The sequence below is a fragment of the Macrosteles quadrilineatus genome, unplaced genomic scaffold (assembly GCF_028750875.1).
Source record: "Macrosteles quadrilineatus isolate MER2022 unplaced genomic scaffold, UCM_ALF_1.0 Scaffold_2__2_contigs__length_208266976, whole genome shotgun sequence".
NCBI classification, from domain to species: Eukaryota; Metazoa; Arthropoda; class Insecta; order Hemiptera; family Cicadellidae; genus Macrosteles; species Macrosteles quadrilineatus.
This window is the reverse complement of record NW_026542595.1, coordinates 44,338,098-44,410,186: the sequence shown is the minus strand read 5'-3', so window position 1 is coordinate 44,410,186 and position 72,089 is coordinate 44,338,098. Positions and strand designations below refer to the sequence as shown.

At 34.9% G+C, this 72,089-nt stretch overlaps 3 protein-coding genes across 4 annotated transcripts in view; 1 reads left to right on the top strand and 2 right to left on the bottom strand.

The window, feature by feature from the left end:
* Window positions 1-23,097, bottom strand: part of LOC128986635 (protein germ cell-less-like) — a 26,327-nt gene extending 3,230 nt beyond the window's left edge. Inside the window, exons 1-7 of the mRNA XM_054407099.1 lie at window positions 22,746-23,097; window positions 14,410-14,533; window positions 11,646-11,742; window positions 10,121-10,403; window positions 9,483-9,667; window positions 7,517-7,718; window positions 4,041-4,256 (exon numbers count right to left, since the gene is read on the bottom strand). Coding sequence (XP_054263074.1) covers window positions 4,041-4,256; window positions 7,517-7,718; window positions 9,483-9,667; window positions 10,121-10,403; window positions 11,646-11,742; window positions 14,410-14,533; window positions 22,746-22,897 — 1,259 coding nt within the window. The 5' untranslated portion in view covers window positions 22,898-23,097. The remainder of the gene's footprint in view (window positions 1-4,040; window positions 4,257-7,516; window positions 7,719-9,482; window positions 9,668-10,120; window positions 10,404-11,645; window positions 11,743-14,409; window positions 14,534-22,745) is intronic.
* Window positions 23,098-47,913: 24,816 nt separating this feature from the next.
* On the top strand, window positions 47,914-59,980 carry LOC128986757 (cytochrome c oxidase assembly protein COX18, mitochondrial-like). Of its 2 annotated transcripts, none has more exons than XM_054407273.1 (6): window positions 47,914-48,431; window positions 49,828-49,965; window positions 52,697-52,844; window positions 57,249-57,370; window positions 58,408-58,518; window positions 59,780-59,980. In XM_054407273.1, the coding sequence occupies exons 1-6, from the start codon at window positions 48,147-48,149 to the stop codon at window positions 59,945-59,947; spliced, it is 972 nt and encodes a 323-aa protein (XP_054263248.1). In that variant the 5' UTR covers window positions 47,914-48,146; the 3' UTR covers window positions 59,948-59,980. The 2 variants fall into 2 exon arrangements, with proteins under 2 accessions (XP_054263248.1, XP_054263247.1); XM_054407272.1 differs by having other exon boundaries at window positions 47,914-48,578.
* A 1,406-nt stretch (window positions 59,981-61,386) lies between these two features.
* Window positions 61,387-63,378, bottom strand: LOC128984126 (uncharacterized). Its single transcript, XM_054403412.1, has one exon. It carries the CDS (start codon window positions 63,376-63,378, stop codon window positions 61,387-61,389), a length of 1,992 nt encoding a protein of 663 aa, XP_054259387.1.
* Between the last annotated feature and the right edge of the window lie 8,711 nt (window positions 63,379-72,089).

Genomic DNA, 72,089 nt, shown 5'->3' with positions numbered 1-72,089 from the left:
CACTAATTAATAACTCTGAACCCACCTAAAAATATCAAATCAATACCACCTGCCCCAATTCTCTTGCCCTGTACCCAACGGATGCAAGAGAAATTTATAAAATTATAATGAATTTTAAAAAATCAAATTCTTGTTGATATGATGGTGTAAGTCACAAAATTGTACGTCACCATGCAAATTACATATGTCAACCTCTTGCTGATAAAATAAATGTCTCTTTACTGCAGGGCATATTTCCCAGTGTTCTAAAGCAAACAATAATCCGCCCAGTTTTTAAAACTGGCAATTCTAACTTTCCTGAAATTTGGCGTCCGATCGCGAACATGTCTACCTTTTCAAAAATATACAACCATGTTTTTGCTCAAAGGCTTCTTGATTTTTTATTAAAAAAACAACCTTGTATGTAAAGAACAATTTGGATTTGTAAAGGGGAAAGGTACGCCTGATGCCACCATTGACTTAATCACCAAAATAATCAGTGCTGTAAATAATAAAAACAAAGCTATCGGGGTATTTTTGGATTTTCAGAAGGCATTTGATTGCTTGGACCTCAGTATAATTTTTGAGAGGCTTTATAATCTGTGAATCCGTGGCCTGCTCCTTGACTGGATAAAGTCATATCTCCTACAAAGAATTTAAAGTGTAAAGTGTTAACGATTGCATAAATTCAAATAAGCTAGAAGTGAATTTCGGAATTCCCCAGGGCTCAGTTTTGGGGCCTAATTTGTACATTTTATATACAAATAGTATAACTAAGAATCACCATAACTATGTACGCTGACGATTAAGCCCTCTTGTTTGAAAGTAAATCATTAGATAACCTAGAAATTGATAGCTTTGTATAACTGACAAACCTTCATCAGTACTTTAATAGCAATAATTTACACGTTAATCCAAGCAAATCAAGCTGTATACATTTTTCAAAAGCCAATCATTCTGAGGCCAGCCCAGTAATGTTTATGAACGAATTTAAGTTACCCTTAGACACATAAGTGAAATATCTAGGATTGATAACACTTTTTCTTGGACACCTCATGTTGATGCGCTGTGTTCCAAGCTATCATCTCAATTATTTTTAATGATTAGATTCGCGAAATATCAAAATTTATTACTTACCCAATTAATTTATTTTTCACTCATAGAGTTAAGATTAAGTAAGGTACGGAATTATTCTCTCAAGCAATTTATTGATTGTCTGCGACACAATCAAGTTTTTTTTGCATTTTTAGATTGCAAAAAAGAGCCTTCCCTATTATGGCAGGTGTGTACAGAAGAACACCTTGCCGGTTTTTTTTAAAACCTTTTGAAATTATAACGTTACCTTTGATATGTATTATTGAGATTCTATTATATTATAAATTTAAATCAACAACAGTAGCAACCAGTGAAAATATTCTCAATTATAATACCAGGCAAAGCCACCATCATAGACAAACCTCTCATAGATTGGAATTAGCTGCATCATTACCTCAAAGTCTCGGGCCAAAACTGCTTAACAAATTACCAGCCAATCTACAATCCTTAACATCGGAAGCGAAATTCAAAATTAAGCTAAAAAAAGACTGCGCATGTTACTCTGTTGCAGAATTTTTTGAACAGCCCAATTTATATATAAAAAAAAGGTTAAGCTAAGTCCACCTGCTCTGTATTAAGGAACGTGGCAGCGTTCCGCCCCGCCAAGTCCCCCAGCGGTACACAGCTGCTGCAGTGTATATATACATGACGTGACAAAGTGGTTTTTTTACTCGTCTATAGCTCTGAAGAAACAAAAGCTATTAAAATAATTAATTATTCATCTACTGGATAGGGGCACTCATTCTCAACAAAATAAAAAAAAGAATTTAAAAAACGGTTGTGTTTGAGCCAGAAAAACTAGTTTGAAAATTCACAAATTTTCCGTGTTCTCCTTCTTCTCCTTGAATGTTGACGGACCTACAGCCCAAACCACTGGCTCAATTTTAATGTTTTTTATGTTGTTTGAAAGCCCTTAACGTGTAGATGTGCCTTTTGAGGGTCTCAAGTCGGTGCGTTGACCCATAAACCCTTGGCAAGCCCTCAAAATACGATTTTGGCCCATTTAAATAACATGGGATTAAAATAAAAACAAAAGAAGGACCAGCTGCAATTAAATCTCATTTAATTTCAGTGTTAGAGAAATTCATAGGAACAGCTGAAAATTATTTTAAAACTTTTATAAAGTATTTTTTCAGGTATACCCACGGTATACCGAATGATTTGAACTACTTACTATATAAAATTACTTAGAGCAGTGATATTCCCCGATACTCTCCATTGAAAAATGCAGTGTACCGATGGTACACTGGTACAGCAGCTCGTCGTTTTTAACAGTTTAATACTACTTATTAAAACATATGAAATCTAGGAACTTGAAACTTAGTACTAGTACTAAGATTTGTTTTATGTTTTGTTACACTAAAACAAATAAAACAATCGGGAAAATCACTCTACGTATGTTAAACAAGCAATTAAAAAGTGATATGTAAATTTAGGATGGATGAGTTTTTCAAATATTTGTTTTGTTTATGCTATTTCTAACAAACTAAATCTGTTTGATTACATTTTTACTTCTCTAATAAGGGCTAAATTTACACTAGTCTTTAGATGTACGGGTTTAATTATCAGAACACTTATGTAACACCAACGCATTTCATGTTGTTCAAGATGACCATTGATAAAATTTGAAACTGAGTTTAAGCCCAGGGGGTTTGTTAAATAGTAATTTTGGTACGTGTGTCAAAAAGTTTTTAATCTGTTTAAAGCAGATTAGACCAAAAATGTAGAATTTAGTTCTACAGAAACAATATTATTGAAATTAAATGAGATGTAGTTGTGCCGTTGTCTATATATCAGAGAAAGGAGGATTTTTATTTTAACTGTTAATTTCCTACAAAAATAAATAAAATCCAACAAAAAACCACTAAGTGGTAACACTTTCCCCGCCAAGTCAGCAATCCAAAAAAGATAATAAATCATTACCTTTTCCGCCAAGAAAAACAATCTAATGTATGTAAGTTTGGCAACTTGGCGGCAGACTTTTGCTCGATCACTTTAAAAAAATACCATAAAACTAGTTTCATTGAGCAAGTATCTCTCCCATTAATACATTGCTAGGTGAGAGCTTGTTTTACAAAATTTGGCCTTATTTGTGCCACATTTCATAAACTCGTAATAGTGATGGTTTTATATTTACTGATTACCTCGAAATTATTATACTTAGTTGGACTAATTAATTAGAGAAGTTGATTTGTGAAATTATCCACGAGCGTAACTTCAATGAAAAAAACCAAGCAAAAGTCTGCCGCCAAGTTGCCAAACTTACATACATAACATGGTTTTTCTTGGCGGAAAAAGTAATGATTTATTATCTTTTTTGGATTGCTGACTTGGCGGGGAAAGTGTTACCACTTAGTGGTTTTTTGTTAGATTAATTACTTTTATGTGTTATCAGTGTTATAGTACCAGTTTTGTACTTTCATTAGCATTATTTTATTGTTTATATTTAGAAGTATTTAAAGTTGACGTTTGTAATACAATGTATATTGTCTGACTACAATAAAAGATTTTGATTTTGATTTGATTTTGATGTCTCTGTGTCTTCGGAAGATGTTTAAGATTTCCCTGTAACCTCGGAAGACTTTTGTTATTTTCGAGTGGAGTTTTTGTTTTTGCAGTAGCAGACAGCACTGTGTGATCAAAATTTTACCACAATTGTTGGTAATGTTCACAATTTTGACGCGATCGTGTGAGACAATAATGATGTCTCTGATACAGCAGAAGATGTACGATTTCGGCCATTACTATGAAAGAAATTCTTGATTCTATTCTATGTTTAGTTTTTTACTGAGCCTTAAAAAATAATAATAGTTTTCCAACTTTAGTTTGAAATATGGGTTCTGGAATAGCTGGGCCCTCCTGTAGTAATGAAATGAAATGTCAATGTCTCAGAAGAGCTATTCTCAACTCGACACTCAATTTGTTTATTTACTTGAGCAGTAGCAATCAGAACAGATGTTTCGAACCTTAGCATGACATTGCGTATGCCATTGTAGCTGAGTGGAGCATCATCACTGGCTCGACGCACTGTCAACATGTTGTTAAAGGTTGACCAGACGAGGTCCAGCCCAAAGTTGAACACCTTCCACTTCCACGTGTGATTGTCCTTGCTCTCCAACACACGACCACACCGAACACAAGATGAAAAAAATTTGTCCATCCCAATCCGCTCTTTCTCGGGTCTAAAACAATCAGGGTTTGCAAATTCATGTGTATTCTATATTGTCTTTAGTACTTTGTTTTCTTTAGGAACAAATTTCATTAAATCATTTTATTAAAATTTCCTAATGGTGACATCTAACACCGCATTTTTAAGGGTGGATGGTGGGGTGTTAAAAATTTTGATGCAATCAAAATAAGTTTGTTTGAAAAAAGTTGTGTTATGTTAAGTAGTTGCCTAACATTGGGGATTACAGAAATTATATATTGAAGAGTTATTTGTTTCGAAAAGATGTTTGTTTTTCCAAAAAAGGAAAGACGTTCAAAAATATAAATATACGAAAAGTTATAAGATTGTTACAGGAGAAGACACCTCTACATGCTTTCAGGCTTCACATTCTAAATACTAGTGTCAGTGCCTTGGTCTGTCGAGTAAAAACCATCTTCTGAATCTTTAAGACGATTCAGCATCCCACATTGGGACACACAGACTGCTACAAACTTTGTCCAAATGCTTAGAATAATCAAGTCTAGAGCCAATGATTAAATCAAGAAGATTTTTTTGATGACATGACTCAATTTCCTTGTCACCATGAAAAATGTTTGATATTCAGCGATCACATAAGACCAATAGATGGATCACTGGGGCTGACCGATGAAGCCAACTTTTGCATGCTGCGACAGAAGTAAAAATTATGTTGTTTTGGGTTTAAAGTTCATCAGTCACATAATTATGTTATTATGTCACTGGAGTCGATATCTTTCAATTTTGATTGCATAAACATTGTATTAATACCTGTATTTTTTTGTAACCTTAACCTTTGTAAACAGCTAAGTAAAAAAGTTTGGGTTTTGGTTTTAAGATTCAAAATTTCTGGTTTTTGTTGAAGCAATTTCAATAAGTCTGTGTATAATGTCATATTAATTATGAAACATATGACAATATTTACTATGTGTAATTGTTCAGTTTTTATTAGTTGTGTTCCAAGTTCTGTCTTTTATTAAGATACAAGCTGCTATACCCGTGCTTTGCAACGGGAAGAAAATGTAACCTATTAAAGTGGTGCTGATGTGTGTTTTAAAATACAGCAACTCTATGAGTTAGTTTGAAAATATAAACGGATTTAAAAGCGTAAACCTACTTACGTCCAAACACCTTAAGATCCATATAAGAATATGACAACATACCTTAGTGTAGCAATAGCCTCAATTGCTTCATATTGATGCTTCATGAATGACACGTTTTACCATAATTCTTCAATTTTAGTCAAGCCTCTTCACATGTATATAAATTAAAAATGAAACTTTGAGCAATACTTTACAAAACGTATACAAACTCTATTTTAAACCAAACATAACCCTCCTCAATCTACATAAAGCATCACAAACATCTTTTTCGAGTAAATAAACAAACACCAGTTCATTATACTGAACAGCTGTTTCGTTAGCTAAATTAAATTAAATCATTTAAACATTGGAAGCATGCCAGGCGTAGCCCTTTGGAAATCAGCCTGTGGGGCAGAGCCCTTAGGAAATTCGTCCACATCAATACTTTTTGGCAAATCTACACACTCTAAGCTTCATTTTGATGTGCCATATATGCCTATATTTTTATTTGGTAAATGACCTTAACCGTTTGCATAAAATTTGATTGTATCACTTTAATAATATAATAGATTAAAAGTTCAATTTAAATTCAACACAAACCTTAAGGAATCTTAATTATTATAGTTATATAGCTGTTCTGAAAGTGGACCTAAAACCAACAGTTTTGACCATCACTAGTACATGATATCAACAGTAGAGCAATTTTTACAAAAGGCAAACTTTTTCCTGAAAAGAACAACATTTGATTCCAAAAAAGGCCAAGTCTGTTGAGATAGTGTTTTCTCAGTACTTTTGAAAAAGTAAAAGTAACTTAATAACCTTATGTGACGGAGTTAGTAGCCAAGTGATAGTTTTGTAGTGATCCACTACTGTATACAGTAGACCCTCTATAATCTGCTGCACTCTATAATCGTACTGCACCACTCCGGTACTCAAATTTTTTATGTGTGTGGTCTTCCCCGATCGCGGCAAAATTCTGAATATCTCCCATGGCCATGTAGACATCATCGTTGACTCCGTGGTAACGGAAACGTCATCGTCCTCTTGCGTGATCTCAAGAAATCATGAACATCTCCTGCAGTCGTGTGGACATTATAATCGTCTCCCGCCATCACGGTGATCGCGGTAAAATCATGTCTATTTCCACCGGTTGTGTAGACATTATCGTTGTCTTCCGCGATTGCGGCAAAATTCTGATCATCTCCCACAGCTGTGTTGACATTATCATAGTTTTCCGCGGTCATGGAAATTCATTGTCGTCATGTGCGATCACAGCAATAGCGGTTTCTGATCGTGCGATCCACGCAAACTAGTTCTGTGCATTTAAAGTGTTTTTATTGATGACATTCCAGTAATCCAGCAGTATCATAGTCCTATATTTGCCAGATTACTGAGAGTCTACTGTACTTAATTAGCCTTTAGCGAGTTGGCTTTGGAGACTGGCCAATAACTGGTCAAGCCTTGTGTATTCAGTGGATCAAGCATGCATCAATCTGGTCTAACATTAGTGACTATTAGCTGCTGTGGGAACGGGTATAGAGCTTCTGTCGTCTACTAAATTAAATTCCACTTCACCATGCAATATGGAGCATCCCTAGACCTGTATTAGTCATGTAGGCCTATTTCAAATAGAAGCCTCAGCCTTTATTTATTTAATCACAGAAGTGTCTGTGAATATGCCCCATCAAAAATTAATGATTTAATTGTCATATAAAAATTTCATGACCTTAATAATAATAATTTCATATAATTTCATGGTCTTCTCATGATAGTGGGAAATAAATTATGATGATATTGCTGTGACCATAAGAGACGTTCACAATTTTGATGTGACTGTGGAAGATATTCACGATTTTGCCATAACCTCAGAAGACATGATTCATGATTTGGCTGTGTCTGAAGATGATGTTCACAAATTCACCGCCACCGCTGAAGATATTCTTGTTTTGCCGTGACCACATAAGACGTTCTTGACTTTTCCATGTACAATATTATATTATGTTTATCCGATTGAAGTACTATAAGTAGTATTTTTAAAATCTGGAACGCAGCCTTCTACATGATGTTACCAGTAATGGTAATAACAAGACAGTCTCACATACCACCTATACTATACAGTGAACATGGCACTGAGTACAGCGCTATCTAGTACTACTAGGAAGTGATATCCACTTACCCTCTGTCCTTGCCACTGTCCAAGCATAGCAGACTGGCCCACTGGTCTGTCAGTACAGGGTAGAGCCAGACCTCAGGCAGTAACCTGTCTGTTGTCAGTGTCCGCAGGTCCTGTACTTGGGTGATCAGTGAGCCAATGTGTAGACCTTGGAACACTCTCAGGTAGTCCTTGCCTTCAGGACTCACCAGGAAGGCTGATTTATCTGTCAACAACAAATCACTCTTATCAATGATTGTTTTTCTAGACATCTGCAAAGCATAATACAATTATTCTCGGTTTTATATATATTATCAGGATCCTATAGGGATAGTGCTAAACATAGTTACAAAAGAAAAGTATACAGCTTCATACAATACAGTAGAGTTTGAAAAATATCTGTAAATTTTTTAAACATATCGTGGTAAAAAAAGTTGTTGAGTATTGGTTTTAGCAACAATTTATGTCTATTATTTAAGACTGCAACACACTTGACAAATAAATAAATGTGAAGGTTGTCCGTATGTTAAAGACTCCAACAAGCTGCCAATGACTAAAAAGCTAGTCAAAATCTAAGACCAACATCAAGTTCCTTCCTTCATCCACTACTTTTCTATCTAGTTTCCACCCAATGGGACTACTAGTATTGCCATAGTGAAGAGTATTTGAAAATGTCGAGAAAGAAAATTCACACCCCCGTCAAGTATGTAGGCTATGGCATTCTGTGATTAGGTTTGTGTAGGAAGGGGCTCAATCGGTTTTGATTAGGCTACGGTTTCCAGTTAACAGATGTGTATGCAAAAAGTTGTTTTGTATTAGAATATGTGAATGAGAGGTTTATGGAGTTTAAATAAAACCATGGTCATTTGAACAATTGGACCAACAGTTGTTGTTTATAAGTTACGATTGAATTTGAGGAAACTTTGCTTGGTAATCATTGTATTTCAGACTTACAGGGCTGACCGCATAACTTAATAATCTTATAGAGATGACCTATATTTGTACAACATGAGACGTCCCTATTAGTTCAACAAACTCCCTCATTGAGTCACATAGCATTCTGCATGCGAAATTCCCCTAAAATTGGCCACTGCTTTAAAAGAGACTGAAGAACAATAACAGTCGGCCTATACCATGGAAAGCAACATACAATCATGTTTCAGACCAACTCAAAATTCCTGCCTAACCTTTGTGCACATTTTGTATGTCCAAACACTTCATTCACGTCCATCAACTGGTGAACGGGTTCAATAGCAATTAAATAAATAAATAAGGTCTTTATTCATGAGAAAATTTCAGTAACAATACTGTTTTACAAATTGACTCAAATGATACAATTGACAACAGTGATAACAGAAATATAATCATAGAACACGGTTTTTACTTGGGGGAGTGTCAATTTTCTTTCTTGGCCATTGTAAATACTATGACGGAACTTATTGTCCCATAGGGGGAGGGACACGACGTTGGTCTCAGATTTTAACTACCTGGCTTGGCTGCCCCTGGAGCTGAATGGAGACCTTCATTTATAGACGACCCTCGTATATTGTTTATCTATTCGACTTGATAGCCAACCAAAGACTAAGATGGTTTTTGTGAAAGAAACTGCTATGGAGCAGATACTACCAAATGCTCTTTAATTTACCTTGCCCTTGTATGCGTATAAGGAGTACAATATAGAAGAACACTCACAACTACCCTTCAAATCTGAAGGTAGCTTTTGGTTACTAACCAAGCTGGAATTTTTCATTGGGGTATTTATTAGTGATGCATACTAATTGCAGGTTAATGTCTTAAAGTAAAAAAAAAACTACCCGAATTTGAACTTCGCCGTTTCAAAAAATTCCAATGTCTCTAAATTTGTCTGGTATAAAAAATTAATGAAAATATAAAAATTAAAAACTCAAGTACAACTTCAGGTTTTTGAATTAACTTGAAATAAATAATTTTTGGCAACTAAGAGTTTGGTAGTATAATGAGATTTGCAAACCTGGTCGTTGATGGAAAAACTCAGTGACTTGTTTGGAGTCTGATCCTGTGCAGCCGTCCTCATCATGGGTCCAGTGTGGATGTAGCCTCAAGAACACCCAGAATCTGAGCAACCAGTAGAGACAAAACTCTGTCTGTACCACCACCAGGTCCTTGTCTTGCACCAGAACTGCCATCAGGTCTGGCCTACAACACCACAATGGTATGGTACACCATTACTTGGAAATGCATTCTTCTACTGGAATCTAAATTTATAGCCTATATATATTAGAATTTTGGAACAGATGGTATTTTTGGCCTTTGGGATCATGACAACCAAAAAGTAAATCGGTCCCCGGTCCAGTTCTTACCACAAGATCTACGGAAATAGCTTAATCCCTTGATAGGAAATTCGGTAAAAAAATAAATAAGTTGTTGAATCTAGTCTTTGGGAGATGACTATGTAGTAAATTTTGCATGTGTTCCAGGAGTCCATCAACATTAGGTTCGCAACACAATAGGGACAAATTACAGGATGTAAATTTATTACTTTAGAAAATAAAATGCTGAGATAGATGTTTACAACGTATGCTACTATAAAAATGAAACTAAAAAGATTAGTTTCAAAACTAATTTGACCAAATTAAAATATTTTCTCACTCAATCTGTCGCAGGCGTTTAGCGTGGGAAGGGTAGTAGGTCATGAGGTTGGTCAGGAACCACTTGACGGTGGCATGTCTGATGCGCTGCAGCCCGTATTGACTGGCCGCCTCGTAGTAGCTAGTGGCCGTAAGAGGACTGATGGTCTCCACCATGATGCAGAGACATTGGTCTATCAGTCCGTCCAACTGAAACATTGTAGCAGCCGCCAACACCCCCACCACGTCAGCTGGCTCGATAGACACCTCGTCCTGGTACAGTGAGCCAAGCACCACCTTTAGTGCTATGACATGGAAATATGTGTTAAACGGCTTTCTGACAAAGCAAACCCTGATTAACCAAAATAAAGGAGGCAATGCCATTTTGGATAACCTATTTTTACGGTTAGTCAATGGTAGGAATTAAAAGGACTAAGACTGTTCAAAGAGATCTACAACAGTAGTTTTTAATGTTATTTTATTTGATGTCATCTTAAAAATCTACACCTGCATACACTAAATCTATTTCTTGTATGATAATTGAGAGTAATTGTAATTGTTTTCTGAACTTTATCTATGTAATTGTCTGCTCCATTACATTCTGTTGGTCAAGCCAAACCAACTAATTGTGACAAGGCATACAGTTCCCATTGCCTAGCTAATTTTGGAATGTATTCGAATTTTTTATTGATGGCTTCAGTTAACCTGGGTGTTTAACAGGGTGTGGTTGAAACAGGGTTGCCACCTTTGATTAGGGACGAATCGGGATGGCCCCCCCTCCCCCTAGTATTAACAAAGACATAAACACAGGCAAAGGGTCCGAAGTCAGGACTGTCCCGACAGAATTGGGACAGGTGGCAACCCTAGGTTAGAATGGGTTTTACTGTAGTTCACACTTTTCAGTAATGAAATGAATAGGAATTACAACATTTTGGTTTTTGGGGAGCCTAGACATAGCAGATGAAATGTATGGTCCATGTTTCCAATTGACATTTATTTAAAATCTATGTTACATTTAAATCAATGAAAATTAGACTTCATGTTGTTAGCCTCCGGATCACTGGTATAGTAATAAATAATGGTTTAAATACCTTATAGGCCTACTGTCAAAGTGATCCTTTGTAGTCCAAATATAGGCTACTGCAGTTTCGTTCCCGATGATGGGAACTTCATCACGCTGTCAAGGACATCAAATTTCGTTCCAGAGGAAGTCGTTAAGACCTGGATCGTTAAGACCTTAATCGTTCTAGACCTGCCCTCCGTACGTATCGTGTTTCCCGGTACCGGCGTTTTTGTAATGTTTATTTATTGTTTGTGTTTTTGTTTGTGTGCTAAATGTATGACATCGATGGATTTTCATTTTAACCTTAACGACTTCCCCTGGAACAAAATTTGATGTCCTTGACAGCCTGATGAAGTTCCCATCATCGGGAACGAAACTGCAGTAGCCTATATTTGGACTACAAAGGATCACTTTGACAGTATAAGGTATTTAAACCATTATTTATTGAAAATTAGACATGTCTAATTTAATGTATTAAACTTACAGTCTAGTGTTATGTTGGGATCTGCTATCTCTATCCTGATGTATTTGTTGTCTGTCTCTTTCCAGGAACCAGAAAACATACTTTGAAAGTATGGACTCTGAAAAAATTAAGTTAAACCATTTTAATTAAATAATATGGTTAGTACAAAAAATGATTATGCATTTATGCACTGTATTTGTGTTTTATGATAATAAAGATTGATTTAATATGAATCCATGAGTTTATTCATATTGTAGAAAGAGTTAACTACTCTTACAAGCTGCTTGGCATCATAACATAATTTCTTTTAAGATAAAACTCTTAACATTTTGAGGTTTTTAATTTGTTGAAAACACTAGTTGCTGATATTAATTTCACTGTTCATTATCATTGGCCACCAGAGCATTTTCACCTAGGCTGTCAGGGCTGAGACGGAGAATTCGATAAGTTAGCCTATGCCTATGCTTAGTTATTTTTTCTTTTTAAAAACAGTTCTAGTCTAGTAGCTGTTCTTAATAGCAGTTCTGGTCTAGTCTAATACTAGTTTAAGTTTTGACCTGATTTTCATTTTTTTCATAATCCTACCCATGTTGAGGTTTAGTGAAACAGTAAACATTGTCTTGAATAAATATTACCTGGAGCACAAAATGTTTAAACTCAAAAAACTTATCTGTTTCCTTACTGCAAAAGGGAGGGTTCAATTCCCAGTACGCCCACAAATCATATGGGTTTGGACCGCTTTTCCAAAAACTGTTTGTGTACCTCCTGGGCCCTGTTTCATAAAACTACTAGTCTAGTATTTACTAGTCCATGGACTAGTAATACTAGTGTATTTTACAAGTCTACGTTTCAAAAACCTACTAGTGTAAAATACTAGTTACTAGTGTAGGGACTAGTATTACTAGTGGTTTTTACTAGTGTAGACAGCAATGTGTTTCATAAAGTTTTACTCTTGTAAATTACACTAGTAAATACTTGCTATTTTCTACCAACCTCTCTTCACCCGTATTATTTGAAGTAGACTAGTATTTTTGAAAAGAGAGTTATTTCATTACACACATAATTTAAAAAATGAATTATTAAGTTCCTTTTGCAAGTGCGAATCGGTTCATGAATAGATCTGTGAGTGCTAAAATGATAATAATTAGATATAAATTACAATCAATAAATGTGGCGTAGTACAAAATGAGTGAAATTGAATTTTATAATGTATGTACAATCGCCCTATTAGAATAATTATAATTTTATAAGTTATCAATTTCTGTGAAATTTTTGTCTAATTTTACTTGAGTTAAATTTCATGGTTATATCAACTATTTAGCTATCACAGAGAAAATATTTTTAAGCTTTGAGAGAAACCAAATTAAAACCGCATACCGGTACCGTTTTGCATACAAAGATGTACAAAAATGTATCCAACATTGCAACATTAATCAGATTATTTTACACCCAATTAAGGCTCTCGGTTTTATTTAAAGACATTTTAATAGGAAATAATAGTAAGGCAATTTTGTAGTTTTGTAGTTGCATTGTATTTTTTGAGGTGCTTATTATTTGCTAAATAGCTAAAATCCTGAGATGTACTAACAATTTTGTAGGCCTATATTTGATTTTTGGGCGTTGAACTGAACTGCTTATCATAAAAACATTACTTTTAATCCATTTCGGTATTCTGAATTTGTTAACCAAAGTAATCAAAAAATAGATGTTGATTAGAGCTGTTATTTTAATGTAAAAACATGTAAAAGTTTAATTAATGGAATAAAAAGTATAGTGAGTAGTGCAGATTTGAACCAGAGACTCACCACGACAATCAAGAACTCTGCCTCTGAGCTACGCCCTGCCATAGTGACAATGCCATGTTTTACTATACTTGAAAACCTACCATTTGCTTGAAAACCATTGCTTGTAACGGCGTTGCAATTATTTGTTACGTCAATAAACGTTTAGGCTTATTATTCATGGTTTGTAGACTCAAAATTAGAATATCACCAAATAGTTTGTAACCCAAATATTCTTATGCATTCGAATATTTGAAAGCATAAGTTAGGGTACGAACGTTCCAAACAAAATGTCCTTAGCCGATTTAATTACATTCAAAATTTGAGCCTTCTTTTCTTTAATCATAGCAAGCTTAATTTTATATGTCAGAATAAAACAAAAAACATACAAATCACAACGAATGCGGCAGCGACAGATCAACTTCCACCCAACTGTTGAGCGCCTCAACTAGGCCTACAACCGGCTACTACAATCACCGTGTTGATTGCAGCGACGCGACGCCGCGCCGCGCTGGCGTGTCGGCAGGCTCATTGATGAACATAAATAACAGCGGTTTGATAAATAATGTGTGAATGTTTTACCTATGTGTCTTTAAAGTTATTAATTAAAAGGAAACACTGCGTTTCTACAACTATTTAGTTTTAGTATCAAATAAAAGAAAAAATTAAAACGCTTTATGAAGCGCCAGAAAACCCGTGATTGAGGTTAGAAATTTGTTTTGAGAGTTCACTTGTAAAGTTGGTCACGTGACTAGTAGTTTCGGTCACGTGACTAGTAAAATTCACTAGTATTTACTAGCGGTATAAAAACGTTTATGAAACACAAATTAGTAGGACAGGTAAATACGGGACTAGTATTTACTAGACTAGTAATTACTAGACTAGTATCTTTATGAAACAGGGCTCTGGACAATGCGACAGGCGTAGACAAAGACAAAAAAAGTATTGACAAAGACTATCAATAAGAACCGAAACAACAAAATATTGTATGGTAGTGGTTTTACCTGAGTCAAATAAACCTTATGAAGTCTCCACTCCTTTCCAAGAGCATCCACAACAACATCACTATTTCTTCCATCAACAAACAATGCCTTGTATATATACTGAGTTGTGCAGGTGAGTTTACGTCTAAAAGAGGAAATACATTGAGATTAAAATGTTAGCCTATCAACATTATAATTCGGGGAGATTTATCACAACAAAAGTTTAAAACATATTTAAACTTCTAATCCAACCATACAGGGTTATAATTTATTGGTTCAGTCAAATATTGCTTTCCTTTTAACTAGCTTTGCCAATTCCTATGAATACGGGATATTCGCTCTCCTCCTTCCATTCAATTTCCTGAGGCTTTTACTCCTTTCCAAATTTTACTACCTAGGCCCTATCACTAGTAGGCTACTTCAAAAAAGCAAAGCTATTGCCTAAAACTTTTTAGTTTTTTTTTTGTTTTTTCTGCCCCTGAGCACAGAAAACATACTACTATAACCCAGAATGCCAACCACATGGTAAAAAGCATTAAGAGTTTTGAGAGAGCTTTGCCTGTCAATCCGTAGGCAGCGCCACCAGCGTTGCTATGCTGAGTGCATGGCAACGCTGGTGGCGCTGCCTACGGATTGACAGGCAAAGCTCTCTCAAAACGCTTAATGCTTTTTACCATGCGGTTGGCATTCTGGGTTATAGTAGTATGTTTTCTGTGTTCGAGCTATAAGACTTAATGGTTTTAAGTTACCTTTGTCAGTAGCTCAAATGGTCGTTAAAACTCTACAACCAGGTTTCGATGCTGAGTTGCACCATGATCACGTAAGTCAGCAGGATAACTTCTTGCTCACATGTCGGTCAAGTTGACGTGGTTAAAAAGTTTTTGTATGTGTTTTTAACGTCCTGTATTGTTTTTATAAACTTTTAACGACGTCAACTTGACCGACATGTGAGCAAGAAGTTATCCTGCTGACTTACGTGATCATGGTGCAACTCAGCATCAAAACCTGGTTGTAGAGTTTTAACGACCATTTGAGCTACTGACAAAGGTAACATAAAACCATTTATTAAAAATAACTATGAATCTTGATTAACGACTCCATGGGATCATCTAACAATAAAAGTGTTGATTTGATTGATAACCACTTACACTAGGCTAACCAAAATCTAAACGTTCTATACAGATTGTAAGTTAACAATCGATAACTTAATACAACGGCGTCATGATATCGATTTTGCCAAAAAAACTAGATGTTCTAATCGATTCTATTAGCCATGAGCAACCGGTGGTGCAGCTAGTGGAGACACCAGTGGCGACACCAGTGTCTCACAGCTTTTTGGAACCTGAACACTAGAGGCGCTCATAGCTTGCTCAAACCGCAGAATTTATATTATATATAAATAATATTTATATATAAATTTATATTATATACCGGGTGTCCCATAATAGTCCCCTCCCTGGTTAACCTTTTAGTTGCTGCATATTTTCAAACGAGCTTCGATATACACGTTACTAGGGTGAAAAGTACTTTTTGGTGGTATTTTGAAATTCGCCCCCAATCTCCAAATAGGACTATACCCCCTCCTGTTCAATATTGCTCTAGAGGAAGCCCTACAAGCAGTAAAAAATTCACCCTTAGCATCACGATACAATAAAACTAGGGAAAAATATTAATTTAAGGGTTTTGAGTTTTGACAGAGATATTAATTAATGAAACTGAATATGTAGGACTTAAGATAAACGACAATAAAACACAATTTATGAGAGTAGCAAGGGAGGAAGATGGAAATATTGCTAATTTTCTTAAAATAAACAACCACAAATTCCAAAGAATAATAGGATAAATGCAGCAAATAAAAGTTTGTATGCATGTGGAAAACAAATTAAAATCAAAGTTGTTATCAAGGAAAATAAAAATTAGAATCCACACAACAATAATTAGACCAGTACTTTTATATAGAGGGAAAAATTGGATCCTGAGCAAAAACACGGGAAAGAAGATTTATAACCTTTGAGAATAAAGTTCTTAGAGCTTTATATGGTCCAGTATGTGAAGAGTGAGTATGGAGAGTCTGCCAAAACCAAGAGTTAAGAGAATCATTACGAGACCCCGATATTGTAGGAGAGGCCAAAAGCAGAAGGCTTAGGTGGGTTGGCCATATCTTGAGGAGAAATGAGGAGAGCTTGTTGAAGAAGGTACTAAGGGGAGATCTGAGGGGAAGAGACACCAGTAGGAAGACTAAAATCTAGGTGGTGAGATCAAGTCCAGAGGGATATGGAAAAGACTAGACTAGTAGAGGATGATTCGGAGGACCGAGAGAACTGGCAACAATATGTTGGCGAGGCCAAGTACCAGCTTGGGTACAAGTGGCCATGGCAGTAAGTAATAAGACAGTAACCCCAAATAGGGGTTGCAGGGGGTAACTTAAAATTGTTGAATAGCAACACCTATCAAGTAGCACATCATTTTAAAGAGCTTTAAATAAATGCGGAAAATCTGACTCATACGACGGATTTAAAAAAAAGTTACTTATGTCAAGAAATGTTTGACGTTAATTTAACTGGAGCTTTACATTCCATCACTTTAATTTTTTTCATGGTTGTAAATTTTAAATAACCTTCAGTACACGTGACCAGGGTGATGACACACACTGATTAACATGATTTTGAATTTCATCATCCACCCCCTAATAAGGGTTGCTAATGGGGTTTTTATTATTTTTACACTAACTAGTGTCCCTGTTGCTCGAATTCGAGCAATTGCTAACTATTAAAGGCGTTATTTTAAAACGAATAACAGTCATAATTTCTGATGACTATAAAAGATTCAACTCAAATATTTTGGAAATACTCATGATGTAGGTACATAAGAGATCGATATAATCACAATTTCTTGTAAATATCTTATCATTTTTTTTAAAGCTGATCTTGTTTTTTAGTGTTTTCTACAAATAGCCTTACTCATAGCCGCATTAGGTTACCCATAATAGCATTATAAATTCTAAAAAAAACATTTCTATTTCTTCTCCTTGGTGGTGTTCTATGACTTTCAAGTGTTTCCATAATTTGCAAATGGGTTCTTTCAATGATTAATAAGAAATGCAGCACAGTGTTAATTCAGTTTTCTTTTTAAGATATCAATTTATCCAGGCTCTCTCACTTTTTTCCATTGTAATATTTACGCCAAACTGAAATTCAAATAGTAAACATTTCCTTTCAACCAAGACAGTAAATGTTGGTAGCAAACTGAAATCAGCAAACTTATTGACGGTTTACAACAATTACATGTTCAATTGCATGTACAATTGCTTGTTCTTATTCTCACTTTTAATTTCTGACAACAGCTGGAGTTAAAAACAATTTTTGTTTCCCATGTTAATCTTATGGAGAAAAACGAAACTTTAAAGGGCCCCAGGGCCTCACTCTCTAATCATTTCCCTAAAAAGAAAGTTTCCTGCACAACTTCACGTTACGCTCTATCCGATGAGACCAAAAACATGTCAATCGGTTCAGTAGTTTCGGAGGAGTAATTGTCACAAAAATCCTGCTTGCGTATTAAATAAGTATAGAAGATTTGGGGGTGGGGGTGAAATAGAAAATCATGTTAAAGTGTGAAATTTAAAAATACCACCATAAAGTACTTTTCATAACCATAGTAACGTGTATGGAAGCTCGTTTAAAAATATACAGCCGTTCAAAAATTAATTTTTGTTTATTAAACTAAACAAAAAACTAAATACGGCAATAACTAAAAATACCCCCGCCGCAGCAAACCTGCAGACTAAGTGAATTTCAACTTGTCTGATTACATTAAATGTAGGCCTAACTCAAGTTATCGCGTTCACGGACGTATATATATATATTTATATATATATAAATATATATATATATATATATAGGAAATCTATTTTTTGATAGTTTTGTTCACTTTTTAGGGCTACATTTTCAAGAAATAAGTAAAATATTAAAAACCAGAGTACCCTGAAATTCATTTTTATTAAACTTATAGATATTACTAGCAGAGTACCCGTCCTTCGTACGGGGTTGGAATATAGCCTCGTTCACACGGGGCGAGTTTACACGCTACTTGTCGGCGTGTAAGAAGCCGGCGAGTTGGCGAGTGCGCTTGTATTCGTTCACACGGAGCTTGTCCACTTGCCAACTCGCCGACGTGTAGAAAGACGCCGGCGAGTGCCCTTGTAGTTGTTCACACGATGCTTTTTCCACTCGCTCAGTAGCTGGCTTGAACCAAATCCTCCAACATCTTTGAGTAACAAGCGCACAAGCACAAGCAACTGTGTTCACACTGGGCTACTTTACACGCCTACTCGCTCAAAAGCTGGCGAGTTGGCGTGTAAAGTAGCGGCAGCGTAAACTTTTTCCAGAGTTTTTTTACAAGCAGCTTTTGAGCGAGTACGTTGTTCACACTGAGCTATTTTACTAGCTGCGTGTAAAAAAGCCGGCGTGTAGCTTGTAAACTCGCCCTGTGTGAACGGGGCTTAAAAGTATAAAATGCTTATTGCAGTTATACTCAAGCTTTGCGTTTGCAATAAGGGAGGACACAGTTTGATAAAATTTGCTTTTTTAAATTTACAGTATTCTATAGTATTACACATCTACCATAGCCATAATGTTCTACCACTTCACCTAAACAATAGAGAAAAATAAATTATCAACAATTCACAAAATATCACAAATTATTCATGAAATGAAAAACATAAACATAACTGTAAACAATCCTACTTTGACAGTTCTCATTGCGAATCACAGTTTTTTGGTTGCTGCTTGGTTCAAATTAGCTGTTTTCATAAATGCAAAAAAAATATAGTGCTGCACCCTGTTGGTAAATCTTATAACTTTTTAATGCTTTTCCATATCATAGAACCAATTTTTTTAGTTGAAACAGCTGACTAAATTCTTTATTTCCATTTAAATATGAATACTCATAAGGTTAACATGGGGAATTACAGAGCCACTGGGGCGGAGCCCGAAAGGATTTTTGAGAAAAGAATATGCCTATATGTTAATCGGGAATGTAAGCTATCATCATGCCAAATTTCAGCCCAATCCGTCCAGTGGTTTATGCATGATTGAACTTCAAACACACAAACTTTCACATTTATAATATTAGCAAGATACAAATTATAAACATATAAATCTATATATATATATAGCCTATATATATATGCATATATAAAAATTTGAACCAATGGTGTTTTTGGCCTCTGGGGACATCAAAATGAAAATGTAAATCGGTCCCGGGCCTAGGTCTTACCATGAGACCTACGGTAATAGGGTACTTTCCTGTTAAAGGGAACATTCATTATTATCGATGGTTTTTCTCTCGATATATCGATATTAACAAATTGAAACATATCAGCTGACAACTACGATAAATATTGTTCAGTATCAACAAACAATAATAAAATGAAACTGTTCTAAAAAAATAACCTAACATAATTAACCAAACGTGCTGTAACATTTAAAAATTCTGTGTTTAACTTGCCTTTTCTGTTATCAAACGGTTAGCTTAGAACAGTTTTATTTCTTAATCCATACAATAGACTTTTTTAGCCTAAACAAGATCAGTTAGTTAGTTTGTTGTCAATTTGTAATGGATCGGAAAACAAAAATATCGATATATCAAAAAAATCATCGATAATAATGAATGTTCCCTTTAACAGGAAAGTACCGTAGTTATTTATATTATTATATACCGTATTTATATTCCCTATGGATAAATTCGCTAAAAGGATATAGTAAACTGTTAATAAAGACACCGGTATATTATACAAAGTAGGCCTAATGAACAGAAGATAAAAGGTGAGACACGTCTCACTTGACTCAAACCACAATGGCGACTATGTGACAGGCTTAGTTTTTTTAGGTTATTAGCACGCGCAGTCAGTGGCGACACCAGTTGTACACATCTAATAGGCTCCGTATTCTGCAATGCCCCCTAATGTCTGGACACTAAAACGGTGGCGACACCGGTTGCTGGGCAAAATCATTCCCGGCAACTTCACAGACCACTTTTTCGGTGGCACCACCGATCACCCCACGGCTAATAGGCACCATTAGAGTCCATGCCCTGTACACGTCGGCCACCGATGTCGCCACTAGTTGCGCCACTGGTTGCTCAGGGGTAATAGCGGCCTAATAAATGCCAAGCTTGAGTTACCTTAGAACCAACCTGGTATTTAACCAGAGGCAAACACAGCAACTAACATCATTCTCTGATTGCTTTTTTGTAGACGGAGTTTGAGAAGCTGTAGCTAGGGGTCTCAATCCCGGCCGATTTTTGATACCTAGAAATCCCGGGATTGGTGACTTTTAATCCCGGTATTAACAGGACTGCAAAACCTATGTTTAGCCTATATTGATTTTTTTTTTGTATTTGAGGACTTTTACTTACGGAAAATTAATAAAAATACGTCCAATAACACTTGAAACACATACTCTTTATTTTTAGGACGATTATATGAAATGGTATAAGTAATGATCTTTTTTGATTGGAAAATTGAATTATCAATAAACTCAATAGGCGAACGAATGTAGGCCTAAATATATGTTTCAGTTTTTAAACGATTTGGATTTAGTTTCTGTAACTTAAATGTTATTACATTAGTTAAAATTTAGAACTTAATTACAGTAGGCCTACAAGTTATTTTGAGCTTTACTTTTGACATTAAACGTAAACAACGCAATTCGTGTAGCAAACATAACATTGCAATAGGAAATTTAAGTATTATTTTCATTGAAGCCATAAAATATAACTATAAACTCACGATTATAATCTCATTATTAAGATTGCTTATACTGTATTTAGGGTCTAACTTATAACTTTATCTTCGTATTTGGTCATTAGTGTGGTGATTAAATTTCTTCCAATCTAAAATTAGGTTTTTTCATACACACGCTACTACATAAGCAGATGGTTTATTGTTTTAGAGTATCTTAGGCCTATATTGTTTTATTGCTGTCAGTCAAAATAACATTTTTTACGCTGCTACTTGTGATTCTTCCCATTTTATCTTTTTCTCTCAGCTATCTTTACTCTATCTATTAGCGTGATGTATAGCCTACGTGCGAGTGCGATTGCTCGTGATTTTTTAAATGTATTTATTATATTTTAGAGTGACATATCAACATTTATACGTACTGTAAATAAGAAATACGGGCTATGAAAGTTCCCCGTGGTTATATTTATTTACTTAGAAAACGGAAACATTGCTTAGTGTAACACTGGTAAGGGGCCAGTTTAAAACATTAAAGTAGTCAACGAGGGGTCTTCTCGCTCATTTAAAATGGCTAAAAAGTTAAAATCATAATATTATATAATCCCGGGATCGGCTGAGACGAATCCTGAAATCCCGGGATTGGATTGAAGGCCCGGGGTTGAGACCCCTAGCTGTAACATTATCTGAGAGGTAAAATGGAAGAATTTTGATTTCAACTCTACAGGTAAAATTAAAGGCCTATATTTAAGTAATTTTAAATAAGAATTGCATAGAATCAAGAATCAAGAATATTTATTGTCATTGAAACACAAAAAAACAGTGTATTGACAATCGTCACAACTTAGATCTAACATGAAATATGCAATGTCAAGTGAAATGCATATACAAATATACATACATAGTTATATAAGTTTATATAAGTTTATATAAGTTATATAGTTATATATACATACAGCAGCTATTTAGGTAAATTCAAAAATCGAAAACCAACATTAAGTTAGTTGCTCTATTTTTGGAAGCATTAACTTAAGCCTATATAGCCTAAATATGTTTAGGTCTATAAAAAGTTCAATAGATATGATTGGAAATACAGATTAACTTAGCCAAGTTTTACGTAGGCCTATATTTTTGAAAGCCTATGATACCTGGTAGGAGCAGGGGTACAGTTTCTTAACTGGGCTATGCTAACACCGATTGAAACTACCTACCTATCAAATTGAAAATATTGATTAATACTCGACATTTTTAAATATATACTGGTGTGAAACTGCCACTGTTGCATTATACAGTGTAATGAAACCTTCATAACCTAACCTAACTAACCAAACTTGCTGATAATCAAAAAAATCGCATGAAGGTTTACTAATCGAATCGATAGTTTCAATCGATATTGGCATAGCCCAGGTAAGTGTTGACAGTATTGACATACTCAGGAGCAGTCGTATGTCAAAGTTTTGCTGCAAAAAAAATAAAATTTAATTCTCTACTTCTTTCATTGAACTAATGGTGATGACTTAGGCTTGGAACAACATTTAATTGACCAAAATATGTAACTTACGCTACCAAGTAGGCAAGCCTCTGAGACTTTTTAATTTAACTAAAAACTGTTTGCTCTTACTTTTTTGGAGAGTGAAGGGATTCTTCTAAGTTTGTTTCATCTTCTTCCTCAAGAGAAGACATCCTTTTTCGTTTATGGCTAATTCTATTATAGGCCTCAGTTACACTTACAGGAGCATACTGAGAAACAAATTTACTCATTGATTCGCCCATGATAATTTCACCAAAAATGGAAGGACAGCAGTTATTAATTTTTAGACAGTAAAACAACCATTTTTAACGACAAGAACCTCTTTTAGTATAATTCAAAAGATTCTGGTCTCCCACTTCCTTTGTAAGGAAAATGTTAACTTTCACTTTCTTCCATAAACTCAACTCACCAAGTTACTCTTTCATCATCGCGAAAAATATTGTGATCGTGATGTGATTGATTGTGCATACTACTATGACACAAGGCAAATGGTAAACAAAAATCAGCTGTTTAAAGATACAATACAAAAAAAGTTAAGTTTTTGACGTTTTTGTTGATATCGATCACTGAGCTAAAATTATAACTGGAGGTAGCACTCCCATGGCAGAAGTCTGTCAAAAGCGAGTCGCTGATTTTGTTAGGTTGGTATAGCAGTAAGTTTTCTTACCATACAGTAGAACCCCTGATATCCGGCCTTGGTTTTTACGGTCCTCTGTTTATCCGGCCACTTCCAGGAAGCCAATATCAAAATGTTTTTCTCAAAGCTTACAGACGTTTAGATGCAAGCACTAGTCTTTGCGACTTGTTTGAGCTAAACTATTTATCTGTTTCTTTAATGCATTTTACTGTGTCACTAAACTCAGTTGAACTAGGCCTAACCTCTAAACAGTTGGGGCCCCGGGTTAGGAAATTAATCTTTGTATTTTTATTTCACAAAATGGATAAGAAAGTTGAGTAGAATTGTATTTACTTTTAAGGTCCTAAAAATCTTCAAGGCTGATTTAATGTAACTTTTACCTCCATCATAGTTTTTGTTACCTGAAATCTTAATACTCGTACGTTCATTCCTTTTAATTTGTACAAACATGTTAATTGTTCAAAAAATAATCCTAGAATAGACTTAAATGATACTTTTGACAGCATGTATTGATTAAATATTATTATAGGTATGAATCATTTTCATTTTCATAGTAGGTTGGTTTATCCGGCCAAATTGATATCCGGCCAGGGGCTTGGTCCCGTGGTGGCCGGATATGAGGGGTTCTACTGTAGCAATAACATGGCTTCTTATAACTAGGTTGGTATAGCAGTGAGTATTTTTGTCATACTTGAATACTTTTAATACTTTAATAATTTTCTTTGAAATGGCGACCACACAAAGTAGGTATTTTAAGCCAAGTATAATAATAGTTATAGCAATAATATGGCTTCTTATGACACCAGACTCACGCAAACATGGCGGCTGGCGACACGCATCTTTGACATTCAGTGCGGGGACAGCTCACTTACTCTACAGATCATAGACTATACGAGCTTTTTAAATAATATTGAAGGTTCACTTGCACTACAGGCTCGTATACTATACGAGCCTATCGAAAATAAAAAGTAAATGAAGAGGGTTCACTTACTCTACAAATCATTGTGCCTATGAGCCTCGTGTATTATATTTAAAAATACAGTAGGAAGGTTCGCTTACTCTACAGATCATAGTGACTATGAGCCAAGCTTACGAATTATTTGATAATTCAGGAATCGGCTCGTATAGTATACGAGCCAAAATAATGAATAATATAAATTATAGGAATAGGCTCGTATACTATACGAGCCTGCAGAAAAATATTAGATGGCTCACTTACACTACAGATCATTGACACAATGATCCGTAGAGTAAGTGAACCCTCTTCAAAATATTAGATGGCTCACTTACTCTACGGCTCATTTAGCTACTCGTTGCGCGGTTTGCGTTCGTGAAACTCTAGGCGCTATGCCCGGCTTCGACTGCTGCGACTGCCTACATAAGTGTATTGCATCACCTCAATTATTTATTAAAACGAAATAAATATGTATGCACAAGTAAATTTGTTACATTTTTGGACTGAATACTTTAAAAATGGAGGGAGCATGACTTTTATGTTTAATTAAATTAAAAGTTATAGAATAAAACATATTTTGACTATGTGATTTGATCTACTTGTATGATCCAGATACAGAGCTACAGACAAAACCTCTGGTCCGATTTAGATTAAATTTTGTATCTGGATTCATCCACGAGTCACTAATTTTTTAAGCACGGGTTGAGAAATAATGGCAAAAATTTATAAAAACAGTTCACCAGTTTAGAATATTTCTCAGTTACTGTGAGTTGCAAAAACAGTGTATACAGAAGCATTTGTGTTCACAGAAAATATAGAGGACTAGATGTATACAGAAGCATTTGTGTACACAGAAAATATAGAGGACTAGATGTATACAGAAGATATATTAAAATACAATACGCACACAACTATCAACGTTTACATATGTAAAATTAATGAATTTGTTGTATTGAGTATTTTTAACATTATGACGAAGCCTTAACAAAACATATTTTTTTTAAGGAGTTCTAGGGTGTTAAACTATATTGTATTTATCTTTTGTGGAAGATTCTGTCCACGATTTATGATTGCTAACAATTTAATACAAAGATTTAAGTCTCTGTACGTGAAGACTAAAAACACGAAACAAACTTTAAAGTGATAGAAAAGATTTAATTGCTCAGGAGCTGGCGTTTGATACCTTTTGGGAATAAATAGCCTCTACTTCAAAGGTAAGGTATACGGTGAGGTAGCCTCTGGATCACTAAATTTAAGCTAAATGGTTTAAGTTACCTGGCTTCGTCAAGTGATCCTTCTTCAGTATTATACTACTATAGTTTCGGACTTAAAAATAAGTCCATCTTCAGGTTAACAAAAACGTCAATAGGTCATCTAACCAATTTGACGTTTTCTGAAGATGGACTGATTTTCAAGTCCGAAACTATAGTAGTGTAGGCCTAATACTGAAGAAGGATCACTTGACGAAGCAAGGTAACTTAAACCATTTAGCTTAAAGGTATACAAGTTGGTTTCACACCAACATTTCATGCACATATAAAATTTATATAATTAATACGCGAACACGAAGTTTGTCGGTTGAATCCTCCACCATTTCTTAACCGATTTTATCCACTGACGTCTCATTGGAAAGAGCGTGTTGCGTAGATTTGCAAACTGGCCTACAATTTTTGAAAAAGTCCCTTGGCCTCTGCCACAGTGGCTTTTTAAGTTCACATGTTATCCTTACGAAGAACATAATATTGTTTACATCAGCTGTTTAATTTAATTGTGTTCTTTGTTTTTCAATTCAACGAAACACATTGGTTACATTAACTGATTTTGTGGAAATTAAATATCTATCTATCTATATATTAATTACGAAAGCCGATTCTTTGCGTCAAAATTGTGGGCGACTGGGTAGTCGTAGAACGACGAAAGAGGGTTCAAATTAAAGGTCTCGATCCCGTGACGGCGGGAAAAATAGTGAAATTTCCCAAATTTTAACACAAAATTAGATATAACCTTTGACTTAGTCAATAATATAATAGTACAGGTAAAATAGGGTTTTATAAACAACAAAATTTGTACATTCATGAAATTTCACCTGTGAGTTACTAATAATATGAGAAATGAAGATCCGATGAGTCCCCAAAATTTTGGGCGTCCTAAGGCCCTTTTTGGGGCCCTTTTTGTTCCGAAGGGCCCTTGTTCCTGAATAATTTTGTTTTTACGTTTAAGGACGAGTGAGGTGTGGTTTTCGATGGTTTTAGTCATTTTAAATCGATTGGGACTAGTTTTAAGTGTATTAAACCACTCCATACAGAGTTTTTTTCGAAATATTATTACTTTTTACTATATTTAAACATTTATTCATAAAGTAATAAAATTAGTTACCTCCATGCTCTATATAAAAGAGGATTATTGAAAATAAATGTAATTCTTTACTACGTAAGGGGAAAGGATCACAAGGAGTATGAGAAAATATTAAATACCCCCGTCACAGCAAACCTGCAGACCTAGCAAATTTCCGTTTTACTTACTTGATTTTCAATTAAATCTAAAATAGCATTGCGTTTAACGATTACCTAGGTTTGCTGCTACAAGGAGACTAATAAAGTGTGTTTATAGTAAAATATTAATAGCCTAGTATAAAACAAATAATTTTGACAAGTTTGATCAAAGTATATCTATTACAAACAAACAAAATCATTTTACACTATTCTCCTTAAGAATAACATGGGAGTTTTAAATTTACAATTTTAGTATTTTTATCCGTAACTAATAACCATACAAAAACACGTTAATATACTAAATTATTTGTTTTTAAGCTATTTAAAATGTTCTAGAGAAAAATTGGGAAACTTTGTGTTTTGAGGGTAAAGTAAATAAGAAAACCCAATTTTTACTCCATAAACCTCGTTCCCATTGTTCAGGACAAAAATGCTTGTACCGACAATGCTGCTCTAATGTCTTAGTGCTGTCCTGGTAGTCATAACCACGAAAGATAACCGTACTTGTATTGATTGAAAATAAGTTTGAGGAACTTATGATACAAGTTGCAAACGTCAGTATGTATGAAAGGTGTTTTTGCACCAAATTGTTCGTGCTTTAAGATTGGTGTTGCCTGTTCTGCAATATGCAAGGTTTTAGGTTTGTAAAGGGGAATCCTGCTTGAACACCAACTTGGAAAAAATCAGTAAATATGGACAAGTTGCTAAGAATAATAAAATTGTTAATGAGTCGTTTGAGAATAATTATTGAGATGATAAAATTGTAAAGAGAGATACTTCGGAAATTGTAGAAAAATAGGTTTAGTTTAAGTACTTCATTTTAATATGTAATGTTAGGTTTTATACAAATACAATTGTTTTAATTTTTAATAAATGTAAAAAAATAACTTAAATAGCTACCTAAGAAAAATACATATCAATTTGAAATTGGTCTTAATAAATTTGCATAAAAACACGTTGAAAGATTATTCACACCACCTTAAAAGTTGATTTGTTTGCTTGGTAACCTATGTTATCATGTTATAGTGTGAAACTTCATCCATCCCCTTTTAGCGAACATCCCAAATAGGAGATAAGCTATTACTGATGGTAAAACATAGACCCGAAACCGATTTACGTTTTCATTTCGATGCCCCCAGAAGCCTAACCCCCACCATCCACTCAAAATATTATATATTCACATATATAATATAATGTATCCATGTTATATACGTGTCCGTAAACATGATAACTCGAGTAATTTTGGTTTAATTTTAACGAAACCGGCATAATCGGTCTATGGAACAGGGTTTTATGTGGTAAAAATTTGTAATCGTTGACCCTCAAAAGACAAAGTTTCCCAATTTTTCTCTAGAGCATTTTAAAGAACTTAAAGAAAACAAATAATTTAGTATATTAACGTGTTTTGTAAGTGTATTAGTTACGAATAAAGTTCAAAAATTGTAAATTTAAAATTCCATGTTATTCTTAAGGAGAATAGTGTAAAATGATTTTGTTTGTTTGTTTATAGATATGTCTTAATAAAACTTGTCAAATTTATTTGTTTTATACTAGGCTGTTAATATTTTACTATACTGTAAACACACTTTATTAGCCTCCTTGTAGCAGCAAACCTAAGTATTTATTAAACTCGATGCTATTTTAGATTTAATTGAAAATCGGGCAAATGAAAATTCGCTTAGTCTGTAAGTTTGCTGTGACGGGGGTATTTAATATTTTCTCTTACTCCTTGAGATCCTTCCCTCTTTTATAGTAAAGAATTACAGTTATTTTCAATAATCCCCTTTTATATAGAGCATGGAAGTAACTAATTTTATCACTTTTTGAATAAATGTTTAAATATCGTAAAAAGTAATAATATTTCGAAACACCCTGTATGGAGTGGTTTAACACACTTAAAACTAGTCCCAATCGATTTAAAATAACTAAAACCATCGAAAACCACACCTCACTCGACCTTAAACGTAAAAACAAAATTATTCAGGAACAAGGGCCCTTCGGAACAAAAAGGGCCCCAAAAAGGGCCTTAGGACGCCCAAAATTTTGGGGACTCATCGGATCTTCATTTCTCATATTATTAGTAACTCACAGGTGAAATTTCATGAATGTACCAATTTTGTTGTTTATATGGAGTGTTTTTGTATTATTTTACCTGTACTATAACGTAAAATGTTCTCCCTAAGAATAGCATTAGATGCCATTTGTCTGTTGATTTTTGTTTACCTCAATACAGCTGATCGTGATTTATCATTAAGCCAGTAAGCAATATTACATTTGGATTTAACTCATTTGCCAGTAAATTCTGCAATGTACTGTATACTATATAAAACCAGGGATGACGTTACCTAGGATTGAGACTTTTTTCGTTATGTCTTAGAATGTTGAAATTAATTTTACTGTGCAATTTGCAAATTTGTGTATTTGTATGTAAATTAGCCAAGTGCATGAAATTTAGTAGAATCGTGGGAGATGGTTAAAATCAAAGTAGTAAATGGAAGTAGAATGGCTGAAACATTTAAGCTTTGATTTTTTTTTAACATATGTTCACGAAGTTTACAAAATTATTTTACTTTGATTACATTTCTTCACATTTGTAGGTTATTGTTGTGCTGAAGGAATGTTTAACATGAAATAGCCCCATTGACTAAATAATCAACGATGCAAGATTAGTTAGAAAACTTCTGTTTTGTTTTTGTTTCAAAACATATGTTGAAAATTTATTCAAAACTTTTGTTTTAAATTTCATAACATTTAATTTGACACGTAATTGTAGTGTTTAATCTATACTTTGTATCGAGTGGAATAACCAGTTACTCTAGAGAATAACCTGGGAATAAAATTTGAAATAGGTTTGTACAGGCAATACATATATTCCTTTCATTAATTACTATAACAAATTCCAATGGTCGGAAAAATAAAATTGTTTGGAGTAGATTTTAACCAGGTATCTACTGTCTGTTGCTCCAAGGAAAAAAGTTTAAAATAATATAGCCCAACATGCATTGTATATATATACAATCTATATAGATAGTAAAGAGAGAATCTATAACAGTAAACCCTAGAGGTAGTTTCAGATTCTTTATGTTTCACTAATCAAAAATATGTACCTATAACAATGCTGGTGAATTTGTTTTCTTGATTGGTTTCATTAACATGATAATGGAACCCTAACCAGTGGCAAAAGAGTTAGTAATCAGTCGATGATTAGTTTTTTTAACTGTAGGCTAAATAAATAATATAAACGGTAAAATGTTTCCAAACAAAATTTACATCCATTGAATGAAAAATAATCTACTATTAACATGACTATAGCTGACATGGCTTAGCTGTCGGCTGTCTGTACATTGCGTCATAACAGCAGACAGCGCTATGTTATTAACTTAAAAATTATAACGGATTAGCAAATAAATAATTTACTATGGTCTTAACAAACTATGAACCCACTGAACGTTTAAATTGGCCTATTTTAAAGAGTGTATAAAATCAATCACAGCTTAAGGAGGAATACCACCACATAAGCTGACACAGAGAGTGTAGTTTATATTTTATGTTGATCAGAAACGAAACTAGGGCAGCCTTTACACTAATTCAGTTGTGCCTTTACAAAAGGAGTAGAGCTATAATATTAGAAATAATAACTGGGCCAGGGTACTAATATGAGTACATGTAGTATTGTAGCACTGTATCGATTCTGACACATGGATAATTTTATTCTGAGTTTGTTTAAATATTACAATAGTTTGTTTTACATTTGAGCTTTTTAGGGACTTATGTCCCTACAAGCCACTAGTTGATCAATATAAAGCCCAAAGTACACATGAAATTTTGTGAAAACTACAAGTCACACCCCCATAAACCATATACTTAAAATGTTCGTCATGACGAGAAAACTAGCGCAAAACTATCCATGATTTCATAAACTGCCCTTAAAGGTCGTAATTGCTTTCCAAGGAAACATAGGAAAGTCATAGAACGCCACCAAGTAGCAGAAATCGAGATTTTTTAAACATATTATCGTTATCATCCTATATAAAAGAAGAACACCAACACACACAATATGAAGATTCCCACAAACAATGAACAAGGATGTTATCGGAAGTGCTACTATTTTGTAGGAAACACGGACTTAACTTTATGATGATTTGCAAAGGAAACCCCTCTAAGGCCGAATTAAACTGGTACGGCAAGGACATTATACAGGGTGTCCGGTGATAAGTGTTAAATAAAATTTTGCATTAAACTACATGGTAATGGTGACAGAATGTCGCAAATTTGAGGTTCCCAACTTCAACAGTTAGAGAATAACAAATAAATTAAGATTTTTCAAAAATTATTGTAGTTGTTATGAAAAAGGTTATTTTACTCTGTTAAAAATGCACTTACCGTCAACTTCAATGACATTTTCAGAATCCTCACAAAATTTTAAATAAATATAACACATAATCGTTGGGGTACGTAAAAATATTCTATTTAAAATTCTTCGTTAAACAAATTATTTTTATATCGACGAAAATGTAAATGGTAAATGTGGAAACAGGATCGGTTGAGAAGAAGAAGAAAGAAGTTGGACCTGTGCATGATGTTGCAGCTGAAGAGGGTGTAATTCAGAGAGTTATGGATAATCCTACTACTAGTGTTAGGCAGCTTGCCCTTGAAACTAGTATGTCCCGGTGGAAAGTACATAAAGTGTTGAAGGACAATAACTTCCATCCGTATCATTTTACAAAGGTCCAAGGATTGGAGCCTCGTGACTTCGAATCCAGAAAGGAGTTCTGCCGCTGGCTTCTTCAACGTGATATTGTTGAATATCACTTCCTTAAAAAAATACTATGGACTGACGAATCCCGTTTTACCAGAGAAGGTGTGATAAATATTCACAATATGCATCTTTGGAATAATGAAAATCCAAAATCCTCCAGAGAAGCTTCTTTTCAAAAAAGGTTTGGGATCAACGTGTGGGCAGGTGTGATTGGAGATCGGTTAATTGGTCCTCATATCTTCGAAGGAAATCTGAACGGTGATTTATATCTAGATTTTCTTCAGCACTCTCTACCTCAGTTGTTGGATGAAATTGATCCTCAACAAAGAGCTGAAATCATATTTCAGCAGGATGGTGCTCCACCACATTTTACTGAAAGCGTTCGGTTGTGGCTATCCCAAAACTACCCGACATGGATTGGACGTGGAGGAAGTGTGACATGGCCTCCTCGATCTCCAGACTTGAGCCCGTTAGATTTTTTTGTTTGGGGTTACATGAAAAGTCTAGTTTACTCAACTGTTGTAAACTCTGAAGTTGAGTTACGGGAGAGAATCTTTGAGGCTGCTGGGAAAGTAAGGGAAAAATTGACGTATGAGGTCACAGTTGGCGCAATCCGCAAAAGAGCTAGGGCCTGCTTGCGGGAAAACGGTGGGCACTTTACACCCAAACTGTGATTTGTGCTTCGGACAAAGTGTGTCATTGATTTGTTTAATGGGTTAACTATCATTTCATATTTAAATTGTATTGTGTATTATGTTTTTTACTAATGTGTTGTGTTTTTTAATTACAAATTTTCCAAAGCCTTCAAAAAAACTCTTTAGTTTGATGGAAGTGTAGTCTGGTCAATCATAAATTATACATACCCTCATCATCAGTGGTCAGCTCATAAAATAGTAAGTAAAATTTTATTATTTTTTACAATATCTGTTTTGGCTTGACCGTGATTTTTCACAATAGTGCGTAAAATTCACCATGGATTTGACAGTAGGTAAATGTTGTTATACATCATTGTAAAGCCCTTTAAATAAGGAAGTTTTTAGTCATATTTGATAACCTCTCCGGAACTCAACAACCGTGAAATAAACTGCTGAATGTTATTTACATTTTCGTCGATATAAAAATAATTTGTTTAACGAAGAATTTTAAATAGAATATTTTTACGTACACCAACGATTATGTGTTATATTTATTTAAAATTTTGTGAGGATTCTGAAAATGTCATTGAAGTTGACGGTAAGTGCATTTTTAACAGAGTAAAATAACCTTTTTCATAACAACTACAATAATTTTTGAAAAATCTTAATTTATTTGTTATTCTCTAACTGTTGAAGTTGGGAACCTCAAATTTGCGACATTCTGTCACCATTACCATGTAGTTTAATGCAAATTTTATTTAACACTTATCACCGGACACCCTGTATATGTTTTCATAAAAGTCAAGTGATTTTAAAATAATATGACTACATCCAAGAAACCTTAATAAAACTTGCATTGAAGGATTCGCATTATTCACATTCAAGGGAAACAAAAACCCATCTGAACAACATTAGGCCTTACAATTCTGCATATTTTCAGGTAAATATAACTTACGTTATAACAGTAACTTGCCAAATTAATGCCAATTGAGGCAAATAAAATTGTGACAGAGAGGTTATGCAGAAAATCAGGCAGTTCTTAAGTACCTATTGTAAACAAAATTGTAGCTCTATAAAAAAATTACTGAAATTTGTAAACGTACTGGTGACAATGGGTAGTACCAAGCTGACTACGTTATCATTGACGAAGATCAACATGGACTACCTAATGTGGCTATAAGTGGGAAATATTTGTAGAATACACTAAAAACCAGATCAGCTTTTGAAAAATGGTAAAATATTTACAAGAAATGTTTAGGCTATTATATGGAAATGTTAGGTACGTTCCATCTATGAGTTTAGTCTTTTAAAGTCATCGGAAATTATTACTTTTATTCGTTTTTAAATAAGTTAATAATTGTTTTTAAATAACTACTTTACTTCTTTGCAATTGCTCGATTTAGAGCAACATGTACAGTAGTCGTTAATTATACTAGCACATTTTTGACGTGAGATAATAGCACGTTTGAAACACAATGCTAATGACATCAATACACACAGTAGGAATTTATTCGATAAGAAAACTCCTTAAACGATATATTTTTAGCCTTTAAATACTACCCTGTGTACGCCACTATCTGCCCTGTATTTTGCTCATTTTCTTTACGCTGCCTCTACCCTAATCACTAATTCAACTGAACAAAGTAAAAATATGTGTGTTATAACATTTTGGATCTATGGTATTGCGTTTTAAACCATAATAAAAGCTAAAATACAATTTAAGAGTGTTACTGAGAGAAAGTCACGCGACCCTGTAAGTTTTCTACCTTTTTTCTATCCCACCAACACATCTTACGCTAGTTCTAGCCCGTAACAGTTGAACACAATATTTCAGGCATCGTACTAAGAAATAATGTACAGACAAAACTCTAATTTTATTTATATAGAAGATGTCTCGTGTTCCCCATAAGAATTACATTGAAATGAAATTTCAAAACAAAAACAGCTGTATATAAAAAGAAACTCACCAGCTTTTTGGGAGTAAATATTGATGTTTGTAATATTTAGGAGGTTATAGACAAATCTAAACAGTCAATCAGTTTTTTTGGAAGAACAGACAATTTCTTGAGTTTAAAGGAGAATTATTGAAAACAGGAGGATGAGACAATTAATAGGAAATCTTATACGTATGAGAAGAGTAGAGGAGAGGCCTTGTGGGCCTGGTGTCACAGTAAGGAATCCAGGTACACAATCACTTGGGGAGATGAATCATTTTTGCCAGTTATGCACAGTGGTAAAGTAAACCTACCTAAAGTCAGATCAAATAAATACATGCAAGAAATTTTTACTGGTAATAGTTTTAAGTTGGGAAACATTAATTTGTAGAAAACACTAAAAAATAAGACATGTCCAAAAAATTCTAAAATATTTTTACAAGAAGCGCTTATTATTTCAAAGCGCTATTAAATGGAGTGAGTATTTCAATTAGTTACATAAGTATTTAGTCGGGTCTTTTAAACTCATCAAAAATTATAACCGTTATTACTGTAGTTTTAAAATAACTTCTGTATATTACCGGTACTTGAAAATTGCTCGATTTCGAGCAACAGGTACACTAGTATATATTAATAGGCAAGCAGAAATCTATATATAAAGCCAAAAGTACCCATGAACTTTTGAGAAAACTACAAGTCACACCCCCATAAACCATAAACTTAAAATGTTCGTCATGACGAGAAAAACCTTGCGTAAAACTATCCATTATTTCATAAATCACCCTTTAAGGTCGTAATTGCTTTCCAAAGGGAACTTTCCTTATACATAATGTTAAAAAAAACCTCAGCTGTCCTTATTTGTATGTTATTCTTTCAATGTATTTTCTTATTAAAATCAGGTGTAATTATTTGTTTGTATTTCTGTATTCTGTTTTGTTTATTCAAGTTTAACTTAACCAATCAATAATTTTATTAATAGGGTGACTTGCCCAGTGAATGACCGGTGCCTATGAATGACCGTTTCACTCTAAATCATCTATAATAAGAGTTAAATTAAGACTGGAGTGAAAACAACTAGTTTAGACAATAGATATTACTATATTCTTCATATTTAATCGTAATTTTTTAATTATTGTTAATTATTTATGTTTATTTTGATGGTTTAGCTTGGACATGTTTTGAATTTTCGTTCTTAGCTTCTGCCACTATAAAAACTCTGCAGGAAAGGCATATTTCATTACCTTTTTTTGTGAAAAAAGGCTGTTGAAATGGCGATTTATTTGGCTAATACTTAATATTAGAAGTTTATATTAATCTTAAACTATCTAATTTTATACGTAAGCCAAAAAATAAGTTTTTATTCAAGCGGTCACACACTGGAACAGATTCCTGGGCTAAACCAATGAATGACCGCTCGGACTCAAATTTACAATTTACTATCAAAATGCTCAGAAATTATTAAGGAATATAATTATCGATATCAGACTAAAATTATAATTCATTTTCTTTTATCCAACCAGTGAATGACCGGACTCTATGTCGAAGTTATCTACTTATTTTTCTAGTAAACATTTGTCATTGAAATGGTTATTGATTTGTGTTTTAATTAGACCAGAGTTACTATTAATCCCAATCGAATATCCTCTTTGGCACTTTAAGACGTTTTTCCATCAGCTAATCAGGCCTGCCTATGTTTTCATTTTACATTACATGTAAAATGTTATATACTTCTGATAATGTTTTTATATAGCATTAGGCTTTTTCTTTTAAGCTTTGTTAACATTTTTAAACAATATAAATCCCCCTTTTTTGTATATTACTGATTTTATAAGTGATTTACTAAACCTTCCAAAGTCGGTCATTCACTGGCATAGGACTGATCATTCACTGGCATGACATCGGTCATTTACTGGACTCATGACTTTGGTGTATAAAAAAACAATTTTTACATGCATAATTGATCTTTTATGGACAATTTATGATATAGGGCAAACCCTTAAATAGCAACCAAGAAGTAGGTGTAATTATATATATAGGCCTAATTAATACTCTCATTTAAGAGCATTGTTAAGTTAACAAAGAATTTTACCCTTAACCGGTCATTCACTGGGCAAGTCACCCTACTTATGAATTAAAACGGGGTGAAGCCCGTGGGTAACAGCTAGTATGCTTTAAAACCTTTTTTCTCAGCTTATGTGCATCGCAGGGAAAATCTACGCATACTGTTAGAAAGATAGTTTCCTGTGGATGTGCAGAATGCCTTTATAAATTAAAATACAAAAATAAGCACAAAATTATAAGTGCTTCGCTCAATAATATAAATGGGGTATTTGCATTTTTGTGACGCTTAACATCACGCACACTGCGCCTCTGCGATGAAATCAAGCAGTAGTGAGTAGACACAGCAAAAAACCGCCAACCGGGCGCTCGAAGGCTTGTACAATAGGAAACAATGCCATTGTTTGCGCTTCCGTTGGTAACGCAAATATTTAGAGCTGGATATACTAGGAGCAGCACACTACTATAGCAGGGTTTATTGAAATCGTATTGGTGGATACCTGCTCTGGTTTTAAAAAAATGCTAAATTTTTATAACTTTTTAGTAGTGATTTCTATATGTCCGCTATTTTACCAGTGTAAAGCAGATTAATCTATGATTTTATATAAGAAAAAATATCTGTTTGTTGAGAAGGCACGTTCTAACTTCAAAGGGATGTATATCGAATATCCGTTTTTGATTTTTCCTTCGTCTTGTCGCGTCAGTTCATATCTTACATATGTACTTCTGTGCCAATGAATAACCCTCTATCATAGTTTTGAGAAATTGGTTGTGGGGTTACTGTTAAAGCTAAAATTCATTGACATGGGGGATGTCAGTTAGTTGTCTCAGCCTTATACATAGGCTACATAAAGTTATCAATTAATCTCTCTACGTAATGTTAGGGGCTTACTCGTTTATATGGTCATGTGGCTTCTTTTGCAACAAATTATGCAAATAAAATAGCAATGTGGCATTTCCAAAAAGCAAAATAAATACTGTAAATTGTTTGTTACGTAAATATTAATTTGTTTGTATACGTAACTAGCCAAATTAATGCCAATCTATCTATCAAATATGACAATATGTATAATTTTACACTACTTTTTAATGAAACAGTATGTATTGCTTGTAATTTCAAGAAATACATAATGGTAATTTGTAGGAAATTTTATTCTCTTTCAGAATATCACGCTCCACTTTGGTCGATTTCCTCGCCATTTCAAAGTTATTTGCAAAAACGTTAAGCAACCTCCAAATGTATAGTAGTGAGAAAATACTGAATTAAAGATGTTGTTTATAAGCTTTGTACAATTAAATCTACAGTTCTACTGAACCGATTTTATTAATTAATAGGTCATTGGATAGCCTAATTTGTGAATACACTGTATTTGCAAATAATTATGAAAGTACTGTTGAGGTTGCAAGCAAGATCGTTTGGATATAAATCGATGTTAAAGAACTCAATTTTTTGAACAATTTGTGTTGGTCGTGATTTAGCTGTGTGCTTTAATGAAATGGGAGTGGTATTTCAATGAAGGTTCTTAGGTCAAAACAAATAGAATAACGTAGTTAGAATAAATTAAATATATTTAAAACTAAATTCCATATCCAAGATATAATACAATTTATACTTTATGATTGAGCGATACAGTATCTTGAACTTAATTGATTAAAACTACCAATATCTCAAGTGAAAGCTTTTGAAGTATTTTAAGACCAAGACATATAAAATAACTTAAATAAAAATAGAGTTACGTATCATTGATTGCAGATAGGTAATTATCGTTGATTCGTGATTCAGCAGTGTGCTTTAGGTAGTCCGATCTCAATAAACAATAGCTCAAATAAATCTGCGGTACGTCCATACCTTTAGTTGGCCAAAATTATGAAAATCGGTCGGGTAGAAGAGCTAACCCGACTCGGAAAAGAAAAACCAATTATTTTTATAGATGGCAATAATTGGTTTACCAGTATGTATAATCTAATCATACGAAACATGTGTTAATAATTCAACAGCTTATTGTTATCTAATTAATTTTTCTTTGATTAAATGTTGTTGTTAACAATTTGCATTTGTAATTAAAGTGTGTTCATTATGTTTAGTATGTGATTCTAATGTTATGTGCTTAAACTGTACCATTAATATTAGTGAGTAAAGTGGTGTATGGATTTCATAACCATTATTTTACTAGATACCGTCGTGTTTAACCATAACGGGCACTGTTGCTAGTAGATCTATAAAGCAGTTCCTTTGCTTCCTTCATTAGATATAAAATATGGACTAACAAGATTGGGTAACATTTAATTGCGAAGCATTCGTTTTGGCTTGAAACGGTCAGACGAAGCGGTATTTGCGAAGGTTTATATGTATTCCTATACAGTAATAGTTTTTCCAGCATATCTGGAAAAGTGCACACTACATATAGAAACCAACTCCTGTTCTGAATTTAAGAAATTTCTACTTACTCACAAGATTCCCGTACGTAGAATGGGCACCAGCTAGTAGTTAAATATACTTACTTTAATAAAACCACTCGGTCATTATAGAATATCTACTTTGAAATAGGGATGTGATTCCTAATTCCAAATCAACTAATTATTATTTATTATTTAATTATCGTCTTCAAATTAAGTGATGGTTGCTTTTAAAAATAATAAATTTAACATAAGCAAATCCATATATCTATCTATCTATCTATACTTATTAAATTTTATTGGAAAGAGCGTAACGTGAAGTTGTGCAGGAAACTTTCTTTTTAGGGAAATAATCAGAGAGTGAGGCCCTGGGGCCCTTTAAAGTTTCGTATTTCTCCATAAGATTAACATGGGACACAAAAATTGTCATGCAACTCCAGCTGTTGTCAGAAATTAAAAGTGAGAAGAAGAACATATGTTAATTGAAAACAGTCAATAAGTTTTCTATAAACATTTACTGACTTGGTTGAAATTAAATATTTACTATTTGAATTCGGGTTGGCATGAATATTACAATGGGAAAAGCGAGAGAGCCTGGATAAATTGATATATTCTGTTACGTACATCTTGAATATTTCCATAATATTTGGGTCAAATCTTTTAAAGTCATCAGAAATTATGAACGTGTTTACTTTTAAAATAACGCCTCTTATACTTAGAAATTGCTCGAATTCGAGCAACAGGGACGCTAGTACTGTACTTATTTAATACGCAAGCAAGGTTTTTGAGACAATTACTCCTCCGAAACTACTGAACCGATTTACATGTTTTTGGTGTCATTGGAAAGAGCGTAACGTGAAGTTGTGCAGGAAACTTTCTTTTTAGGGAAATAATTAGAGAGTGAGGCCCTGGGACCCTTTAAAGTTTCGTATTTCTCCATAAGATTAACATGGGAAACAAATATTGTTATGAAACTCCAGCTGTTGTCAGAAATGCTGTTCTGCTATTTAATTTAATTTGTTTACAAGGAGAAGTTTCTTGGTGCCATGTGGTCAATGAGTTATACTTTTGCATATATTTTAAATTATATACACTATATAAAATGATGGTACTGTAATATATTAAGAGATATTCATTTAAATAATCAATAGGTACGATTGAGCCTTTGCCTATATGTTTCCTGGTAAGTGTGTTGTAACTGTACCTTATAGTATATTAAAGTAAAACCAAATGATGCTTTTCTGCATCCTCACCCCGTAGCGAAGCACGGGCAGAGCAACTAGTACTTTTTTAACACGCAAGCAGGATTTTTGTGACAATTACTCCTCCGAAACTACTGAACCGATTGACTTTTGGTCTCATTGGAAAGAGCGTAACGTGAAGTTGTGCAGGAGACTTTCATTTTAGGGGAATAACTAGAGAGTGAGGCCCTGGGGCCCTTTAAAGTTTCGTATTTCTCCATAGATTAACATGGGAAACAAAAATTGTTATGAACCTCCAGCTGTGCTGTTGTCAGAAATTAAAAGTGAGAAGAATAACATAATGTTAATTGTAAACAGTCAATAATTTTGCTAATTTAACAGTTTGCTACAAACATTTACTGAATTTAGAATTTAGAATTTTCCTAACCTAGCTTTTGTTTGTAAATGAACGTTACTGTTAGAAGATGAGTGAAATGGATAATGAAACCCTAGCAGTGGCCAATGGTCCCGGCGGGACCATTTCACCGTGCACCCTTAGAATGGCCATGGTCCCGCCGGAACCATTTATGTCCAAACATTTTTTAACGCTAAAAACTAATTGATAATTATCTTTAAAGTGGATAATTCATATACCATTCGAAAGATGACATTCTAAACTTTCATTTTATTATATAAACGAACCTTCTAGCGTCAATATGTCAACGTAATTGCAATTTAAATTTGAATGAAAATTTCCGCGCGAATCTACTCCCACTTGTAGTGTTGCGTAACCGCTAAACACATAAAGTTTAGAAAATCATAGCGAGGTTAGTTTATCTGGATGCGAGTTATACCACTAGATAGCAGTAGAGTTGCTGAATATTTTGAATATTTTAAACAACTTAATAATCACTTCTACATCAAAACACAACACACAACATTGGATTGAGAACAGACTGATTTCTTTAATTCCCCCACCACCGGATGTGAGTTTACGCGACAAAAAAGTGTCGCTGTCGCGTGACATTTTTGTCAGCCGCAAGACGTGGCGCGACTCGCGACTCGGGACTGTCGCGGTGTATAAAACCAGCCTTTGGTCTTGAAGAATAGCCGTGGTTGTGTCCTCGTGATCTTGAGTCTGGTCGGGATCTTAATAGGTGCTTCAAACTACCCTGTTGTCACTGTCCCTACTCGATCAGGGACTCCCGACGGTTTCTTCTTTGAAGTGCTCCTCTTCGAGACCTCTCCAAGACTGATTAACACTTTTCTTCCCCAAGACCTCCTTTCCCCTCCTGGATTATCGGTTCTTCCCCCCGATGTCTTCGGGAAACGCCTACCCTCCAATCATCGGTGGAATATCTTCGATCATCGTCCTCATTGGCTTCTCCCCTCATGACCAGCCTCCAGAGGGCGTGGTGCTGACCGTAAGTAAAATTATTTCTTTATGCATGTAAAATTTCTCGGAATCGGTGGGAACAATATTGTTTCTCGTCAATTGTTCCCATTGGTTACAATTTCTTCTACGATGCATTCCAGATCGAAATTCAATCTATGCCTGGCTAGTTCTCAGCCAGGTCTTTGCCCATGAGAACGTGACTTGGACTTGAGATCTTGCGATCATCTTTACTTTTCATTCCTATGAGGGGTCAGCGAACGTTTTGTATTGTTCATGAGTTTGTAAAGAAAATGATTTAATAATTTAAATTTTTAATTTCCATATGTTTATAAGGGCATTTAACAACCGCGCAATTAATAAGTACTGTAAACCATATTACTGTAAAAGGCCGGTCTTTATAAATTATATAGTTCTAAAAGAGATTTCTATTTGACCTCTTTGTCACAAAAACATACTTCTTTGTATAAGGATTGTTATGTAAATGCAGTTGTCATCGTAATTTACAATTATTGATCTGTCTAATTGTTATTTTTTCAATAAATGTAAATATCTTGTTTGGTAAACAAAGGATGTAATTGAATCTGTAAGTTAAGACAAGTATGCGAAAACTACAGTTTTCCATTAGCTCAAGCCTAAATTATATTGTATGTAATGTAGCTTGTTATATTTCGTTATTTTTGTCACGTAAAAACATTTAAATTCTGTATGATGTATAAATATAAAAAAATGTAACAACAAATCCATTTGAAAGTAAAGTTTAGACATTGGTACGGTCGACATTGGTACATTATCATTGACGAAAATGCACATGCACATTAACATTAATGCGGCTATGTTCAGTTCAGTTCAGTTAAAAAATCTTTATTCACATAAAAAACATTTTTTTATACAAATTTTCAACCATGTGTTGTAAAACACGCTCGGTTGAAAAACTTAAAACTATACTTATATTCTATAAACACTGTCTTGAGTAGGTTCATTTTATTTTAACTGTCTTTTTTCTGTTTAACTTTAAATTCACTGTCACTGATACCTTATATCTAATTTGATTTTTCTCAAACACTTATGGTTCATCCCTTCACTGGCTATTCACTCTTACATACTATTTTATATTTACAAATCGTTTAACGGTATATGCTTCATTCGATAATTAATTATATCACTTTGTTTGATTGAGTTATTCTTTATCAATTCCTTTAATTTATTTTTATATAATTCAATTTTCATATCCTGCATATTTTTGAGTACCTACTCTAAAATTAAAGTTAAAACATTTTACTACTTTATGGTAACACTGTAACCTGCTTGTGTCTTTCATAACAGGTGGTATCATAAGCATACCCTCAGTATAGTTTCTCGTATTCCTATTAATAACAACTGTTTGAAATAAACTAGTAAACTTTTTATAATAACATAAAATTGAATATAAATATATCTTCTCTAGCTGCATTACGTCTAAGTACTGAAACAGTGGTGCAGCTGAGTCAAATTTCTTTACACCACAAATAGTTTTTAATGTAAGTTTTTGCATTATTACAATTGGTTTAAGTATTGTTGAAAACGTCCCTCCCCAATGAATTAAACCATACTTAAGAGTAGATTCAAACCAGGATAAATATAGCGTTCTAAGAAGTTTAGGAGTAATAAACTGTCTCAAATGAAAGAAATTATAGTTAATTTTTCTACGTTTTTTACATAGTTGATTAACATGTGTATGCCATTTTAAATCTGAATCTAAATGAAGGCCAAGATACTTGACCGAATCAACAAAATTAATTTTTGTACAGCAACAATCACGAAAACAAGTAACTAAATGCCAACGTAGATCGATCTCTTCTTTCAACGACTCTGTCAAATGAGGTTTGTAAGTAAATATCATTGCATTAGATTTAGAAGTATTGACGATTAATTTGTTTCTTATCACCCAATTTGATATTACGTCCAAATCATTATTAATTTTCATCCTCAGTAAATCATAATTGTTAGCACTGCATACTAAAGATGTATCATCAGCAAAAGCATATATCTTCGATTTTAAATCCATTGATAACATGTCATTAATATAAATTGTGAATAAAATTGGGCCAAGCACTCCCCCTTGAGGGACGCCAAGCCTTTGAGAACATACATCTGAGTAAACGTTTTTTATTTTAACCATCTGTTTTCTTTCATTTAAAAAAGTCTCAAACCACTTAAAACTATTGTCCTGAATTCCATATAACTTTAGTTTATGTAATAATATGTCTTGATTAACTAAGTCAAATGCCTTAGTAAAGTCAAGATAAACTCCTATTGTTGGTTTACGCTCATCAACATGATTAACTATCTCGCTTATATGTATTTCAACTGCTAGGTCAGTATTTTTACCTTTCATGAACCCAAATTGATTATTTGAAAATAAATTGTTATCTGAAAATGTTTTAACTAATTGGCTTTTCACACAAGTTTCTAACAGCTTAGCAAAGGTATTTAAATGTGAAATCGGTCGGTAATTATTCATTTGCAATGGATCAGCTGCCTTATATACTGGAACAATGAGTGCTGTTTTTAGACTAGAAGGAAAGTAACCCAGCATTATAGATAAATTAAAAATGTGACGTAATATTGGGACAAAAATCTTAACATTTTCTTTTATAGTATTTATGGAAATACCATCAAAGCCAACAGACTGTTTATTTGGTTTGCTTAAGATTAAACTTTCTAATTCTACCTCAGTAATTTCAGATAAACGTAACCTTGAGCTGCACGCTAGACCGATATCCGGCATGGCGGGGAATCCCGGCCCATACAATTCTCTAATCAGCTTAATCAGCTTATCCGGCATACCAGTAAAATAGTTATTGAATGAGTCAGCAACTATTTTTTCATTACCCTCAACCTGTACAATTTTATCATCTAGGGAATGGATGTTAGTTCATTTTTTGACTTTCTCATAATCGATTTTGCATATATTCCAATAAGACTTTGAGTCACCCTTTACTGCTTCAATTTTAGATGAGTAGTAATTAATTTTTTCCCGTCTTTTCAAATTAGAACATTCTCTAGAGAGTTCTTTATATCTATTAAACAAATGTATGTCATAGTGCTTTTTCAATCGAGAGTGAAGTCTGTTTTTTCATTTATCTTTTTAATTAGTGTGTCCGATATCCATGGAGTTCGATGCCTATTTTTACTTTTAATAGGCCTTAAAAAACTTGATTGCTCAATACATTTATTATAAATATCGTAAAAAACTGTTAGAGATTTATCAACATCCTCACAATCAAACACTGGCATCCAGCTCACTTCAGCCAACCTTCTTTTCAAAATTGAATGATCTACAGCCTTGACAAACTCCTCTTTCAAAGCACTATCACAACTTGTTACGCAATTTACATTAACTCCAGCATGATCAGTAAAGTCATAGTTTTCTAAATTACTATGAAAAATTAAATTAGTCTTACTTCTGATGAATACATATGGTCTAAACACTTTACCCAATTTTCTCTCCCCCAAGTTGGCTCATTTATAAACGACTCAAAACCAAATGAGTTCATTATACTTAAATAATCAATGACACTGTTATTTTGTTCTAAAATGCATAAATTTATATCTCCTAACATAATAGCTGTGTTTTTACAATTACTCAAAATACGTTGCAAATCATTGCGGAAAAAATAAAAATCATATTTATAGTTTCTATACAAAGCTATTAAGTCAATTTCAAAAGGTTTATCATTTATGAAAAACTAATGTCAGTTTAATTAATTCAACTTCACGTGACTGAAAGCGTTCATAATTAAAAGTTAAATGATTAGAAATATAAATTACCACTCCACCAGTCTATGTGTATAAGTTGAGACACGTTTGTAGAAAACACTAAAAAGGCAATCTTCTAAACAATTTTAAAATATTTACAACTTTAATTATATAGAAATGTTCATAACACAGTAAGTAATTCCATTAGTTGCATAAGCTTTTACGTGAGTGTTTTTAATTAATTGAAAATTAAGTCTGTAATAACTCTTAAAATAGCTCCTGTAATACCGGTACTTGATAATTGCTTGATTTCTAGCAACGAGTACACAAGTTAAAAATTCAACAATGCATTAACATAACAAGCTCTCTTTCACGCTGCGAGACTAGTAAACGGCAGAAGTAAGGCAGAACTGCGGTATTGGTTTACCATACACGCCTGCAACGATGCGCTGCAAACCGCGCGACGAGTAGCTAAATGAACCGTAGAGTAAGTGAGCCTTCTAATATTTGTAGAGGGTTCACTTACTCTACAGATCATTGTGCCAATGAACTGTAGAGTAAGTGAGCCGTCTTCTATTTGTGTAATAGTTATCATGAAATAGGCTCGTATAGTATACGAGCCTACTCCTGTAATTTATTTAAATTCAGTATTTTGGCTCGTATACTATACGAGCTTATTCCTGAATTATTCAAGAATTCATACGCTTGGCTCATAGGCACTATGATCTGTAGAGTAAGTGAACCCTCTTCATTTATTTGATATTTTTGATCGGCTCGTATAGTATACGAGCCTGTAGTGCAAGTGAACCTTCAATATTATTTACGAAGCTCGTATAGACTATGATTTGTAGAGTAAGTGAGCCATGTGTTTTAAGAATTACATATTTGGAGGCTCATTGTGTCAATGATTCGTAGAGTAAGTGAACCCTAACCTTCAGTGCTACCTCCAGTTAGAATTATAGCTCAGTGATATCGATCACTGAGCTATCGATGAATAATATTTTTATTTAGATTCTTTGCTATTCAAAGATATTTTAATTGGGTTTACTTAAACTAATATATTATTGCACATTTTATAGAGTGTGTTTTAGTTTGTATTTTGTAAGTTATTTTTAAGACAAGGATTAAGTAATTTATTCTGTAAAATACCATGAATTGTACTTTTTAGTTGGGAAATAATCATCATTTCATTTCATTTCATTTCATTTTCATTTCATTTCATTTTAGTAGTGGAAAGCATCTGGAACTTCGGTGCGGAAGGGACGGGTTCGATCCCTGACACATCCACAAAGCTTTAAAAGGTTTGGAACGATTTCTCTTTAAAATGTTTAAATCCACTGAGCTATAATTCTAACTGGAGGAAGCACTGAATGTCAAAGATGCGTGTCGCCAGCCGCCATGTTTGCGTGAGGTGTGAGTTATAAAGAAGCCATGTTATTGGATAAAAAAACTCACTGCTATACCAACCTAGTTATAGAAGCCATGTTATTGCTATGATAAGAAAACTCGCTGCTATACCAACCTGACAAAATCAGAGACACGCTTTCGACAGACTTCTGCCATGGCAGTGCTACCTCCAGTTATAATTTTAGCTCAGTGTTTAAATCAGGCAGAACCTGTAGAACACATGAATGAACACATCTCAGACGTGCGCCGCTACCACCAGTAGTGGTCCCAGGGAGGGATATCCCCCCCCCCGAAATATTTTATTAGCTAACATAAATACTTGGATACTTTTACTAGCACTCTGATCAAGAGATTTTAGAGCACAAATACTTACAAAAATATGTTTTTAGGCTTTAAATTCTACATTTTTATAGGACAAGGATATTCCATACCCCCAGACCCCCCGGCCGCCGGTGGTATTCCCCCCGAAATGAAATACTGGGACCGCCAGTGGCTACCTCGCATGTCTGTTCCAAATGGCGCCATATCACATTCCTAATCCTAAGAGTTACTTTCATAACTGTTTGGGAACAGGTTGCACTCAAAGAAAACCTTGTATGGTAGTACCTCTTAACCTCATTAGCCGAAATGGGTAGAATCAACTTCACGTTATCTGCCCACAACTATAATATTGAATATGAAATGAAACTCTTCTAAAATAACCAAAATTGCTGTAACATTTCAAAATTCCGTTTGATAGCAGAATTTTGAAATGAAACTGTTCTTTAACTAACCCAACTTAACCAAACTTTCTGTCACATTTTGACGTGAAAAGAGTCACTTAGTTAAATCACGTTTAAATTTAGTACTTAATAAAAATGTCACTGGCATAGACAAATTATTTCTTTGACCTACTTTATTTTCAACTTCCTAGACTATCATAAAAAATCGCCTTATTTTTTAAAATGTTTTGCATAAATTTGGTTCTCGATATTTAGATATTGGTTCTTATTATTAAGATATAAAGAAATATTAAGATATTACAGGAACTTGAGTTTTTAAATGTTCTATAATCTTTGATCGAACCTTAGTCATTGTTTCATGATGACTATTATATGCTGCCACTCACTATTTATTTAATAAAACAACACAGAGGATACGCGTCCGGTAACCAGACGTGGATTAGGTGTCCGGTAGTGACGTCACCGGGTTGTGGGGCCCCGGAACGCCATTACCACAACGATACGATGTTCGACCAGCGTTGTTCGTGGTGTAGTGGATAGAGTGCTCGGCTGATATCTAAGAGGTCCCTGGTTCGAAACCCATCGGTTTCTTTAACTTTTTGTCACAGATTTAGCCTTGAATGTAATTTCTTCTTAACTGTGCATCTTTTGTTAGAATTTTTGGCATTTATAATTTTATGTTATGAAGAGAATTGAACTTTCATTTGATTTTTTCACTATCAGCAAGTTTGGTTGGTTAGGTTAGGTTATGACAGTAACTGCCGGACGCCTAATCCACGCCCGGTTACCGGACGCGTATCCTCTGCGATAAAACAACCTAAATCGTCTGCACTCTGTCTGCAGTGCATCTGCCCCGCACTCTCCTCCACTCTAGTCGGTGTGGTTTGAAGTAAACTAAACCATTAGAGTATTATATTATTGTCTGTGACTAAACCCTCTCCGCTCCGGATGCTTTACCTCACCTGTCAGCGTCAGCTTTGAAGATGGGATTTGATTCTGAAATTGTTACGATTTTGCCTATTAGATACTGTTTCATCCAAGTTTTCTAGTAGTTCTTCTCTTAATTTATATTGGTGTCACTATTCATTTTCGTACAATGAAAGTCTTGAAGTGATGAGGCTACCCCATACTGACTTGGTTAGCCCTACTTGAACATTTCTGTTGAGGGACCCTATGTAAAATGACTTGTTTGCTGAGATTTGTGAAGCATTACCATAAAGCTGTGGGCTTCAGTTCTACTTATATTCAATTTAAACCTTCTAACTTATATTATAATATTTACCGAAATTCAAGTAATACAAAACTGTTGACACATAACCTATCAACATTAAAACACAGTAGTTGTGACTCTATACTTCTCAGTAATAAAAACATTAATTTTGATTTTATCATAGTTCAAAGAAGGTACTTTTCTTTAAGAGAATCGTTTGAATCTGCTGTAGCTTCACATACTACTGTGTTTAAGGTAATATCAGAAAGTTCAGTAGTTCAATTTACACAAAGTCTGGTCGTTGATTTTCATAACACTACTGGTTTACCATGGTGGTTGTCAATTGTAGTCCTTACTTGCTTAGTTCGATGTTTCATCACTCTTCCTCTTGCTATTTACCAGGTAAGCAATCATAAGAATATAGGCCTATTGTATTCTCATGCATATCTTATTTGTGCATATCTTATTTGTGCATATCTTAATAAATTCGTTTATTAATGCCCTGATCAATTTATGATAATTTTGGCTGGCCTACAGTTCCGCAGAAAATCTACGCTATTCTATTGAATACAATTTTTATTTGATATATCAATTAAAATATTTCACTCACTGTAAATATTGATTCTTCGTTATTACCATGAGTTTATTATAGAAGAGGGCCATTTGCCACTCTTTTACAGCCTGTTGCAGTTTACAGGTTAGGTAAGTTTAAATCAGTTTAGTTTGTGATAATGACAAACAAAATAATATAATTTATTTAGTTTTCAATCCTTTTAACACGTTCGCTACCGATTGCCACATATTTGTGACACTAAAGTCATTACCACGCCCCGAGGTATACATTTTAATATTACACTTGCAGACTGCGGGCCAGTGATGCAGTAAAGTAAAAATGAGTTTTGCCAACTATCATATGACGTCACTAATCATCCTATCCACAGACCAAGTGACGCACGTATGCGACAGACATCCCTGTAGACCGATGCAGAGAATTCAGGGCCTTCAAATAGACCGTTACAAAGATATAAGCTTTTTAATATCATTAGACACACACGCAATATGTGATGTCAGTATATTTTAATGTGACCAGCAGCAATCTATGGGTAGGAACTGGCCGTCGATGGTCCATATGAATGAAAAATTAGTAGTACTGTTGACGTAGCGAACGTGTTAATTTGGTTTTCAGATAGGTATTTAAAGCTGTTCTTATGAAACCCATAGGCTATGACACTTCCAAAATCAGCCTACAAAATACTGCCTGAAAAATGCACTAAATTAAAGAAATATTAGGGGTGACCTACTATGACAGACGCCTGTACTGCACAGTTACCAAAATACCAATTAGTTTTTTTTTGGTGTCGTACACCTGTATCACTGTATTATTTTTTTATTTAAACCTAGCTGCCGTTTGAGCATAAAAACACCTTAGTTTCACTTGGTTACCAGTCAAATTGTAGGTGGTAAAATGGAACGGAAAAATGTGTGGTAACTTACTACATATTGTAAAATATGTCAGCCCTAAGTTACAGCAGTTTTCCCCATTTACTTTACCAAACTCAATATGCCTCTTTTGGAATTAAAAGTGATTAATTAATAATTGGATGTTAATTTAACTAGGCCTAATAAAATTTTAAATTATGTTTTTTTTCAGAGCTATGTAATTGCAAGACTTGAAAATATAAAAAAAGAAATGGAAGAAATAACAAATAACTTGAAGTATGAAGTTGATAGAGAAATGAGAAAGAATAGATTCACAGAAAAGAAAGCAAGAGCTCACTTTTATGCAACTGTAAGTCGGTATGGTAGGTAATTAGACAGTAGTTTGTCAACTGTGTCAAAATTGTAACAGTGTCATGAAAAGAACAAAAACCAATAAATCTCATACGGTAATTGAAACTTAAAGCCAGTTGTCAATAAATTGGTAACAAACTAAAGATCAAGTTTTGTTTACAATACAGATTTATAACTTTTTAGGTAGGAACTCCACTGTCCTGTTAAAGGAATCATTCATTAATCGATCTGATTTTTTTTTTTATATATATCAATATTTTTGTTTTCCTTTACGATAAATTCCTTCTGTTATTTTAATATCTTCAAACACATTTAACCCTCCGAGTGTTATTTGTCGATGCGTCGACACATAACACACTTTGTGTACGGTAGTGTTTTGTGTCGATGCATCGACTCACAAACACTGTTTACGGCGAAGGCCTATGACTGACAAAATCGGATTGAACTGGATCGAGTTAGGTATCGTTTTGTTTGACAGATTCTGAGCTTTCTCCGGAGGTCTGTCTCTAAGCACTTTTCATTTTAGTTCCGAAAATATTGTAGCAGACAGCTGACGTGCGTATTTGTCTAAACTGAAAAACAAATGTATATTTGTTGTATTTTAGCTCAACCAACTGAGTTAAACAGCTTGGTTAACCTCGGACCGATGACTGATGTGTTTTATTACGTTTATCATTGTTTTAGTGTTAAAATTCAAAAGTAGTGATATACGTGGTGCATTATAATAAGATTTAAGTGATTTTGAAGGGCTGGTTGATGATCCTGAAGAAGTAGGTAGTGATACTGATGTAAATTATCAGCCAGATTCCTAGCTATGGTTAGGCTATGCATTCTTAGCTAAATTTTTTAATTTCCAAAATATTTTTTTTACCTAAAAGATTTTTTTGAAACAAATGTTCCTTATGTTTTATGTATAATATTGAAGCCCACGATTTTCCAAACAAAATGGTATATAGAATAGTATAATTAACATTGTTTTCAAGCTTCTCAGATCCGTTTTAATAAAATCTTGCAAATGAGCAAAAAATAGACAGACATTAAGGCCAAAACAAGGGACACTCGGAGGGTTAAATTACAAATTAACAAATGATCTTGTTAAGGCAAAAATAATATATGTGCAAATGAGATGAAACTGTTCTAAACTAACCTAATATAACTAACCAAACTTGCTGAACCATTTCAAAACCGTAACAGAAAAGGCATATGGGGAATACGGAACGGAATTTTGAAATGTTACAGCAAGTTTGGTTGGTTAGGTAAGGCTAGTTTAGAACAGTTTCATTCCAATATAGCCTAGTATTTTTTTATATTGTTTGTTGATATTGAACAATACTTATTTATCGTGGTTGTCAGCTGGTTGTCTCATTTTTTAATATCAATATATCGGATCAAAAAATAAAATATCGATGTATAAAAAATCATCGATAATATGAAAATTCCCTTTACCATGAGTACTCCTTTTTACTAGGCCATTTCAATAAAGCAAGGGTAACAAAAATGATTACTCAAGGTCAAGTCATGGACTTGAATGAGGTTTAAATAATTCCCAAGCATAGTAAAACCAAAAGATAAGCAAACGCCAATTAGACTTGAGGCCACGAGAGTCTACAGTTGGCGGCAGCATAGCAAGACTGGACTATAGGCCTACCACTTTAAAAAGAACCTGCGCAGAACCACAGCTGTCTCACGCACGTAAGGGTGATGGCGGGGAAGGGCCTGGAGCGGTGTTGGGGATAAGTCGTTGATGAGGGGCCAGGGGTCTTTCCCCACCACTCTGACTCTCCTCCCTGCCCAACTCAAACAGGTGCGTGGTTTTTTTCTAAGTGGTTTCTATAGCGCGACATTGCAACATTGCCCGTTCACTATTATGGTATGATTCGTTCTCATTTAGCCTTCAATATACATGTTTATGGAGAAACCACTAATAATAATCTGAATGAGATATTAAAACTACAAAACAAAAGAAATCAATCAGAAAAATTCTAAATATGGAACAAACCATGTTAAAGAATTAAGAATTATGACGGTATTTAGACTTTATTTATATGAAACTATTGTTTACTCAAAACAAAAGCAAGAGCAAATTGAGACTGGTCAGTTTATCCACCATTATAATACAAGAAACAATTAAAAAATAAGGTTCCAAAGTCATCGATTAAAAATGTTTGAGAAAAAGCCAAATTAGGCCTATATAGGATCTAAATTTTTAAACAAAATTTCTCCCATAATACTGTAGATAGAAAATTCTCCCACAAATCAAGAGTTTTCAAAATTTAAAAGAAAATTTAATGAATACCTTAGAGAGCATTATACTCACTAGATGAGTTTTAAAATAACTAACGACCTTAAATTGAACATTTACCAACAGAAATTATGGTTTTTTTAACATTAATGTACTTATTGACAGAAATTGTATTAGGTAGTTATAAGGATTAGTTTTAAGAAATGACGCATGTTCAATTTACTAACGCTACAAAACAACGAATAAAGAATGTTTTGACTTATTTTTTAACACTAATACTATACACTAAACAATATTTTCAAATAAGCTGGTATTATTGGATTTGGCAACACTGCGTTGTCCTTATTGCCTGATTCAAAGTCACGTGGTAAATAGTCTCCTCCGTCAACTGCACTCTCGTGGCCCCTAGTGTAGTTAATAGTTTCTTAGTTATAGTACCTACTGTTGTTTAAGTTATAGCCTATAACTTCTTATGTTGAATGTTTAGACGAAAAAGGAGTGGAAACGTTTGATTGAGAGGGACAATTGCCATCCTGTAAAAGTCTCAGTCCTCGCCTTAATCCAGATACCAACTTGGATTGTCTTTTCAGCATCTTTCCGCAACTTGGTTTATATGTTACCTCAGCAAGACGCAGGTAATTCAATTGATAAAAAAAGTGTTTCAAGTTCTTATTTTCAGTTTTAAATCAAATATGAAGGTAATTTTAGTCAATATTCGGCATTAGATTTTGATATTGTTAAATTTGTCAGAAACTTAGAAAACTATCTCTAGAATAAAAATCAAGATCTATTCAATTAAATAAGTCATCACACTCCGGTCATTCTACACTCATCCTTCACTTATATTTAGGTTAAATACACATATGTGGCGTTCCGATCTCAAAAATTAATCCAGTCCTACTTCCGAGGCCATTTGTGAGATTGTCAGTATGCAAAAAGTATACCTCGGCAGCGGTACAAACACTGCAAGGGTTGAGCTTGATGATAGGGCTGCTATCTTACTGCATCCAAGCCAGCAGGATATCCACTTTGTGCGTTTTCTCCTCAGGCTCTTCCGTCCTCTCTGCTGGTAGTCATCACTGCCCTTACATAGGCAGAGGCCCTTACATAATACTACCATCCGGAGCCAGATGGACCAAGGTTATTTTTTCGAGGTGTTACTCCTCCGCCTCACCCTTCCTGATCAACTTGCTAGATGAGTCTCGGGCTTGGCACCGGCAGTGGTGGGGAATTTACAAATTCAAAAATTAATTTAGACACCAATGACACTACTATTATAAAGTTCAATTGGTTCCCTACATAGAAAAATCACAAGTTGTTTACTTTTATAATTAAACAGCTCTGCAGCTGATTTTGGGTGATACCTGGTTTCCATAATAACACACCTTGTTTGTTATTCGCAAAAATTAATGTAAAACAATAAGCAAGATATTTATAAACATCATAAAAGTAAGAAGAAACAAAAAGGGCGAGAAATGAGAATAATTAAATAACTAGTGGCGCTGCGTAGCTGTGACACAAGCGGCACTCGTAAGTCAGCCGCCGGGCCTGCAGCGGCCATACGAGTAACGCTCGTAAGTCAGGGCCATTGGGTTAAGGTAATAAAACAGCCGTAAAATAAGATAAAGATAACAACGACCTAAACACCACTTATTTCTCCTTGTTATTCTATTCTTTCTAATATAGAGGGCAGCACAAAATGGGGGAGGGGCTGCTCCTCTGGCTTGGGGGGCAATTGTGCCTCTGGCTTTGGGGGGGATGGGCACCTCTGCGTAAAATGTTTTAAACCTTTGAAAGACTGAAAGATGGTTTTACATGGATTTCTTTGGGGTACTTTAGCAATAATTCTAAGTGCCTTCTTTTGAAGCCTAAACATCTTTTTACCATGGCAAGAATTTCCAAATACGAGAATTCCGTATGACATTAAAGATGAAAAATATTAGTGATGAACTGTTAATTGAGCTTTAGTGTCAGTGAGTAAGAAATTGTTCTGGGGGAAAAAAATTGCAGAAGATTTTTTTTTTATAATTTGTCAATGTGAGGAAGCCAGTCAATAATACATTTTATGGAAACAATGTTCAGTTGTAACATAGATTTATGTTAATTGCTATGGGAGTTGTCAGTAAATCAAGCTATTATTTTACTGTGGAGTTGTGCTCCACATGCTATTTCTCAAACTTTAGTCTCTGTTTTAAACTAAATCGATGGACGCAGCCTACCTCATCAAGCAAATGTATACTGTACAACCTTTTCTAAGCTTGCTACTAAGACAAGACTAGGCGTCGCATAGGCAGCTGTTGTGACTCAAACCCCTGACACCAGTCGCCAGTACGATGTTTACGGCGCAACGGAAGACACAGTGTGATCCGTGGTTCGCAGAGTTTAAATTCATTGTTAAATATAACTAAATTTAAATCTACCTGATGATAAAGCAATTCGACGCTGGTTTATTGAATGTCGTGGCACAGGTAGTGTTTTAAAGGACATTCACATGGCCGGCCAAAAACAAGTGAGGACAAAATTAAAGAAATCCGAAAATCCTGCAACAGAAGCCCGAAAAAAATTTATTCCAAGACAAAGTCTTCAGTTGAACATACCTAAATCAACACTCCATGATGTTATCCGTAAAAGATTTATTGATACGTGACATATCTCAGTTAATACTCGTCCAATCTTAAAAAATAAGGTGTCAATCGATTAATAATAAAATTCTCTTAAAAAAGAGGATAGCAGCTAGCTTACCTTGAAAGTGTGGATAGGCTACATAGAACAAGTAGAAAACAATTTGCACACAATATTTCGTCCCCTAAGGGACTTTGTCAAGTGTAGAGAGAGTTTATAAATTACAAGATGGCTGCTGTCATGGCTGATGGCTGTTGTCAACTATGCAGGGTTGCCACATCTCATTAGTCTATTTACAACTATGTACACAACTTTATATACACACACACATATAATATTTTATATACAAACTAGGCCTATTATGTATTTAGCTAGCTGCTGGGACAGGTTTATCTTAGGTTAAGGTTGGGGGGAGTTCTAGAGTTGGTTATATACTGGAATGCCAGTTCCCACCTTCTTAACATGGAAGGGTTGCATTCATCCTTTGGAAGTGATTTTATTACTTTAGTTGTGAAGCAACTATCAAAGTCCATGTTGTGATTGTTGGCATGGATGGCCACAGGTTTTTCTTTACCCGTTTTGACATCTTGGCGGTGGCCATTCATTCTTTCTCTTAGGGTGTTTTTTGTCATGCCTATATATTGGGCCTGGCATTGTTGACATTTCAGTTGATATATTAGGTTTTCTGTAGTGCAGGTGTGGTGGCCTTTGATTCTGTACTCTGAATTATGAATATTGCTGGAAAAGGTAGTGACTGGCTTATGAATATTGCAGGTCTTACATCTGTTACTGTCACATGGATATGAGCCTTGGGGGAGTGGTTCTGGTAGGTTGGTGGAAGGATCAGGTAGTTTCGGTCGGACGAGCATGTTCTTCAGGTTTGGAGGTTGTCTGTACACAAGACGGGGAGGTTCTTTGAAGAGATCTTTTGTTTGGCTGGAGTGTTGTAAAATTTTGAAACCAGAGCTTAGGAGATTGTTTATTTTTGATGATAGGCCAGGGTGGTAGGTTGTAATTAGGTTAACTGATTCAGCGTTCTTTTGCGGTTTAGGTTTCTGGTGTTTGAAATTTTTGGTGGCTGCATTAATTTGGGATTTGACAAGTGCAGGTGGATATCCTCTCTTCTCAAAGGCAGTCTGGAGCTTTTGGTTATAATTATGGGCATCCTCAGTAAGGAAGAGGAGGAACCTCCCCGTCTTGTGTACAGACAGCCTCCAAACCTGAAGAACATGCTCGTCCGACCAAAACTACCTGATCCTACCACCAACCTACCAGAACCACTCCCCCAAGGCTCATATCCATGTGACAGTAACAGATGTAAGACCTGCAATATTCATAAGCCAGTCACTACCCTTTCCAGCAATATTCATAATTCAGAGTACAGAATCAAAGGTCACCACACCTGCACTACAGAAAACCTAATATATCAACTGGAATGTCAACAATGCCAGGCCCAATATATAGGCATGACAAAAAACACCCTAAGAGAAAGAATGAATGGCCACCGCCAAGATGTCAAAACGGGTAAAGAAAAACCTGTGGCCATCCATGCCAACAATCACAACATGGACTTTGATAGTTGCTTCACAACTAAAGTAATAAAATCACTTCCAAAGGATGAATGCAACCCTTCCATGTTAAGAAGGTGGGAACTGGCATTCCAGTATATAACCAACTCTAGAACTCCCCCCAACCTTAACCTAAGATAAACCTGTCCCAGCAGCTAGCTAAATACATAATAGGCCTAGTTTGTATATAAAATATTATATGTGTGTGTATACAAAGTTGTGTACATAGTTGAAAATAGACTAATGAGATGTGGCAACCCTGCATAGTTGACAACAGCCATCGACCATGACAGCAGCCATCTTGTAATTTATAAACTCTCTCTACACTTGACAAAGTCCCTTAGGGGACGAAATATTGTGTGCAAATTGTTTTCTACTTGTTCTATGTAGCCTACCCACACTTTCAAGGTAAGCTAGCTGCTATCCTCCTTTTTCTAAAATTTAAAATCCTGGCCTAGAGCCTTTCCTTAAACAAAACCATTCTCTTAAAAAAGTTATTCTTGTAAAGATTTTGTAAATTCAACGGTTTTTGAGTTATTTAAGAAACCAAATTTTAAATGGCCGCCATTTTGTTTTATGATTTGAAAAATATTCATATTTTTTTGGTAGCTAGTTGTCATAAATGTTAATGCAAAGTTTCCATTTCGTATGTTTAACCATTCTTTAGAAAAAAAACTAATAACTGAAAAAAAACAAAACGGCAGCTGTGTGAGTAACAAAGGACTTCCGGACAACTTAAATATGATATTTAGGTATGTTTCTCACAGCAATGCCCTATAAATATTGGTAGAGAGTTCTGGGACACCCTGTATATCATGTTTATGAGGTTGATCGAGTTGTTTGTTGCAGCTGCTGCCTTGATCAAACTGAGCTTGTCCATGGGAGGTTTACCGTGGTGTACAGACCTAACTGTATCAGACAGCTTTGTCATCCCAATAGCTCTGGGCCTAACTAACCTGGCTATCATAGAGGTATGTAACACATCAAACTGAGCTTGTCCATGGGAGATCTGCTGTGGTGTACAAACCTCACTGTATCATACAGGATCCCAATAGCTATGGGACTCACTAACCTTGCTATTGGAGAGGTATTGTAGAGGTATGAGTCACATCAAACTGAGCTTGTCCATGGGAGATCTGCTGTGGTGGACAGACCTCACTGTATCATACAGGATCCCAATAGCTATGGGACTCACTAACCTGGCTATCATAGAGGTATGTAACACATCAAACTGAGCTTGTCCATGGGAGATCTGCTGTGGTGTACAAACCTCACTGTATCATACAGGATCCCAATAGCTATGGGACTCACTAACCTTGCTATTGGAGAGGTATTGTAGAGGTATGAGTCACATCAAACTGAGCTTGTCCATGGGAGATCTGCTGTGGTGGACAGACCTCACTGTATCATACAGGATCCCAATAGCTCTGGCCTCATTATCCTGGCTACCATAGAGGTATGAGTCATATCAAACTGAGCTTGTCTTTGGGAGGTATGCTGTTGTACATAGACCTCTTTGTGTCAGACAGCTTTGTCATCCCAATAGCTCTGGCCTCACTATCCTGGCTATCATAGAGGTATGAGTCATATCAAACTGAGCTTGTCCTTGGGAGGTATGCTGTTGTACATAGACCTCTTTGTGTCAAACAGATTTGCCATCCCAATAGCTCTGGCCTCATTATCCTGGCTATCATAGAGGTATGAGTCATATCAAACTGAGCTTGTCCTTGGGAGGTATGCTGTTGTACATAGACCTCTTTGTGTCAGACAGCTTTGTCATCCCAATAGCTCTGGCCTCACTATCCTGGCTATCATAGAGGTATGAGTCATATCAAACTGAGCTTGTCCTTGGGAGGTATGCTGTTGTACATAGACCTCTTTGTGTCAAACAGATTTGCCATCTCAATTATTGCTCTGGGTGTCACTAACAAAGTTTATATCTAGTTCTACTTGTTGACTTGATCAGTTTTTTTATAGTTTTTTACTTCTTTCTATCTTCTCTGCACAGATACAATCCATGATGCACCTGGGAGAGAAAACTAGGCTTCGTAGATATATTGCAAACTTTTTCCGTGGCTTCGCAGTATTCATGATCCCTGTCGCAGCAACAGTACCATCGGTAAGTTGTTTAACTTCTTGCTTGCCTGGGACACTGATAAAGAGCGCTGATATAAATAAGCTTAAAAAACAACTTTAAAAAAAATATTTAAACAACTTTTTACATTAAAACCCCTTAAAATTATATATAAAAACCTAATGTTTCTTTGCCTTGATTTGTTATTCTTAAATTTAAAAACTCTCTTGAAAAACCCGGAACGGCTAAAGTTCCATTTCCTTTAACGTTTATTGTAAGTTTTAGAATCCTTGTGAAATTCCTTACAAGAATATTTTTTTGAGCATAAACAAATACTTTGAATAGAATAACCTATAAAATGATATATATACTACACCTCAAATGCCGTCAATATCTTTACCGAAAACCCAAAACTAACTTAAGTAAAGTTTACCAGTTGATTATAGTGCACACATGCTAATGAAAATTACTCAGCTACGTGATCTTTCATCACTAAAATAATTATTAACACATCTGAAAGACTTAATTTTAGTTACACAAAAATACTAACGGTTAATTGTAAAACCCACAATACTAAACCTAAACATAAATAACAGTTCTTTAATTTTTAATAGTTGCCCACTACTTGATGGCAATTACTACCTGATTTTTTTGTGTGTGGCACCAACATTAGCTTAAACAGACAACGTCTCTCTAATTAGCACATCTGTTTATCCGCTTGTCAATTTTATTTTTATTTTCACCTGGAGATGAGTAGACCAAGCTCTTAAAAAACCATACATAAAGGTCCAGGTTCGTGCACATACATACTTAAGAGTATCGTAAAAATGTCTCTGTGTTTAAAAAAAATCTACGTTTTTGTAAGAACGAAATAAAGATAACAACATTTGCCTGAAGATGATCCCGTAAATATCGAAAACGGTCGCCTTACAAGGTCATAAGGTTCACTTGACAGATGGTAATTGCGCCAGTACATGTAAGACTTTATGGCGCTTAAAAGATGCTATAGCTTACATTAAGTTGTCCTTTCAGTTTTATCTATGGTTTTAGGTCTGCATATTTAACAGTACCGGTACAGTAATCAGTAATTTACATCAGTGAGTTCTGTTGCTGCTCAATTTAAGCACTTTCATTTCTATTCTAAAACTTAAAACCTTATCATAAGAATGAAATATAAATCTTTCCTTAGTCATAACTACTTCTTCAACCATGTTCTTTTTAAGTGTGGTATTTTTGAAGAAATATAAATACAGTATCCAATTAGATATTGCCCACTCAGTACTTACAATGTAATGTATCTGTGCAGGCAGTGTCGCTGTATTGGTTGTCGTCCAGTGTCATCAGCTTGGGTCAGAATCTAATAGTAGTCTCTCCTAGAGTACGGAGGTTCTTCAATTTCCCCCCCACCTCATCCTTCAACCCTCATCCATACTCTCACCTCGCTCAACAGATAAAGAGTAAGTTCAGAAGTTAACTGATCTGATCACAAAGTAAACGTTTTAGCAAAGCTATCTTGTCTTTCTTTGATCTGGTGCCTTTACCACATATGTCGGATGGGGATAGCTAACATAGTGTCTAGTCTACTACTAAGTAATTTAATAAACAAATTTAAAAATGTTATGCTACTACAACATATTTGTAGTTCCTCATAATTCAACTGACAGGTTCCCCTGTCAGTTGAAAAAACTCAATATCTAACTGTAAATCAAACCTATGATGTTTAAAACATAATCATATAATTAATTGCAAATGATACTCATGCCTATAATTCCTATGGAAGGAAGGCAAGTAGAAACTAATTAAAATGGATGGATATAGGGGTGTTCTACCGTAAGATTATTTGGAAGTTTATTTCACAACCTTTATTTAGCTAATATAATTGACTTTTGGATACTAAAGAAGATAGGTCCATTTAAAAATAAAATTAAAATTTGTACCAAAAATATTTACTAGGCTTTATACAATTGAAAGAGCAACTAAAATACTTCTATTCTACATATCCCTGAAACAAATTCAGGCATTTATAAAAGCGGTGGATACGTTTTGAAATTCCTATGTCGTAGAATTCTGCCGCCTGCGAGCTCAATCACTAGACTCAATTGGATGTCCTCATCCTAATTTTGATGCACAAAACAAATTATGAGAATCACTCAAAGCCATGTATGGACTGTAGGGTGGGTGGTTGAGGGGAAATTCCTCATTTCCCTTCAATGAGATCGTGTGTGTGACTTGATCTATGAGGTTGGGTGATGTCAGGCAAAATCAAAACTTTGCACATCAACTCTATTTCATCCATTTTGAAACTGAATGCACCATTTCCAGACAGAATTTTCATTTACCAGCCTATGTTGTTTCCTTACACCTCACACCGTTGACAAAAAATTGATAGGGGAGACCGGGGATACTTGATACAGTTTTATAACTTATATTTTTCTATTTTTTCCTATTTTCCCTAGAACCACCTAACCAGTTTTTTCTGTTAACAGAACATTTTGGTTAGCTAAACCCAAAGTTTCAAACATTAAAAATCATGTTATATATTTTTTTATTTTTATTTAATAAAAGCCTGCAAAGTGTATCAATTCTCCCCAGGGGTGGGATACTTGAGACAGCTTTGGGGACACTTGATACACAGGGTTAAATTGGTTATAATAGTAAGAACTCACAAGATATGTTTATGGTTTTATTCAAAAAGTATAAAAAAACAGCTTACAGTTATATTAAAAATACAAGTCTAGGCTATAATTGAACTTTTAAAAGACAAAATTTAACCTTACAAATTGGTTTTCCTTCACAAAATAAACATTACTTTCGTTAACAATATAACTAGGCCACCTGAAGAACATTTATAGATATATTTAAATACATCGGATATTGGCCATGTTTCATAACAAAGTCAAGATAATTTTTGTCTTATTCGATACATAGTCCTTCAAATTTTTCATTGAAAAGAAAACATGTCAATCTGTCATTTTTTTCTTGAAATTTGGGTGGTGACAGTTTTTTTTCAATTTGACCGTCATCGATACAGCTGATGTCTTCACAATCAGGCCACTTAAACTTACTGCCTTCGATGTGGCGAGCAAACTTAACGTTCCATTCATCAAAAGAAATTTTCTCCTTAAGGACTCCCACGAATCTACGAACCTTTTTCTTTGACCTATAGGCTACGAGCACCCAGTCTCCAACATTTATTGAATTATCTTCTTCTTCCGACAGTGGTTCTGGTTCAAAGTTACTGGAACTCCCACTTGACTCCCACTCTTCTTCTTCAGATGAGGGTTGCGTATGTTTTGTGCTTGATTTAAATTTTTTCACAGGCCTACTTTTTGATGTAAACAAATTTAATTTCACTTTCTTCTGATTCTTTTTTTCCTCCTTTTCCTTCACTTCTTTCTCAATTTGTAATTTAACAGGGGTGTCTGTTAAAATAAGAGTTTTGCCCTTTTTCTTCCCACCTTTTCTTTGGGCCTTCCTAGGACCTGCCTTCGGATATGGAGCTATGTCTTCAGGGGTAAGAATGTGGCGCTCCCCTTCTCTCTCTTTCAAGTTCTTAGAGACAGGAGTACTTGTTACTTCAATCTCTAGGCCTATTACAGGAGATAAATAATTGTCAGTTGGAATATCGCTTGACGTTCCTGGATTTGAACTCGTGTTATTAGGCCCGGTGGGTTGCTGGTCTGAGGAGTTTCCTTCAGAAGCCTCCGGGTTTGGTCTGTCTGTGGTTGAGGCTGGAAGAAAATCTTCGTCTGTAAACACCTCACGCTTAAATGGGTGAATTCCAGTTGCCTGAAACCCCGAAATAATATTTTTTGGGGTAAATGACACTGGGAAAGCTGCTCCCACAACTTCTCCTATGTTGTATATGGTCATAGGCGTCCCTGGGTGGTTCAACAACCATTGCTGTGCTGCCCTGTCACATGCTCCCTTAAACGGTGCGTAAACAGCAACATCAAGTGGTTGCAGTCGGTGACTAGTATGAGGTGGAAATGTCAAAAGTATGATTCCAGATTTTTTTGCCAAATCAATAATGTCGAGTGATATGTGTGTTTCACTATTGTCCATGAGCATCAGAACTTTGTTCTCCTTGGAACATTTCACATGTTTCACAAAATGATCCAAAAACTGAATAAAGTTATCCTGCGTCATCCAGCCAGAATGTTTTGCATGTCCAACACCAACTGAACCAGGAGGAGCACCGATGTACATGTACTCCTTCACGTTTACTCTGGGTAAAATAATAAAAGGGGGGATATAATTTCCAATAGCATTTATCGCATTACATACTGTGACAAGAGTCCCACGTTCCTGAGATGTGGTTTGGCCAACCTGCTTAATCCCTCGCTCAGCAATTATTTTAGCAGGGCGGTGCACTGTTGTTACACCAGTCTCATCGATGTTCCAAATTGCTTCAGGGCCAAGTTTGTGTTTAGCAAGAACATTTTCTAAATTATCAAAAAAAGCGCCCACATTAACAGCATTGAAGCTTGAATTGCGTGCAATACTTGTAGCTTCAGGTTTTCTTATCGTCAGGGTTGGATTTCTTTTCATAAAAGAGCGATACCAATCAACACCCGCAATCTGGTTTTCATCCCATGATGCAGGATATTTTTTATTGTTTCGGGATGCAAACTTAAAAGCTAACTGACGGCAGCCTACTGTGCTCAAACCATGATGCAAGCGTGATGCTTTTTTCAGATATTCTGCAAGCATGGTCTCCTCCTGTTTTGTAAAAACCTGTTGTTGATGGTAGTTTGGCTCAAATGTCATTGAAGATGGTTCTGCATTTTTTGACAAGAATTTTTTAACATACCGCTGAAGGGTCATTTTGTCGATATCATACTTAAGTGCTGTTCTCCGCAATCCTATTCCATCGTCAACAACTTCTCGTACAGCTGCCTCCATTGTTTCAGATGAGATTTTCTTTCGTACATTGGTAGTAGGCTTCGGTTTGTAAAACATCGGCATCTAAAAAAAAAGAAAAAAACACTTGTAGTAACAAGTTAGTCCAAAGGATTAGTGTTGTAACCTAGTTTTACCTAGGTTTAGGCCTAGGCTCATAAAGTCTGAGGTTATAAGTGGGCTAATTAAGTTAGACCTATTAGGCCGTAAATAACTACACAAATAAAAAATAAATGGCAAAATACCGGTAACTACAAACTCAAATCACACAAGCTAACATAGTTATAGGTTAAACTTAAAGTGGTCATTTTACAAGTTTAGCCAATAAAACCAACAGTATTTGACACAGATATATAAATATTTATAACAAACATTTATAAAAAATGGCTAAAGAAGATGAATTTGAATATAGGGAGACTTGATACAGTGTATCAAATATCCCTTTGAAAACTGTATCAAGTGTCCCTCTATGACCATTTTTCATAACAAGTTCCATATCTCCTTTGAGGTTAACTTAGAAGAGCTGAGGTTGATAGAGCATATATACTAAATATGTACCTTACAATGTAACATGTTATTTCAACTAAAAAATATAAATTATATGCGTGAGACACATTTATATAGATATAGGAAATACTTACTTTTAAGTGTGGAAATGAAATATTTCAAGACCATATGCAGATCATGTGCAGCAGATTATTCCAGACAACACAGGAAACTAGAAACAACCTAAAGAGTATCTGGTTTGATTTGCAGCTGATTCTAACCATAGAGTAATAAATTAGGTGGGGTGTATCAAGTCTCCCTATGTATCAAGTATCCCCGGTCTCCCCAGGTTTTAACACGTTCGCTTCTGACGACTCCAATCAGAGTCATGCCGTACTGGCATAGCGTGCGTACGACTCCGGTCGGAGTCACGGTGCAGTGTTATACAAGTTGGTCTACTGTGACCTCCGCATTTATCGGTGATCAACATCATCGGTGGTCAGCATGTTGTGCTGGTCCTATACTTAAATTTGGTTTAGGTTGGGTTTAGGTTGGTAATAAAATATCCCGTAAAATCCCGTCTGGCAACACTTTTTGTCCTGTTTTCGGGCATTTTCTCTCTTCAAGCCACATTATAAAGACACTGGCTACGGATCCAGGCAGTGCTGCTATATGTGAGTTTTTTCAGTAAACTACGTCCACTCTGGGGGTAACACAGCACCATCACCAGAGCTGTTTTGCCGCTGTCAAGACTGAAATATTTAAATGCTATTGCGTTCACTGATTCACTAGCGCGCCGAGGCTGCGACGCATTTTTCTACCATCCCGCCAAAGGGATTCTTGCAACGAACGTGTTAATTTAAGTGTATGGCCAACAAAAACCGTATTACAGACCACACCTCACAACTGGTGTACTTTTCAGTTGCAGCACACATTTTAGACTTATTGCGACAGCACAATGACTCCTCCACAGGACGGCTGGACATTCATTAAGTAGGCGAACACATCTGTGCTAAAAAGCATCAGACCAGCTCATGACTATCGGCGTCAGACAAATGTTCCTTACTTTCTCAATAGTCCTTTTATGTGGACTAATATCGCTAATTTTGGATTGATTAAACACTTTCAGCAATCTGACACATACTTTCTACCATTAGCTTGTTATCAACCCTTGTCATAAGTAAGCAGTGGGAGTAACTAACCTATGATATTTTATGGGAAAAATAAAAAAAGTTAAAATAAGTTTTGATCAATAATGTTTAAAGCAATGGGGGTACGATTTATTTAGAGTTAAAAAGGCCATAAATGCCAAATTTTGATCCAGATAATTAGCTCTAAACACATCCACATACACACACACTCACACTCAGACATCACTTCAAAAACCATTTTCTTACAGATATTTCCACCCAAAACTCAAACATTTTGACAAAAACAATACTTTCTCTGAGTTTCTCCATACTATGTATTGGGGGAGAAAGTAAAAATTAGTTGTTATGATTATCAGCTGTTAGAGATGTTGATGGACTTGTGACAGACAAAGAGTCTTTTACATCCATAGCTGTCACTGGCCACACCTTCTGCAGTATGGACAGAGGACATTAACAGCACCAACGTCTGTGGTGGTGGTGGTGGTTATTGATGCTGTGGTTTTGTTTTCTGTCACACATCTTTGTATTTGGACATGGGTTATTCATCCAATTTGGTGATTCATAAATGTTGTGTTTTGGTTTTTTAAGCCATAGCTTACAGCGAATTTCCCGTATAGGGAATAAGCTATTACCGTAGTACTCAGTAAGACCTGGACCCGGGACTGATTTAATTTTTCATTTTGAGGTCCCTAGAGGCCAAAAATACCATCCGTTCAAATTCATATATATATATATATATATATATATATTTATTTATATATCTTACTTCTTACTAATATTATAAATGTGAAAGTTTGTGTGTTTGTTTGTTTGAAGTTCAATCACGCATAAACTACTGGACGGATTGTGCTGAAATTGGGCATGATGGTAGCTCACATTCCCGATTAACATGTAGGCATATTCTTATCTCATAAATCCTTTCGGGCTCCGATCGTGGCTCTGTAGTTTCCCATGTTAACCTAATGAGTATTCATATTTAAAGGGAATTAAAGAATTTAGTCAGCTGTTTCAACTAAAAAAGTTGGTTCTATGATGCAAAAGCATTAAAAGTTATAAGGTTTACCAACAGGGTGCAGCACCATAGTTTTTTTGCATTTATGAAAACTGAAAACAGCTAATTTTAACTAATACAAAATACTGTGATATGCAATGAGAACTGGTCAAAGTAGGATTGTTTAATGTTCAAACACACTTAATCCCTCTTTTAAATTATTAAGTAAGATGTTTCTAATAGTACTGAGTCAATGAGCCGCATAGTATGAAACATAACGCTGAGGAATACGTTACGCTTAAATTCGAGTAATTCTAGTTACATCTTAGAGTTGTTTAAACACTTGTTAGAAACTAATTTTAAATATCTCTATTTGCGTCGTCAAGGCTCACCTAAATTATTTCTGCTCTCAGTTTTAACTGATAATGTCTAATGAATGCGTAACTATCTGCTTCAATTCAAGTGAACATTTTGCAACAAAGTTTTTGCAGCATTGAGAATTGAATAAAACTGTTGTCTTACTGATAACCTGTATTAAGTAATTTAATTTGGGTCATTTTATTTCTTTGATTTGAGACATCCCCCTAATCAAACAAATTTTTCTCCGTAGAGAATCCTGAAAAGTGGGGTGATATCAACCATTTCATGTGCTCCATTTTTTACCTACAAACTCTGGGTTACCAACTGGACAGTCATAATCTGTTTTGAGTAGGCTTTTTTTAAAGCAGCAACACCATTGAAAGTTGGTTAACATATTTTAAAGAGTTGTCTGTCAGTCACAGTATATGACCCGCATCAGAACGTTCTTGCGTTGTTCAGTGGAGTTTCTCTTAATACCTGTCCCAAAGTTTTCAAAGTACGGATTCATTGGTATAATCTTACTACAGTCCAACCTCAGTATAACGAATCTGAAGGGACCGAACTGAATATTCGTTATATCAAGGATTTCGTAAAAACGAGGTTCGTTATATAGAGGTTATGTTTGCAGGAATTTCGCTAAGACGAGGTTCAGAACCAGCGTCGGTCAATATAGGTCGGGATTAGTCATCATTAAAACACAATTAAAGTAGCATAGGCTACTATACTTTACAGTACAGTGTTTACATTGTACAGAAGAACCTAAATTATCCGGCATAATAAAGTGGAGGGATCTTGAATATTGCGCAATCATGACAATGGCATTGACCTTGGTACAGGTTAAGAAACTGTAAGTTTAAAATCACAGCTTGTTCTAACCCTCCTAAAACCTAGCCAAACACTGTATTGCGTAGTCATGTCATAGTCATAAATCATGTAAAGAATAAAACAAAACAGTAGTATGTAGAAAGTTTTGTAAGCTACTGCTCGTGATAGGCCAGTAGGCTACTTACAGTACAGTACCGGTACTGATTTATCACAACAGATGACAGGAATGTCAATAATAATCATTAACTATAGCATTGGTGTTGCTAGTTGAAACAAATCGTATTGAAAACAATACAGTAAATTATTAGATAAGTCATTATAAATGTGTATAATCAATAGCCAACTTAAAGATAATAAAAACACTCGAAAAAGGAATGTTAAAATAACGATGTTGCTATTCTTTCTCTTTGGTTTTGTTTTTATATTCTTTCTTAGGTTTCTCTTTATCCAAAAATTGTACAATTCACCATAGTTACTTATCGCCCAATCACAGCTTACTAAAACATTACGTCGTCATCAGTCCTCAGTGAATGAAATCAGTTCTCAGTTGCAACATAGCGCGCGCAGCGACAGCAGACAGCGATGTGTAAAACGGAGCAGACGAATGTTAGCGCAAGCAATGACGTCACCTTTCCATTTCATTTGATAAAGAAACAGATTTTTCAAAAACAATAATGGGGTGGGAGATTTGTTATATCGAGGGAAAGACGTAGACAATTCGTTATGCAGAGGTGAAATTCGCAATGTAGAGGTTCTGACAATGATAAATTCGCTATATTGAGGTGTCTTATTTTAGCCGAAATCACGAAAAATTCGTTAAATCAAGGTCGTTGTTATGGTTTGTTCGTTATGTAGAGGTAAAATATACATTGTGTCTTATGGAGAGTTCTAGGGGATTTAAAAAAATTCGTTATATCAAGGAATTCGTTGTATCGAGGTTCGTTATATCAAGGTTAGACTGTACTTGAACTTATCATAGCCAAGGCATTATTATAGTTTCTACTAAATGTTTTGAAATATCTCGATCTGTTAGTGTCAGAAGTAAACATTTCTTGCATGCATTCATTTGATCAGACATTAGGCAAGTTTACTTTACCACCGTGACAACACTATGTGCTTTGTATATTTTTTTGAAATCCAGCGATTTGTTCAAGTTCTGTGATTATTTTTTGGGGTCTCGGCGTAATTCGTGATGATTCCCTGTGATCAACGCCAGAATTACAGTAACGTAAGTGTCTCACACGATCGCGGTAACATCCACCATTATCTCAATACTCGTGACAATCTTTTGCGAATGCGGCCATTATCTGGGATCAGGGCCTCTTCACACTGGGCCACCATGGTGGCGACACTGGTGGCCGGCCAAAATGCGCTTGGACCACCAGCTCAGCCACCAGTGCAGCTGCAGCCACAAAGTTCACAGTTGGACGTCGAAGTGGCAGGTGCTTAGCGTATATATTTTTTTGAAATTGTGAAAACATAAGAAAAATATGCATTTTTTTTCATCCGTTTTGATGAGATATAAGTACCAGAGAGACTTTTTTCATTCACTACCAAGACCTTAGAAATAACCCTGACACGTTTCGCAATTACTACTTACTCAAGTGTTTTAAGTTTTGATGAGCTTCTGGGACGTCTGAAAATAAAATATCTCCAGGAGAGAAACTGCTACTAACGTTGTGGAAAATTAAATAAAAACATAGTTAATATACCATTTATTAATAACACTGTAATACCTTGACTCAATGTATACATTGCAATGACGAAAAGATGTAAATGAAATAGAGTACCTATACATTTTGGTATATCAATAAAATCGTTTCCCCATATTTATTACCTTAACAACTTCAAAAGATTAGTAAACTAGTATACTGAGTAATGCCCGCTGGTTAGCTGCCAGTTGCTCCAATGTGAACAGTCCGATAAGAAACCATGGTGCGACGTGGTGGCGCCACCAGACTGGTGTCTCTGAAAATCGCAACCCCGAGCCACCGCATTTCTGGTCGCGCGGCCAGACGCGTCACCAAAGCTCAGTGTGAAGATGTCCCATTTAAATCAATGCTTATGTAACGTAGCCACCATGGTGTCGCCACCGGTGTCACCACCATGGTGGCCCAGTGTGAAGGGGGCCTCATATTTCAATCGCGGCAAAAAATGTGATTATTTCGAGGTGGCAGTGGCTGTCATGATTTCTTGTGATTGCGGTAATTTCTGTTATTCGTAATAGTTTCCCACGATCGTAATTTTCTACTATGCAAAATGATAGAGGCCATTCGGTGTAAGTGCCTAATTAATTTTTTAACATATTAAGAAAAACTACTGTGCGAGGGGGGTCAGAGTTTGGGCCTGGGCGCCCCGGGCACCTGCCCCGTCCGCCCATAGGTAAGTTCGGCCCTGTTCCGAACTGTTCTTCGGCAAAAGACTTCAATCTCCATTAGACAATTTAAAGCTCACGGTTAAAGACGGGATAGAGTGAAAATTTAAAAACGTACGTTTTCAGGAAAAGCACTTTGCAAATTTTTTTCCCTTTTTTTCAAAACTTTTATTATTTTTTTATTTCATTAAGATTTGAAGTTTCATAAAATGTCCATGGTAACGCAATATCTTTGGTAGTTTCTTTTTAAAAGAGCATCTTTAGTGGAAAAACACAAAATCCTGTCACGACCATAACGGACGTTTAAATGAATATTAAAATAGTTAATATTATTTTTATAACTATGTTTTGCTATAAACTAATTTACTTTTATGACCATTATACAATAAAAAGGTCACTGAGCTTTTGGTATATTTGGTCTTTCTAGAAAAAAATAAAAAAACTCAAAAAATTGAAAAAAAGCTAATAAAATCTTTTTAAGTTTGTATAACTCCGAAAAAACTTACTTGGGACCCGAAAATCGTTATGTTTGTATAGAGGTGTGCTTCTTTTGTGTATAAAACATAGAAATATGACGATATTTTTATTTTTGAAATTTTTATGATAGAAATCATAAACGTGATGGTCAGGGACAAGCGGTACGGTCGTGAATTGTCTGGAATAATCTAAATAATTCCAAACAATTCTTCAATTATCCTGTTAGTTATAATAAAAATATGTGTTTCAATTGAACTAAACTGTTCAATTTACAATTATATTAAAAGTTATTGTCACGACCAAACACACCATAATCCATAAGGCTGGATTGGTCGTGAAAAAACCCGCGATGGTCGTGAAACTTTGGTCGTGAAATTACGTGTTATTTGGCTCTGTTCTGGCGGTAGCCCTGCACTTCATGTTCGAGGATAAAAAGTGAACTTCTAGGTTAATCTAGCAATTGAAATATCTTATAAACAAAATTTAACACCATGTCTACTTCATCGAATGACTACGTACGGTCGTGGACACACCAAAATTACAAAAAACACAATCTTTCCTTTATTAATCTTGTAATTCCTCCATTCAACTCGAAACGACCGGCACTACAATCCTGACGTACACCCCGAACTAGTCTCTAAAACCAACTGACTCCATCGACGCCAGGCTTGCCACTGTCGTGCTCCAAAGTTGAAAATTTTCCCCAAATGGTCGTGACGCCAAATCAAGGGACAGACTTATTTTGTCATGGTAGTCAGTTTGTAATGACAATAAAATTATAATATGCTCCTTTTTTGTAAGTTTAATAACCATTGATGACATAAAAATATGGCTTTATATATTTCGGCATGAATAATTAGTCTAAAAACAGCGTGAAAGTTGGAAAATGTACCCTAGGGAAAATGTCATGGTCGTGAATTTCGAGACTTTAAAAATACAAAAAAAATACCTAGAACCTATTTAAAACCAAATAAATGTGTGTAACATGTTGCCCCCGTCCCAAAAAATATTAAAACACATAATAATAAACTACAAATCCAGTATCTACGAAGTAAAAGGCCAGGGACATGAAAACGTACGTTTTTAAATTTTCACTCGATAACAGAATCAGTTTTTATACAAAAGGAGTAGGTATCACAATGGAAATAGTAGACATAGGGAATTTTCAGAAGTCTGGGTACAGAGAGAGAAATAGGTGCTGACTGGACTCCAGGAGCGATTACATCAAGAACTGGTGAGCTATCCTTCCAAGTTCGTGTTGGTGGACTTCTGAAGCGAAAACACGCAGACCAACTACGTAAGGGAAGTGGAGCTTTATCTGAAGGGGGAGAAGTGTGATATTGGATTACATATAATAGTCTTTATTTTATTGTCTTGTTGAAAGCATATGGTTTATGTTTTTGTTGTGATGATGCGTGTTAGTGTTGAGATGACTTTAAGATTAAAATGTTATCTTTAACTAGTGTTTTTTGGTTTTGTTATTGTACTACAGTTTTGTCAACTGATGTAATTTTCAAAAATCAAAAGTGTACAACCAAAGTAAATATATAGGTAACTTTATAACTTTAAATTGAAGGCATGGCATAACCTAAAAAATGCTATATGAGTTCTATAATGTTCCTAACTGTAAAAAAAAGAATTATCAAATGTTGTTTTAATAAAGAAAATAATTGGTCTTTGTAGTGTAGCAAAAAGTTATGTTCAAAACTCGAATGAAAGTGGGTTTATACAATATATTCTCGACCATTTAAAGTGCTCAATATGGTCTCAAATATGCAATGACTCACTTTCTACTCTTGTTATGAAATACACTATTTTACCATTATACATAAAGGAATGAAACTTGGTAAATCAATTTTATACCCATAAATGTGTACTCTTTTAAGCTGTTGCTGTTAAAACTTGTTTATCACTTAAGGGGGACAGCCCACGAGGAGTTAGACCAAATTCTTAAATAGCACCATAGGTCGAGTTTGGTATCAAATTAAAAGTCTCGGTTAGTAAAACACGATGCCACAAACCCGAACTCAACCGAACAATAGAGTAAATA

Coding starts and splice junctions, on each gene's coding strand:
- LOC128984126 (XM_054403412.1), bottom strand. CDS start 63,378: ATGGAGGCAGCTGTACGAGAAGTTGTTGACGATGGAATAGGATTGCGG.
- LOC128986757 (XM_054407272.1), top strand. CDS start 48,147: ATGACTTGTTTGCTGAGATTTGTGAAGCATTACCATAAAGCTGTGGGC. Junction 49,966..52,696: donor GAGCTCACTTTTATGCAACT/GTAAGTCGGTAT, acceptor TTGAATGTTTAG/ACGAAAAAGGAGTGGAAACG. Junction 52,845..57,248: donor GTTACCTCAGCAAGACGCAG/GTAATTCAATTG, acceptor TGTTTGTTGCAG/CTGCTGCCTTGATCAAACTG.